This window comes from Hemitrygon akajei, unplaced genomic scaffold (assembly GCF_048418815.1).
Source record: "Hemitrygon akajei unplaced genomic scaffold, sHemAka1.3 Scf000038, whole genome shotgun sequence".
NCBI lineage: Eukaryota > Metazoa > Chordata > Chondrichthyes > Myliobatiformes > Dasyatidae > Hemitrygon > Hemitrygon akajei.
Window position 1 is genome coordinate 3,850,760 of NW_027331924.1, and position 72,089 is coordinate 3,922,848.

Below are 72,089 nucleotides of genomic sequence, written 5' to 3' on the forward strand. Positions count from 1 at the left end.
CTATTGGAGCCTTTTTTAAACAACGGAATAACATGAGCTACCCTCCAATCCTCCGGCAATGCACCCGTGGCTGAGGACATTTTAAATATTTCTGTCAGGGCCCCTGCAATTTCTACCCTAGTCTCTCTCAAGGTCCGAGGAAATATCAAGTCAGGCCCGGGGTATTTATCTACCTTTATGCGCTGTAAGGCAGCAAGCACCTCCTCCTCTTTAATCTACAAATGTTCCATGACACTACTGCTTGTTTCCCTTCCTTCCATATACACTATGCCAGTTTCCTGAGTAAATACTGATGCAAAAAAACTGTTTAAGATCTCCCCCATCTCGTAAGGCTCCACACATAGACGACCACTCTGATCTTCTAGGGGACCAATTTTGTCCCTTACTATCCTTTTACTCTTAATATACTTGTAGAAACCCTTCAGGTTTTCCTTAACATTATCTGCCAAAGCCACCTCATGTCTTCTTTTTTTTCCTTCCTGATTTCCTTCTTTAGTATTTTCTTACGTTTTCTATACTCTTTAAGTAACTCATTTGCTCTTTGTTGACTCTACCTGCTATACACTTCTCTCTTTTTCTTAACCAGATCGCCAATATCCCTTGAAAACCAAGTTTCCTTCTGCCTGTTAACTTTGTCTTTAATCCTGGCAGGAACATGCAAACTCTGCACCCTCAAAATTTCACATTTGTTGGCCTTCCACTTACTGAACACATCCTTGTCAGGAAAAAAAACTTATCCCAATCCACTCTTCCTAGATCTTGTTCGCCTATACAAACTTCTGTCACCTGACTGTCTGATTTCCTAATAGGAGATCAAGTATTGCATCCTCTCTTGTAGGTACCTCTATATATTGATTTAGAAAACTTCCCTGAAAACATTTCACAAATTCCAAGACATCTAGCCCTTTTACAGTTTGGGAGACCCAGTCAATATGTGGAAATTTAAAATCCCCTACTATTACAACTTACTGTTTCTTACATCGGTCTACTATCTTTATACAGGTTTGCTCCTCCAATTCTCTCTGACTATTGGGCGGTCTATAATACACCCCTATTAGTGTGGTCGCACCTTTCCCGTTCTTCAGCTCCACCCATATGACCTCTGTAGACAAGCCCTCCGGGCTGTCCTGTCTATGCACAGCTGTAATATTTTCCCTGACTAGTAATGCCACTCCTCCCCCTCTATCACGTCTGAAACAATGAATATTTCTATCATGCATAAACCTTAGGTGAGAGATTATCTTTTTGTATTAATGTATTAAAAATAAATTATAAATTCTACCAGCGGAACCTCTTACTAAAGGATTCATATTCAAAATAGTATCCAACAAATCAGATTCTTGCATATATGGGAACTTCGATAATTATTTTTGTAAAAAATGTTTGACCTGAAGATATTGCAGAAAGTGTGTATGAGAGAGAATATTTGCTAATTAACTCTTCAAGAGTCTTCAATCGACCATCACAAAATAAATGATAATAAAAATAAATAAATCTTCAAAAAAATCCCCTTAATCACTAAAGTTTAAACAAGTTTGGGAGAGAGAACTTAATATGACCTTTGTTAATGAAGATGGTCAATTCTTCTTTAATATGTGCCAATCAATGTTTAATTCAATTTAAAATTGTTTACTGTTACTATTTAATATGTTTTAATATAATTTACTATGTTACTATCCAAAATATTTCCTAACATAGACAATTATTGCGATAGGTATAAAACTGACGTAGCCACTTTTTCACATATGTTCTGGTCATGTTCATCAAAATCTTTTTGAAAATCTTTATTTTGGACAATTTCTAAAGCTCTGAAAATTAATTTACAACCTAATGTACAAACCTTTGATTTCTGTCTACACATGCAGTCCTCGCATGGCCTTTATCCTCCTCCACCTCACTATCTGCTCTAACACTCTGGTTCCCCTCCCTCTGCAAAGGATGTTACTCCCCCTCCAGTTCAGTGGCAAACCGTCCCGTCGGAACAGGTCCCACCTTCCCGGGAACAAAGCCAAATTGTCCAGAAACATGAAGCCCTCCCTCCTGCACCATCTCCTTGGCCACGTATTTAGCTGCACTCTCCGCACATTTATATTTACAGGGACTTTACTCCTGACGCCGGTCCCGGGACCCGACCCGTTTACAGACCCGGAGCGGAACCGGAGCAGATTCTCAGCCACTGGTTTACACCCCAGGTCGCGAAGAAAGGATAAAGTTTCCCCGTGAATTTATTCCCAGTGAAGGTGTGGAGATGGGACTTGGTCTCCGCGTTGTAAAATGAAACTGTCCCGGACTCGTAACTGAGATAAACTCCCACCCTCCCGGGGATGGGACCGGCAGCGAGACGGGACTCGGGGGAGGGGAGATCACCGAACACGTCACAATCCCGATGTAAAACGTCACCATCCCGCCCGATGACACAGAATCCGGTCTCCGGACTCAGTCTGACCCGTCCCCTCCTATCCACAGACTCTGCGGCGACTCCGAGATACCAGCCCCGATTCATCGTCACCTCCACCTCCCAGTAATGTCTCCCCGATGTGAATCCCTCCGATCCCAGCACACAAGCCCAGTATGTGAATGTCTTCCCGGTGTCAGGGAGATTCCTCCGGGTCCGGGTCCATCTCACACTCTTCCGATCCTCAGACACCTCGAGCCGCGGATGCGCCGTTTCCCCATCCAGGGTGACAGAGACTGGGGGGAGAAGCAGAGAATTAGAGAGTCCCCGGGGATCGGGGGGGAGACTCGGGCAGCGGGGCCCCGGGGATCGAGGGGAGACTCGGGCAGCGCGGCCCCGGGGATCGGGGGGAGACTTGGGCAGCGCGGCCCCGGGGATGGGGTGGACACTCGGGCAGCGCGGCCCCGGGGATCGGGGGGAGACTCGGGCAGCGGGGCCCCGGGGATCGGGGGGGAGACTCGGGCGGCGCGGCCCGGGGATCGGGGGGAGACTCGGGCAGCGCGGCCCCGGGGATCGGGGGGAGACTCGGGCAGCGCGGCCCCGGGGATCGGGGGGAGACTCGGGCAGCGCGGCACCGGGGATCGGGGGGAGACTCGGGCAGCGGGGCCCCGGGGATCGGGGGGAGACTCGGGCAGCGCGGCCCCGGGGATCGGGGGGAGACTCGGGCAGCGCGGCCCCGGGGATCGGGGGGAGACTCGGGCAGCGCGGCCCCGGGGATGGGGTGGACACTCGGGCAGCGCGGCCCCGGGGATCGGGGGGAGACTCGGACAGCGCGGCCCCGGGGATCGGGGGGAGACTCGGACAGCGCGGCCCCGGGGATCGGGGGGGGAGTCTCGGACAGCGCGGCCCCGGGGATCGGGGGGGAGACTCGGGCGGCGCGGCCCCGGGGATCGGGGAGAGACTCGGACAGCGCGGCCCCGGGGATCGGGGGGAGACTCGGACAGCGCGGCCCCGGGGATCGGGGGAGACTCGGACAGCGCGGCCCCGGGGATCGGGGGAGACTCGGACAGCGCGGCCCCGGGGATCGGGGGGAGACTCGGACAGCGCGGCCCCGGGGATCGGGGGGAGACTCGGACAGCGCGGCCCCGGGGATCGGGGGAGACTCGGACAGCGCGGCCCCGGGGATCGGGGGGGACTCGGACAGCGCGGCCCCGGGGATCGGGGGAGACTCGGACAGCGCGGCCCCGGGGATCAGGGGGGACTCGGGGGGGAGGGGAGACTCGGACAGCGCGGCCCCGGGAATCGGGGGGGGGGGTGACTCGGGCAGCGAGGCCCCGGGGATCGGGGGGGAGGGGAGACTCGGACAGCGCGGCCCCGGGAATCGGGGGGAGACTCGGACAGCGCGGCTCCGGGGATCGGGGGAGACTCGGACAGCGCGACCCCGGGGATCGGGGGGAGACTCGGACAGCGCGGCTCCGGGGATCGGGGGAGACTCAGACAGCGCGGCCCCGGGGAGTCTCGAGCAGCGCGGCCCCGAGGATCGGGGGGAGACTCGGGCAGCCCGGCCCCGGGGATCGGGGGGAGACTCGGGCAGCGCGGCCCTGGGGATCGGGGGGAGACTCGGGCAGCGCGGCCCCGGGGATCGGGGGGAGACTCGGGCAGCGCGGCCCTGGGGATCGGGGGGAGACTCGGGCAGCGCGGCCCCGGGGATCGGGGGGAGACTCGGACAGCGCGGCCCCAGGGATCGGGGGGAGACTCGGGCAGCGCAGCCCCGGGGATCGGGGGGAGACTCGGACAGCGCGGCCCCGGGGATCGGGGGGAGACTCGGGCAGCGCGGCCCTGGGGATCGGGGGGAGACTCGGGCAGCGCGGCCCCGGGGATCGGGGGGAGACTCGGACAGCGCGGCCCCAGGGATCGGGGGGAGACTCGGGCAGCGCGGCCCCGGGGATCGGGGGGAGACTCGGACAGCGCGGCCCCGGGGATCGGGGGGAGACTCGGGCAGCGCGGCCCTGGGGATCGGGGGGAGACTCGGGCAGCGCGGCCCCGGGGATCGGGGGGAGACTCGGACAGCGCGGCCGCAGGGATCGGGGGGAGACTCGGGCAGCGCGGCCCCGGGGATCGGGGGGAGACTCGGACAGCGCGGCCCCGCGGATCGGGAGGAGACTCGGACGGCGCGGCCCCGGGGATCGGGGGGAGACTCGGGCAGCGCGGCCCCGGGGATCGGGGGGAGACTCGGACAGCGCGGCCCCAGGGATCGGGGGGAGACTCGGACAGCGCGGCCCCGCGGATCGGGAGGAGACTCGGACGGCGCGGCCCCGGGGATCGGGGGGAGACTCGGACAGCGCGGCCCCGGGGATCGGGGGGAGACTCGGACAGCGCGGCCCCGCGGATCGGGAGGAGACTCGGACGGCGCGGCCCCGGGGATCGTGGGGGAGACTCGGGCAGCGCGGCCCCGGGGATCGGGGGGAGACTCGGACAGCGCGGCCCCGGGGATCGGGGGGGGGGAGACTCAGACAGCGCGGCCCCGGGGATCGGGGGGAGACTCGGACAGCGCGGCCCCGCGGATCGGGAGGAGACTCGGACGGCGCGGCCCCGGGGATCGGGGGGAGACTCGGACAGCGCGGCCCCGGGGATCGGGGGGAGACTCGGGCAGCGCGGCCCCGGGGATCGGGGGGAGACTCGGACAGCGCGGCCCCGGGGATCAGGGGGAGACTCGGACAGCGCTGCCCCGGGGATCGGGGAGAGACTCGGGCAGCGCGGCCCCGCGGATCGGGGGGAGACTCGGGCAGCGCGGCCCCGGGGATCGGGGGGAGACTCGGGCAGCGCGGCCCCGGTATCGGGGGGGAGACTCGGGCAGCGCGGCCACGGGGATCGGGGGGGAGACTCGGACAGCGGAGCACCGGTGGCCGACACGAACCTTTGACTCGAGGAAAGCAGATGTCTCCACAAGGGTTTTCCGCTGGACAGGGGAAATATCCTCCCTCACTCTTGCCTGTTGACCCCTGAAAGAATTTTGTGTTTCCATGAGATCTCCTCTCATTCTTCGAAACTGGTAACAGAGAACATAGAACAGCACAGCACAGGAACAGACCCTTCATACAATGTTCACATTCATTTGCGAGTGTGAAGTGGGGCAGTGTGATGGTTTGAGACAGTAAAGGAGGTGATAATGGGAGGGGAGAGATGAAAGGCAGATTGAACCAGGAGGGGGAGGGGTGCAAAGCCCGTGGGTGAACTGTGTGTGTAGACGTAATAAGAAGCTGGAGGGGGCAAAGATGGGAGTTGAGGATGGCTTTGTCCCCTTTCCCACAACCCCATCCCTCGCAGCCCCTTATTAGGACAGGGGATGAATGTGCAGGAACCCTTAATCAACACAGGTCCTGATGCAGTGTTTCAGTCTGAACCGTGGACTGTTTACTCTTTTCCATAGGAACTTCCCGGCCTGCTGTTCCCCCAACAATTTGTGTGTGTTACTCTGCTTTAAATATACTCAATTATTTGGCCTCCACAGCTGCCTGTGGCAGATTCACTATCCTGTGGATAAAGGAATTCCTCCTCATCTCTGTCCTAAATGGACATCCCTATAGTCGGAGCCTGTGCTTACCGTTCTCGACCCACCCACATCCTCCCAACATCAACTCTCTCCAGACAGGTGTCAGAAAGATCTGGCGAGACCCTTCATCAGGACCTGTGTAGCTTGGATTACCAGCATCTGCAGATTTTCTCCCGTTTGATTTTTAAAGCAGAAGTTAATAAGTAAACTTCTTGATTAGTCAGAGTCTCAAAAGTTATGGGAAGGAGGCAAGAGAATAGGGTTGAGAGGGATAATAAATAAGCCATTCTTCTAAACTCGCGTGAGTACAGGCCCAGAACCATCAAACACTCCTCATATGTTAACTCTTTCATTCCCGGAAATATTCTTGTGAATCTTCTGGACCCCCTCCAATACCAGCACATGTTTTCCGATAGAAGGGACCCAAAACTGCTCACAATACTCCAAGTGTGGTCTGAACAATGCCTTATTAAAACATCAGAAATACATCCTTGCTCTTGTACTCTAATCCTCTCGAAATGAAAGCAAACATTGAGTTTGCCAATCTTACCACTGACACAAACTGCAAGTTAACCTTCAGGGAATCCTGCACAAGGACACCCATGTCCCTTTGCACCTCTGATTTTTGAGTTTTCGCCCTGTTTACAGAATTGTCTCTGCTTTTATTCCTTCAATCAAAGACGTACCTGCCTAAGTTTGTACCTGCCAAACTCTACCTGTGCTACAAGAGACTTATTCCGTATACTGGTGCATTCAAATAAGACCATAATACAAAGCAGCAGAAGCCGGCCATTCGGCCCTTCGAATCAGCTCCACCACTTTATCATCAGCTGATCAATTCTCCCATTTATTCCCACTCCCCCACCGTCTCACCATGACCTTTGATGCCCTGGCTACTCACATACCTATCAATCTCTGCTTTAAATACACCCAATGACCTGGCCTCCCCTGCCGCAAGAAATTCACAGATTCACCACCCTCTGGCTAAAAAAATTTCTTCACATCTCCGTTCTGAATGGTCGCCCTTCAATCCTTAAGTCATGTCCTCTCGTACTAGACTCCCCCACCATGGGAAACAACTTTGCCACAACCACTCTGTCCATGCATTTTAACATTCGACATGTTTCTGTGAGGTTACCCTCATTCTTCTAAACTCCATGGAGTACAGTCCAAGAGCGGTCAAATGTTCCTCGTATGTTAACCCTCTCATTCCCGGAATCATTCTAGCGAATCTTCTCTGAACCCTCTCCAATGTCAGAACATCCTTTCTTAAAGAAGGAGCCCAAAACTGCACACAGTATTCCAAGAGAGGTCTTACCAGTTCCTTATAGAGCCTCAACATCACATCCCTGCTCCTATACTATATTCCTCTAGAAATGAATGTCAGCATTGCATTCACCTTCTTCACCACCAACTCAACCTGGAGGTTAACCTTAAGGGTATCCTGCACGAGCACTCCCAAGTCCCATTGCATCTCAGAACTTTGAATTCTCTCTCCATTTAAATAATAGTCTGCCGATTTATTTCTTCTACCAACGTGCATGACCATACACTTTTCAACATTGTATTTCATTTGCCACTTCTTTGACCATTCTCATAATCTATCCAAGTCTCTCTGCAGACTCTCTGTTTCCTCAGCACTACCGTCCCCTCCACTTATCTTTGTATCATCAGCAAACTTAGCTACAAAGCCATCTATTCCATAATCCAAATCGTTGATATACAACGTAAAAAGAAGTGGCCCCAACACGGACCCCTGTGGAACCCCACTGGTAACTGGCAGCCAACCAGAATGGGATCCTTTATTCTCTCTCTGTGTTTCCTGCCAATCAGCCAACGCTCTATCCACATATGTAAATGTCCTATAATTCCATGGGAATCTTGTTTAGCGGCCTTGTCATGGGCACCTTGTCAAAGGCCTTCTGAAAATCCAAATACACAACATCCACTGCATCTCCCTTGTCTAGCCTACTTGTAATCTCCTCAAAAAATTTCAATGGGTTTGTCAGGCAGGATTTTCCTTTAAGGAAACCATGCCGAGTTTGGCCTATCTTGTCATATGCCTCCAGGTACTCGGTAACCTCATCCTTGACAATTGACTCCAGAAACTTCCCAAACATTTCTCAAGCTAACAGGTCTATAATTCACTTTTTGCTTCCTTGCCCCCTTCTTAAATACCAGAGTGGCATTTGCAATCTTCCACTCCTCCGGAACCACGCCAGAATCTATTGACTTTTGAAAGATCATTGCTCCGCGATCTCCACAGCTACTTCCTTCAAAACACAAGGGTGCATTCCATCTGGACCTGGAGATTTATCTACCCTTAGACTATTCAGCTTCCTGAGAACTTCCTCTGTCGTAATTGTGACTGCGCACACTTCTCTTCCCTGACACCCTTGAGTGTCCGGAATACTGCTGATATCTTCTTCCGTGAGGGCTGATGAAAATACTCGTTCAGTTCCTCAGCCATCTCCTTATCTCCCATTACAATTTCTCCAGCATCATTTTCTATCGGTCCTATATCCACTCTCACCTGTTTTTTACTCTTTATATACTTGAAAAAGCTTTTAGTATCTTCTTTGATATTATTTGCTCGCTTCCTTTTATAGTTCATCTTTTCCCTCTTAATGGCCTTCTTAGTTTCCTTTTGTAAGCTTTTAAAAACTTCCCAATCCTCTGTCTTCCCACTAATTTTTGCTTCCTTGAATGCCCTCTCCTTTGCTTTTACTTTGGCTTTCACTTCTTTTGTCAGCCATGGTCGCATCCTTTTTCCATTTGAAAATTTCTTCTTTTTTGGAATATACCTGTCTTGCACCTTCCTCACTTCTCGCATAAACTCCAGTAGCTGAGCACCCTCTCCTTTGTAACAGTAACTGCACTCACTTCTCTTCCCTCGCACTCTTCAACACCGGGCACACTGCTAGTGTCTTCCATGGTGAAGACTGGTGCAAAATATTTGGTTTAGCTGCCATCTTTTTATACTGTGTTATTATATATCCGGCCTCATTTTCTACTGGTCCTATATCCACTCTCATCTCTGTTTTATTTTTTTACAATTTGATATTGTTTGCTAACTTGTTTTACAATGACAGGTGTGTAAAAAGGGCCTGAAGGATCATTGGAGACCAGAGTCACCCCAACCACAAACTGTACCAGTTGCTACCATCCGGGATACGGTACCGCAGCATAAAAGCCAGGAGCAACAGGCTCCGGGACAGCTTCTTCAACCATGCCAGCAGACTGATTAACTCATGCTGACACATCTGTATTTCTATGTTATATTGACTAGCATGTTATACATATAATTCATCATAAATTACTATAAATTGCACATTGCACATTTACATGGAGACGTAACGTAAAGATTTTTAATCCTCATGTATATGAAGGATGTAAGTAATAAAGTCAATTCAATTCAAATCAATTTCTTGTTTATTTTTTCCCACCCAATCATCCTTTTAGTTTCTCTCTGTAGATATGTAAAAGCTTCCCAATCCTTTGTCTTCCTACTAATTTTTGTTTAGTTGTATGCCCTCTCTTTTGCCTTTGCATTAACTTGTCTTCCCTTGTCAGCCACGGTTTTACTATTTTGCCATTTTAGTATTTATTTATTTTTGGAATACATCTATCCTTCACCTTCCTCATTTTCCCAGAAACTGACACCATTTCTGCTCTGCTCTCATCCCTGCCAGCATCTCCTTCCAATTTGCTTTGGCCAACTCCTCTCTCAGACCACTGTAATTTCTTTTACTTCTCTGAAATACTACAATGTCAGACTTTACTTTCTCCTTATCAAATTTCAAGTTGAACTCAGTCATGTTGTGAGCACTGTCTCCTAAGGGTTCTTTTAACTACTCACCTCTGGTTCAATACATAACACCCAATCCAGTAGTGCTGTTCCCCGAGTAGGCTCAACGACAAACTGCTCTAGAAAGCCATCACATTGCATTCGACAAACTCAATCTCTTGAGATCCTTTACCAACCTGATTTTCCCAATTGCCCTGCATGTTGAAATCTCCCATGATTATCATAACATTGTCCTTTTCATCAGCCTTTTCTATTTCCAGTTGTAATCTGTGGGCCTCAACCCACTGACTGTTGGGAGGCCTGTATATGACTGCTGTCAGTGTCATTATTACTTTTGCAGTTCCTTACCTCAACCCACAAGATTCAACATCTTCAATCCTATGTCACATCTTGCTGCTGATTTACCAGCAGAGCCACACCACCCCCTCACCCGACCTTCCTATAACACCGATACATTGTGAAACCTTGAACATTCAGCTCCCAACTACAACCATCCTTCAGCCACGTTTCCGTGATGGCCACAACATCATACCTGACAATCGGTAATCGTGCAACAAGATCATCCACCTTATTTCCCATACTCCCTGCATTGAGATATAACACTTTGTGTACTGTATCTGCTACCCTTTTTAATTCTGCATCACTAATGTTCTGATACTAACCCTGCCGGCTGGAATTTTCTCTTCGCATCTGTCCGCCCTATCTGACAGTCTGACTGCATGCTATCATTGCATTTTACCATCAGTCCTATCCCTTCACTCCAGTTCCCGTGCACCCCCCCCCCCCACCAAATTAGTTCAGACCCTCCCCAACAGCTCTATCAAACCTCTCTGTGAGAATATTGTTCTCCCTCGGGTCCCTTTTGAGCAGGTCATTCCTCCACCAGAACAGATCCCAATGATCCAAGAACCTGAATCCCTGTCCCCAGCACCATCTTCTCAGCCATGTTTATCTGCCAAATTATCCTGTTTCTACCCTCACCAGCACGTGGCACAGGCAGCAATCCAGAAATTACAACCCTGGGGGTGCTGCTTCTGAGCTTTTTACCAAGCTCTCCAAATTCTATTTTCAGGACCCCTTTTCTTTTACTTCCAATGTCATTGTCCCAAAATTTACCAAGATATCTGGCTCTTTTCCCTCCTTCTCTAAAATGCTGCGGACACGATTCGAGGCATCCCTGACCCTGGCACCCAGGAGGCAACATACCATTCGGGTGTCCCGTTCACATCAATAGATTCTCCTGTCTGTTCCCCTGACGATTCAGTCCCGGATCACAACCACTCCCCTCTTCTGCCTCTAACAACAGTGAGAGATGCTGATCCGGAAGGGGGAAGACCTGCGTCAATCAGAGTCTGCACTCACAGGGCACATGAAGGACTTGTGTATTTTCCTGACAATCCCTGTCACCACACTGATACCTGCTTTTATTCCCTACAATATCATCAAGTCAGTATTTAATTCCCAGTTCCTCTGGTAGATCCTAACTCATGTCCTGGTGTGTTAGTGCATTTGCCTGGGATTGGAACACAGTGGTTCATCTGCCAGTCCCGTGTATTGGTTGTATTGTGACCCTGTGCTGGTGTGTCCAGGGGTCTGACATCTCCAGCTGACCATGTTACAGTGATGCCTCCCAGTCGGTGGGGTTGATGTGAAATAAACTTCAGTTCCCCTTCACCCCAGTATTACAGACAATCTTTGCCTCAAATTGGAACTAAATTGAGCTTCATAAACAAGGGGAAATGAATCTTTGTAAGTTTTACCTCGATTAATAGCATCAAGTGTTTCTCTCAGCACTGTGTTCAACAAATAGAGGTGATCGAATTTTTCAACCGGTAGGGTCTCATCTGTCACTGACAATTCCTGGACATCGTCATTAATCCTGTAAATATTAAACAGCTGGTTATAAATTGCTATTCTGAACTATTTTACAAATCCATTCAGGGTTTCAGTAAAGAGCCTGTCCTACCTTCTGTTCCGACGAGCTTCCTCCTGAAATAAATAAAACACAAATCCGATTAGACTTGGACTTACTGTCCATATCCTGAATTTCTTCCAAATCATTACCAGGTGTTGAAAATTCCCACTCCCGCAGTCACTCACACACACGGACAATACAGAACCACTGGGTAACTTACAAGGAAAGTTTCTGAATGTCAGACCATTACTGAGAGGATGAAACTTACAGGGAAGACAGGACAGGCTGTGCATTTTCATCTGGATATGACGTCAGGCTGATAGGATGGAGGAATTTAAGATCAGTGATGTCTGTGATTGTGTGCGGGTGGAGGAAGTACCTCTATTTATGGGGAGACTCGTGGGGAGATGTAATTCCAGATGGATTTTAACAAATTCCACTAGAAATTTAGTGAAGAGGATGTGGAACTCAGTGCCACAGGAGTGGGTGAAATGGAACAGCAGAGACTGACTGTAATGCGGAGGCTGGATAAACACGTGAGGGACCAGAGATTTCGGGGCACTGTTGCTGGTTGTGGTGAGTAGGTGGCAGGAGGATTGTGCAGAGGGGAAATTGAGAGGAGGAAATGGGCCGAATGGCCTGGTTATGTTTTGAATGATTGAACGTTCATTTGAATGTTATCTGTAAAAGTAAAGAGACAGTAATAGTTTCCCTAATCTGGCGGAAACCGGATATAGAAGATAAGTCTGATGTGTGGGTCAAATTCTTTGTTCTCACTGATTGACAAAGAGACCCTCACACCAACCGCACCAGACACACTCACAGCCAGTGACTGGAACCGGGAGTTAATGAGAGTTTTAGGGGATATTTAATGCAGAATTAAGGACACAGTCAGCAGCTCTGTGTTATGATCAGAGTAAATCATTTCAGAAAAGATTGCATTCTGTCCTGGGATGTACAGAAGTTGTGGAAGTCATGTTTTGGGACAACAACCCTGAATAGTTGCATCAATTGTCTGGTGAGAAACAGTTTACTGCCATTTGTAAATGCTGTTTGTAGGAGCAACACGTCTGTTTTCTGTCTGCATTGTATTCTGTGTTATGTGTTTATTACGATAACCAGTCACGTGAGTGGGGACGTGGTAAAAGCGAAGGGAATAAGTTACGTATTCATACTTTGTTCTGCACAGTTTTGAGCTGGGGACGGACGGATGTCATTCTGTATTTGACTGCTATGTTGCAGCTTACTTTACAATGAATTACCCTGAAGTTTCATCGCTTCAAGATTGTATTTTGCTAATGAAGGACTGAAAGCGTATCTTGGACATTTTGAAATGTCATTATTGGAGTGATGGGAGGGTGCATCATGCAAATATAACAACTTGTGTGAGGTCGCCAGCAGCGGCAATTGATTTGTTAGAATTGGCCGCTGTGCTGTGTTTATTTCAAATATACCACTGTTCATTTAGTGCCCTTTGACAGAAACAAATTGAAATATAATCCCTCACCTTGAGAAACATCACACTGTCTTTTTGATCCATCTGTTCCTTTAACTTCGAGATTTCCTCCTGAATAAACCTTATATTCTCTTGAATCTCCCGAAGATTTTTCTCCATTGAGTTGAGAATCCTCTTCTCTTCTTCCCTGAGATCCCTGAGTAAGCTCTGCTCTTTCTCAGTGATAATCTGGCGCAGTTCAACAAACTGGGATGTGACGTGGGACTGAAGGCTGTGTGACTGTTCCTGTCGAATGAAAGGTGAAGATTAATATACTGCATTGCTGTGCTCTGTTTCCTTTTGTCGTTAAGTTCGGTCTATTGGAGTCCATGCTACTTCTGAGTGCATTCCCGTCAACACCATTCCCTCACGTTTTCCTGAAACCTATTCTCACTTATTGACCCATAAACTCCCATCTGATTCACACACACCCTCCCCACCTTTACAGGGTTAATTGTAATTAACCATTCATCCAGCATGTCCTTGGAATGTGTCTGAAACTGTCATGACCACAGGGAGAGCATGCAAACTCCACACAGACAGCAGCAGAGGTCAGGATCGAACCCAGGTCACTGGAGCTGCGATACTCTGCTATTCTGCATTAAATGGAGCAAAATTCGACAGTAATATCAGAAATTCCGCTCATGAAGCCTCACCCGAACTCCGGAAATCTTCTCTTTCTGTTGCTGCTCCTTTTCCTGGAAGTCTGATTTCTTTTTTGTGAGAGAGTCTAAGGAAGATTTTAGCTGATCCTGGAAGTCAGAGAGTGAAGGAAATAGAAACAAAGATGCATCAAAAGAAACAGGTGATCAACCCCGATTATCACACAAAATGCCGGAAGAACTCAGTGAGTCAGGCAGCATCTATTCAGGGGAAATAAACAGTCGGTGTTCCGGGATGAGACCCTTCATTAGGACTGGGAAGGAACGGGACAGAAGCTACAATAAAAAGGTTGGGGATGAGAACCAGCTGACAGGTGACGGGTGAGACAATGTGAGGGGGAACGTGGGGGAGGGTGATGAAGTGAGAAGCTGAGAGGGGACAGGTGGAAGAGGTAAAGGGCTGGAGAAGAAGGAATCTAATACGAGAGGACAATTCACCATGGAAGAAACGGGAGGAACTGGGCTGTTTGCGGCCCTGAATGGTGACGAGGGAGGAGGTTAGGAGTCAGGTGTAGCACTTGTCCCGCTTGCAGGTGTCGGTGCCAGGAGGGAGATCAGTGGGGAGGAGCGAGTGGATCAGGGCGATACAGTACGGGGAGCGATCCGTATAGAGAGCGGAGAGTTGCGGGGTGAGGAGGTGGGCTGTGGGACGGAGAGATGCTAGAATCCCGTTGGAGATGGCGAAAGTTGCAGAGAATGATGTGTTAGTTATAGAGGCTCGTGCGATGATATGTAGGACAAAGGAAATATTTTAAGTATTGAACTAACGTTAGTTTTTACCTTGTAGATTTTAACAGCTTCTTTAATCGGCATGAAGCGGTGTTCTCTGTGTTCCTGCGCGTCTCTACAGACCAGACAGATCAGTGTCTTGTCCGTTTCACAAAACAGCTTCAGTTCTTCCTCATGTTCCTCGCAGTGAAGTTTACTTTCCTTCCCTTTCGGATTCAGGTTTAGATTTCGAGCTTTTTCAGCCAGATTTGCTAAGGCCCGATTCACCCTGAGGGTGCGGTCAGCAAACACCTCTCTACATTCCGGGCAGGAGTTTCTCTCCTCCCTTTCCCAACACAGTGTAATACAAGAGCGACAGAAGTTGTGTCCGCACTCCAGTATAACCGGATCGATGAAGAAATCCAGGCAGACGGGACAAATTGCCTCCTCGGTCCAACTCTCGGCCTGTCCTTTCGAAGCCATGTTAACTCCCAGCACTTCCTGATTCAGAATGCTTTCACTTTCGGGGAGCTGCTGATCCCCTGCAGTACCGCGATTGTCCACTACGCGAGCTGCAGTCTCAGGGAATGAACATTCTGCTGCTCGATATGTTCAGTGGAAATTCTGGCTATTTCCATGTTAGTGTGGGATCAAAAACAAATTAAACAGGGAAAAGATAAGAAAACGCCCAATGGACTGTCTAAGCCCGGCGACGAGCGTAGGTGAGTTGGCCATATGCCCAGCAACCCCATCTCGTAAACACCTAGAGCGACAAAAAACGTTAGCTGAATGTCCAAAGGCCCCATCGCTCCGATCGGAAGGACCTTTCCGGATCGAGATCCTTCATCTGAACTGTCTCAACCCGAAATGCCGATTGTCCATTTCCCTCCACAGATGCTGCCCGACCCCCTGAGTTCCTCCAGCAGCTCGTTTTCTATCTTTCTCCAGGTCTAAGAGAGTCAGAGTGGAGTGTAAAACGGTGAATAAGTAAACAGTGAAAACATGCCATTAAACTGGGGATGCGGAGAGAATATTGTGCTGTGAGGAGAGAAATGCAGTGGTGATGACCGACCTGTGGTTGCAGGAAAAAGCACAGGACTGGACATTCTACGTCATAGGGTGGAAAATTTTAATTTTTCGGTAAGGTCCTGATTTCAACAGCCCTTCGTGAGAAAAACTTCATGACTTGACCCATGTCTGTCCTGTCTCCAATAGAAGCCCTGGTCTCCTTCACTCTGAATACAGATCAGATGTTGATACTTTTTTTGTATCAAAATAAACTTTATACTCTTTATTCAGAATGATAAAACGTGCCAATACCTTTATCCAAAGAATTTACATTCATTCTCTATTGGGTATTCTGTTGTCTGTTGTCGCCCATGTGCCCCCTGGGGTGGTGAACAATAATTGAGAGGCTTTCTCAGCCAACACGGCCTCTCCCAGTCTAGCAGTAGATAGACCCGATAGTTCCAATGGTGTCCCTGTAGTCTGGAATGTGTCAGTCGGCAGCATTCCTGTACGACAGGGGTTCCCAGCATTTTGTGCTAAACACCAGTACCAGTAACCGTGGACCCCTGGTTGGGAACCGCTGCTCTCCGGACATCTCGGTGTGATGGCAGGCCAACAAGTTTCGAGCGTCTTTCCCCGAGTTGATGATATTCCAGGAGCACTTGCTGTCCGTTTTCCTGCGCGTCCTGGGAACAGCCCGAGGATCAGTGAGCCTTCTGTCACGCAGCTGCTGTGGCACAGGCCCTTGCATGTTTCTCCAGAGATCATCGCCAGTCCACAGTCTGCAAAGAGGTGAGTGACCGTCTCGTCTCCACTGCAGTAATCTCGGGGCAGCGCGCTGTGGGAGTGATCTCCGGGCATGCAGCAAGGATCAGACTGGCAGGGGCCCTCTCGTCTCCACTGCAGTAATCTCGGGGCAGCGCGCTGTGGGAGTGATCTCCGGGCATGCAGCAAGGATCAGACTGGGAGGGACCCTCTCGTCTCCACTGCAGTAATCTCGGGGCAGCGCGCTGTGGGAGTGATCTCCGGGCATGCAGCAAGGATCAGACTGGGAGGGGCCCTCTCGTCTCCACTGCAGTAATCTCGGGGCAGCGCGCTGTGGGAGTGATCTCCGGGCATGCAGCAAGGATCAGACTGGGAGGGGCCCTCTCGTCTCCACTGCAGTAATCTCGGGGCTGCACGCTGTGGGAGTGATCTCCGGGCATGCAGCAAGGATCAGACTGGGAGGGGCCCTCTCGTCTCCACGGCAGTAATCTCGGGGCAGCGCGCTGTGGGAGTGATCTCCGGGCATGCAGCAAAGATCAGACTGGGACGGGCCCTCTCGTCTCCACTGCAGTAATCTTGGGGCAGCGCGCCGTGGGAGTGATCTCCGGGCATGCAGCAAGGATCAGACTGGGAGGGGCCCTCTCGTCTCCAGTGCAGTAATCTCGGTGCAGCGCGCTGTGGGAGTGATCTCCGGGCATGCAGCAAGGATCAGACTGGGAGGGGCCCTCTCGCTGCCAGACTGGTGAGGTCTTGCTGCCTGTTGGAAAGATCTGGTGATGAGGCATTCTGCCAGATGGTCTGGGCTGTCTGCTCAGGGAACCACTCCACTGTGTCCATCCAGTCCTTCTCCTGCAGTAACTGCAGGACATTCCGTGCTGACCACTGTCTGGTGTTCTTGTGGTCAAAGCTGCTGGTCTGAAAGAACTGTCACCAATTTCATGAACACAAGGTTCACATGGAGAAGCTTCCTGATTGAGACAGACACAGTCTCACAGGGTATTTACAGGGTAGGGGCAGGAATGATGTTTCTCCTGGCTGGGCAGTGGAACTGGGGATCACAGACTCAAAATCCGAGGTCACCTCAGCAGGACTGAGATGAGGAGAAATTTCCCCACCCACAGTGCAGTGAATATTTGGAGTTTTCTCCACAGGTTTCCTAAATTAAACGGACATATTTAGGGGCTCGGCGATGTTGGGAACGTTGCAGGAAAGTGGTGCTGAGGGCAAAGATCAGCCATGTTCTGAGTGAGGGACAGAACAGTGCAACGGGCCGAATGGCAACGTCTGTTCCTGTTTCTTATTTTCTAAATCACGAGGTTACCTTTGCGCCTTGTTCTCCCTTGGCCTTCAGCCTGTCGGATTGCACAGGGGAGCGGTGAGAGCTCCGGAGATCCATCGGCAGCCGCTGCGGTTATTTCATGTTCTTGTTCTTTATCATTATTTTTGTATTTGCATTTGCACAGATCAGCACTCTGGCTGATCTTTCACTGCCTGCTTCTGTTGTGGTTACTATTCTATACTTTTTATAAGTATGTCCGCAGGAAAATGCTTCTCGGGGTTGTATGTGGTGACTTATCTGGACTCTGAAAATAAAATTTATTTTGAAATTTGAGTTTCGGGAAACTTGCTTTAATTCTGAGAACAAACTGTGACTGACATCTCCAGCTCCCAGCAGCAGCCCGTCCTCAGACACACTCACAGCCAATCAGCGATCACCGCTGGGAGAGGGATGCTCTCATTGGCTGAGGGGTGTCAGTGGGCGGGACGCTGAGCGCCCGGCCCAGCCGCAGTTTGGAACCGGGACCGAGTGAGGCCGGAGACCGGGAGCTGAGCCTCGGGTTTCGGCTGCACCACCGGCGGGTCTTGAATCCTTTCGAAGGCAGAGCTGAAGAGACCGGCGGAGATTCCGTGAGATGTTTCAGCTACATGGAGGGCGCCCGGCCTTTCCCCGCCGAGGATCGGGGCCTGTTGTCTGGAGTTTCCTCCCAGTCCTGTCTCCTGCTGCTGGGAGACAGGAGCTGCCCCGCAGCGGCTGCCGATGGATCTCCGGAGCTCTCACCGCTCCCCTGTGCAATCCGAACGGCTGAAAACCAAGGGAGAACAAGGCGCAAAGGTAAACTCGTGCTTTAGAAAATAAGAAACAGGCGCAGGCCTGGCCACTCGGCCCGTTGCGCCTATTCCACCCTTTCCTCAGAATACTCCTTTTTAAATCTTTTTATTGATTTTAAACAAACATAAAAATGAAACATGAATACAAAGAGCTTGAGAGTACATAATTAATAGGTGAAGGTATAAATGCAAATAGATGATAATAACCTCCCAAACTCATAGTGGTTACAAAAAATGGAGAAAATAAGAAATCCTCCCCCCAAAAAAATGAAAAAAATCCTAACCGACATGGGCCATTGCATTATATCAATTATACACAGTAGCGTCAATAACTCCGCACCTCCATCCAAATAATTAAGGACAATAAAAGTAAGGTTTAGGAAAAGTCAGTTTAGCTCATATGAAAATGTTGAATAAATGGTCTCCAAGTTTCTTCATATTTAACTGAAGGGTCAAAGACAACACTTGTAATTTTTTCTAAACTCGAACAAGAAATAGTTTGAGAAAACCACTGAAATATAGTTGGAGGATTAATTTCTTTCCAGTTCAATAGTATAGATCTTCTAGCCATTAATGTAACAAATGCAATCATCCGCCAGGCTGAGGGGGGATAAACGACTATTATCCACCATTGGTAAACCGAAAATTGCAGTAATAGGATGTGGTTGCAATTTGATATTCAGAACTGTTGAAATAATACCAAAAACATCATTCCAATAATTTCGCAAACAGGGGCAAGTCCAGAACATGTGGGTCAATGAAGCGACTTCAGAATGACATCTGTCACTGGTTGGATTAACATAAGAATAAAATCGAGCGAGTTTATCCTTGGACATGTGAGCCCTATGTACAACCTTAAATTGTATTAGGCATGTTTAGCACAAATAGAAGAAGAATTGACTAATTGTAAAATTTTCTCCCACTGCTCTGTGGGTATAAGACAGTGAAGTTCTTTTTCCCATTCCTTCTTTATTATTTCTGATACTCCTGGCTGTATTTTCATGATCATATGATAAATGATGGCTACTTAACCCTTCTGGCAAGGATTCAGAGCTAGAATTTTTTCTGTAATGTCCATTGGACATAATTTCAGAAAATACTAACATTCAAGAAATTTCTAACTTGCAAGTATCTAAAAAAAAGTGAGTTTTCGGCTGGATAGCTGTTCAAAGGGCATAAAACTGTTATCTAAAAATAGATCACGAAAACATGTTATACCTTTTGTTTTCCATAACACAAAGGCTTGGTCCATAAAAGAGGGCTGGAAAAAGAAGTTAGATATAATAGGGCTTGATTATTCAAGCCAAAGAATTTACAAAATTGAAACCATATTCTTAATGTATGTTTAACTATAGGATTAGTTATTTGTTTATTCGGTTTAGATAAAGCAAAAGGAAGCGAAGATCTTAAAATAGAAAACAATAAGAAGTCTTGTACAGATTTACACTTCAAATTTACCCATTGTGGGCAAGGTACTATGACTGGTTCTTGTGTCCAAAATATTAAATATTGAATATTAACCGCCCAATAGTAAAATCTCAGGTTTGGCAAGGCCAAACCACCTTCCTTCCTAGGCTTCTGTAAATATTTTTTACTTAATCTAGGGTTTTTATTCTGCCACACATACGAGGATATTTTGGAGTCAATAATATCACAAAAAGATTTAAGAATAAAAATTGATAATGCTTGGAATAAATATAAAAATTTGGGTAATACTATCATCTTGATAGCATTAATTCGACCAACCAATGACAGAGATAATGGGGACCACCTGGTAACAAATTGCTTGATTTGTTCAATTAAAGGTAAAAGATTAACTTTAAATAAACCCTTATGTTGCTTGGTAATTTTTATACCCAAATAAGTAAAATGATCTGTGACAACTTTAAATGGTAAGTGTTTATAAATTGGAACTTGAATATTTAATGGAAATAATTCACTCTTATTAAAAATCAGTTTGTAGCCAGAAAAGCTACTAAACTGAGCAAGCAAGGATGAAATAGCAGGAATAGATCTCTCAGGGTCAGATATGTATAGTAACAAATCATCAGCATATAATGATAACTTATAAGTCCCTTACCACCTAATATAAAAATTCTGCAACGTATTAAATAAATATAGCCATTCAACTCTATCGAACACTTTTTCAGCATCTAAGGAAATGGCATTCTGGTATTTTAGATGAAGAAGTATAAATTATATTAATTAAGTTTCTAATATTAAAAGATGAATAACAGGTTTTAATAAATCCGGTCTGATCTTCAGAGATAATTTGAGGTAATACATTTTCTAATCTAGTGGCCAAAATTTTGGGAAAAATCTTAGAATCTGTATTCAGCAAGGATATTGGCCGATAGGATGCACATTCAGTGGGGTCTTTATCTTTTTAAAGAATTGGAGAAATGGAGGCATCATAAAAAGATTGTGGTTATTTACCTACAGTTAACGCATCTTTAAAAATTTTACAAAGCCGAGGAGGAAGTATAGAAGAAAAGGATTTTAAAAATTCAGGAGTATAACCGTCCGGACCAGGGGCTTTACCTGAATTCATTGAAAAAGAGAGTGGGTTCCCCTTTCCAGACCCTGACCGGGTACTTGTGCCACTCCTCAGGGTTATATATGGATCCTCTCGGGCAGGGACAGGGAGTGGGTTCCCCTTTCCAGACCCTGCCCGGGGACTTGTGCCACTCCTCAGGGTTATATATGGAACCTCTCGGACAGGGACAGGGAGTGGGTTCCCCTTTCCAGACCCTGCCCGGGGACTTGAGCCACTCCTCGGGGTTATATATGGGACCTCTCGGACAGGGACAGGGTGTGGGTTCCCCTTTCCAGACCCTGCCCGGGGACTTGTGCCACTCCTCAGGGTTATATATGGAACCTCTCGGACAGGGACAGGGAGTGGGTTCCCCTTTCCAGACCCTGCCCGGGGACTTGTGCCTCTCCTCAGGGTTATATATGGAACCTCTCGGACAGGGACAGGGAGTGGGTTCCCCTTTCCAGACCCCGCCCGGGGACTTGTGCCTCTCCTCAGGGTTATATATGGAACCTCTCGGACAGGGACATGGAGTGGGTTCCCCTTTCCAGACCCCGCCCGGGGACTTGTGCCTCTCCTCAGGGTTATATATGGAACCTCTCGGACAGGGACATGGAGTGGGTTCCCCTTTCCAGACCCTGCCCGGGGACTTGTGCCTCTCCTCAGGGTTATATATGGAACCTCTCGGACAGGGACAGGGAGTGGGTTCCCCTTTCCAGACCCTGCCCGGGGACTTGTGCCTCTCCTCAGGGTTATATATGGAACCTCTCGGACAGGGACAGGGAGTGGGTTCCCCTTTCCCAGGCAGATGCCCGAAGGTGACCGGGAGCCACCAGAGGGGCTGATGTAATACAAGCCATGGCACGGTGGGTCGCTGAGGTAAGGGAACCCATTTGAATGACAGCCCGACTGCATGCGGATTTTGGTGAATTTACCCGATAACTACAGAAAAAGGAGAATCCCTTGTGTACTTTATCGCTCGTTTTAAGGATACGTGAGAGTCCAATGCCGGCAAACCCCTGGACAGATCAGTATGTCCAGCTGGCAGAGCAGACTTTTCTAAACTGTCTCGGACCCAACCCTGCCCACTCCTTTAAGTTAACTAATCTCAATTCGCTGTGTCAGACCTGGCACCGGGTGACATCAATTCTGATGAATAGGGAGCGCAATTGACTCTTTAAAGGGACTGGGGAAAAGCGAGAGTGTGCACAGAGAACCGGTAGTGAGGAGATGGAGTTCGGGTCCCGACGAAGAACCCAGAACGGGTGGCGGGATCGTGCGGACGGTGCAGATGAAGAGGACACTTGGCTAAGGACAGAGACGGGGTTTGTAGAAAGAGGGGACATTGGGCCAGAGATTGTCGCACTGCAATCACAGACAAGAATAATAAGGGGCTGGAAGACAGCCCGGATCACAGTGATACTCGACAGAGTAACACATTTATTCTCCACAATCACTTTGGTCCCGGATAGGGCAGGCCAGAGGGGACGGATCACAGTGATACTTGACAGAGTACCACATTTACTGTCCACAATCACTTTGGTCCCGGATAGGGCAGGCCAGAGGGGACGGATCACAGCGATACTCGACAGAGTACCACATTTACTCTCCACAATCCCTTTGGTCCCGGATAGGGCAGGCCAGAGGGGACGGATCACAGCAATACCCGACAGAGTACCACATTTACTCTCCACAATCCCTTTGCTCCCGGATAGGGCAGGCCAGAGGGGACGGATCACAGTGATACTCGACAGAGTACCACATTTACTCTCCACAATCCCTTTGCTCCCGGATAGGGCAGGCCAGAGGGGACGGATCACAGTGATACTCGACAGAGTACCACATTTACTCTCAACAATCCCTTTGGTCCCGGATAGGGCAGGCCAGAGGGGACGGATCACAGTGATACTCGACAGAGTACCACATTTACTCTCCACAATCCCTTTGCTCCCGGATAGGGCAGGCCAGAGGGGACGGATCACAGTGATACTCGACAGAGTACCACATTTACTCTCCACAATCCCTTTGGTCCCAGATAGGGCAGGCCAGAGGGGACGGCGATACAGGCGGCTGTGATCAGGCTCACCGCACAGGCAGGCTCTTTTCTCACTGCTGTAATCAGTTAGAAGGTACAAGAGCCTCAGGACTCATCCCACTAGGGTCAAGAATAGTTACCACCCCTCAGCCATCAGGCTGTGGAACAACACAGGATAACTGCACTCACCTGCTGTCCATAGAGATGCTCCCATAACAAATCATCGTACTGGGACTGTCTCAAACTGATTGAAATAACAGGTGGTTTGACTGTTCCTCTCTCAGAATTAGAGAAATACAATCTCAGAGGATATTTACAGCGGAAGGGCTGGAATGATGTTTCCCATAAGGTGTGGAAGCAACGCTCACAGACTCAAAATCCGAGGACAGCTCAGCAGGACTGAGATGAGGAGAAATTTCCTCACCCAGAGTGTAGTGAATCATTGCAAATATCACCACAAGGTTTCGAAATTGAATGGACATATCCTGGGGCACAGCGGTGATGGAAAGTTGCAGGAAAGTGGTGCTGAGGTCAAAAGTCAAGCATGTTCTGAGTGAAGGGCAGAAGAGGCGCAAGGGGCCGAATGGCCACGCCTTCTCTATTTCTTATTTCCTGAAACACGAGTTTACCTTTGCGCCTCACTGTTTCTTGTCCTGTCAGATTGAACAGGGAGCGCTGAGAGCACCGGACATCTATCGGCAGCCGCTGCGGTTATTTCATGTTCTCGTTGTTTATTTGCATTGGCGAAGTTTGTTGTCTTCTGCACTCTGGTTGATCTTTCAGTGATCCAGATATAGTTACCATTCTGTAGCTTTGCTCTGTATGTTTGTAAGATTTGTATGTGGCGACGTATATGTACTCTGATAATAAAATTTACTTTGAACTTTGAGCCTCGGGGAACTTGCTTTGATTCTGAGAACAACTGTGAATGACATCTCCGGCTCCCGGCAGCAGCCCGCCCTCGGATACACTCACAGCCAATCAGAGAACACCACTGCGAGACTCTTGCCTCCATTGGCTGAGGCGTGTCAGTGGGCGGGACGCTGGGCGGACCGAAGTTTGGAATCGGGAACGAGTGGATCTGGTGAGAGACCCGAGATTGGGAGCAGCTCCCCGGGTAAAGGCTGCAACAGCGGCCGGAGTTTTGAATCCTTCCGATGGCGGAGGTGAAGATTCGGGCGGAGATTCCGTGAGATGTTTCAGCCACACAGAGGGTGCCCGGTCTTTCCCCGCCGTGGATCGGGGCCTATTGTCCGGAGTTTCCTCCCAGTCCTGTCTCCTGCTGCTGGGATACGGGAGCTGGCCCGCAGCGGCTGCCGATGGATCTCCGGAGCTGTGAGCGCTCCCCTGTGCAAAAGGACAGGCTGAAGGTCAAGGGAGAACCAGACGCAAAGGTAAACTCGGACTTTAGAAAATAAGAAACTGGAGCAGGCCATTCGGCCCTTTGCGTCTGTTCTGACTTTCACTCAGAACATGTCTGATCTTTGACCTCATCGCCACTTTCGCGCAACCTTCCCAGCATCGCACATCCCCAAAATTTGTCCTTCGAATTTAGAAACCTTGTGGAGAAAATTCCAAAGATTCGCTGCCCTCTGGGTGAGGAAATTTCTCCTCATCTCAGTCCTGCTGAGGTGAACTCGGATTCTGTGACCCCCATTCCTCACCACAGCCAAAGGAAACATCATTCCTGCCTCTACCCTGTCAATACCCTGTGAGACTATGTCTGTCTCAGTCAGACGGCCTTTTATTTCTCTAATCTTGAGACAGGCCCGGTCAGTATAATCTCTTCGAGGACACTACCTCACCTCCTAAATCAATCTGGGAAATCTCTTCATTCCCTTCATCCCTCAGGCTGACTCCGGGAGGGAGACCAGACCTGTGCACAGTGTTCCATGTACGCTCTCACCAGGACCCCATATACCTTCAGAGGAGATCTTTATTCTTCTATTCAAACCTTCCTTCCCATTCAATGCTCTTCATTTAATATCGAACTCAAACAGTGAGCAGACACAACACAGCCTCAGCCATGAATTTAAAGGGCAGGTGTTGCAACAGTTTGAGCTTCATACCGGGGGCCACGGAGCAAGCAGGGTGTCACAAAGGGAGGAATGTGGGAGTGTTGTATGTCTGAGACCAGCTGTGTGTGTTTGTGTATCAGAATCAGGTTTAATATCACCGGCAAATGTGGTGAAATTTGTCAGCCGTACATCTAGGAATAAAAACCACAAATTACAGTAATTATTTATAAAATTATACTTAAAATGTATTGCAAAAAGAGAAGACAAATCCTGAGGAAGTGTTTATCCGCTGAAATGTGGTGAAATTTGTTCCTTTGTGTCTGCAGTACATTGCAATATTTAGTAATAAAAACTACAGACTGCAATTAGAATGTGTAAAATTATATTTAAAATGTAGTGCAAAACTAGAGGGAAAATACTGAGGGGGTGTTCATGGGTTCTTTGTCCATTCGGAAATCTGACAGTGGGGAAGAAAATGTTCCTGAACCGATGAGAGTGTCTTCAGGGTCCTGTACATCCTCCTTGATGGTAGCAATGAGACGAAGGCATGTCCTGGGTGATGGGGGTCCTTAATGATGGATGCCACCTTTTTGTGGCATCATCTTTTGAATGTGTCCTGGATGCTGTGGAGTCCAGTGCCCATGAAGGAGCTGGCTGAGTTTACAGCTTTCTGCAGCATTTTCCGATCCTGTGCAGTGGCCTCTCCACACCAGGCAGTGATGCAACCAGTTCGAATGCTCTCCACAGTACATCTGTAGAAATTTGCAAGTGTCTTTAGTGACAGACCGATTCCCCTCAATCTCCGAATGAAATATAGCCGATGTTGTGCCTTCATTGTAGCTGCATCAATATGTTGGGCCCAGGATAGTTCCTCAGAGATGTTGACAGGCAGGAAATGGAAACTGCTCACCCTTTTCACTTCTGATCCCACGGTGAGGACTGGTGTGTGTTCCCTCGACTTCCCCTTCCTGAATCCACAATCAATTCCTTTGTCTTAATGAAGTTGAGGGCAAGGTTGTTGCTGTGACACCACTCAACTTGCTGATCTATCTCACTCCTGTACTCCTCCTCGTCACCGTCTGAAATTCCAGCAACAATAGTTGTGTCGTCGGCAAGTTTATAGATGAGCCTAGACACACAGACGTGGGTGTAGAGAGAGTAGAGCAGTGGGCTGAGCACGCATCGTTGAGGTGTGCCAGTGTTGATTGTCAGCAAGGAGGAGATGTTATTTCTGATCCACACAGACTGTGGTCTCCTGGTGAGGATCCAGTTGCAGAAGCAGGTACAGAGGCCCAGGTTTTGGAGCTTGTTGATTACAATTGAAGGTGTGATTGTGTTGAACGCTGAGCTGTAATCAGCAGCCTGACTTGTGTATTGCTATTGTCCAGGTGATCTAAGGCTGAGTGGAGAGACAGTGAGATTGCGTCTGTTGTAGATATATTGTGGAGATATACAAATTGCAGTGGGTCCAGGTCGATGCACAGACAGGAGTTGATTCTAGACATGACTAAACCCTCAAAACACTTCATCACAGTAGCTGTGAAAACCACTGGGCGATAGTCATTGAGGAGGCTGTTCACTGTGTTGATATTTTGGGCACTGGTATGATTGTTGCCCTTTTGAAGCAGGTGTGTGTGTGTGTGTGTGTGTGTGTGTGTGTGTGTGTGTGTGTGTGTGTGTGTGTGTGTGTGTGTGTGTGTGTGTGTGTGTGTGTGTGTGTGTGTGTGTGTGTGTGTGTGTGTGTGTGTGTGTTTGCTTGAAACAGGGAGCCAGAGAATCCAAGGCTCATTTCGATTCAGGAATATTTCTTTTTACTGGGTTTCCTCGAAAGAGATGTCACAGTGATGGATGACCATTCAGGTCAGAACAAACTCATTTACTCAGCTGATGGTGAACCTTTGAAGCTCGCAACTCACTCTTGTGTTTGCGAGAGACATTTACAAATTTGAATGTAGAATTGAGAATGAACACAGTAAATTCATTATTTGTATAGTTTTAGTTTTTTTGTGAGCATGCTCGGTAAATCCAATAATGGAAACAACGAAGGACCAGCAGGACGGACCGAAAAAATACAACAATGTGCAAAGGACAACAAACTGTGCGAATTGAAATGAAAAATATATAATAAATAAACAAGAAATAAATAAATATCAAGAACGTGAGATGAAGAGTCCTTGAATGTGTCCATTGGTTGTGGGAATAGTTCAGTCTTGGCGTGAGAGAGTTTGTGTAAAATTATCCCCTTTGGTTCAGGACATGAATTTAATGTCATTCTCGCCTTCCAAAATCCACTCTAATAAAACGCTATATCACTTCTCTTTTCCAAAGTATAACTCAAACGCTCGATTACCTGACATTCCATCAGTTTACATAAATGAAACATTAAGCCCACAACTGGAAGGATCAGATGGGGACCTCCCAGATTTTCTAATAGACACTACTGCTGCCATTTTCCATGGGGAAGGAAGATGATCTAACATCCAAATACGATTCAAAGATGATAATATTTTCTCAAGAGAGCTGTCAGTTATATGTCTGGTCATACGATCATCCTTTCATGGGGATGCCTAACCTGCATTAATAATATTCTTAAATTCACACAAAAAGTTCTTGACGTCAGTGATACTATCATTGCTACATCTAACTTCCAACACATCAGGGTATTCACTGAAAAACATATCCCTATATTGTTTAACTTCTTCACTTAAATTATCGTGATTACGAATCGCAGCAAATGACCCAGCCAGTAACACAACCTTCCCCATTTCTGTAGCAATAATCTTGCCCACATTAATCAATACTGGATTATTATGATCCCTTCGAATTCCCCAATTTTCGCAATCATTCTTCAAACATCTCCAAGTTTATTAACCCTTCCTATATTATCTCAATACGATTCCAGTAAATCACCTCCTTCCCCACCATGGTCTGTGCCGTTCTATTCTAAATGATGTCACTCTGAGACTGAGATCACAGAAAACACTGGATTTCTTGCAATTTGTTTTACCAAAAATTCCACCTCCTACATGTGGTTTCCTATCCCCGATATAAATCCAAACTCAAGCTAAAGCCTTGCAAACAGATAAAGGGAATGTTGACTCAATGTTCCCAAACTAAAAGGCAAACTAAAGACAGTAAAATGATCAATCCCCAATGTTTCATCACCCATAACATCCCACATACAGACTCCAGCAAGTATGTTCGAAACGAATGTTAAATCTTTTGCCGTTTCAGGATTATTATGGACATTAAATCTAGTGGTAACAACCAGGATACCTGTATCCATATAACATCCGGAGGTTTGACAAATCAGAAATAAACTTCTTAAAGTATTAACCTTTAGAAATTAGGGTTCTCATACTCCATTGCAATATTTTTAATCCCATTATGTACCTTCACAAGTAGACTGGCAGCTTCATTTACAGCTTCCCATGTAACACCAAACAGCAAAATATCTTCCTGCAGCTTTCACAATAATTTAATTCCATCAGTATGACGAGATGTTTGATCCGGACGATTCACCACATCCGTTACAAACATCAGAAAATTCATTTTATCCACAAGTGAAGTATCTTTATTGAGAGAACTGTGATGACAACATTTAATCACTGACGTCAGTCTGTTTGCTGGTTGGGAACACCAAATTAACATTTCCTTTATCTGTTTGCAAGACTGACTGACGCTCATCTTGAGAAATTATCGTGTGAGCTCTCATTTGATCGACAGGCATCTCAGCCACTAAAAGCAGGGAACAGAAGTAAGTCTGAGCTACGATAGGCCGGGTTGAAATCTGCACCTGACCATAACCCTCCTCTTCCGCTCCGTGCCCATGGCAGATTTTACCGAGTTGTGATGGCCGACGGGAATTGTAGTTCATATCCAAGCGCGTGTTTATGCATCACGTACATAGATTTTGTCACACTTTGCATTACCCGACAATTGCACCGTGACAGTGGTGGCGGAGAGGAGAATCAGTGTTGCATCGCACTCAGATTTGGGATCAGTGCACAGTCACTATCCAATCAACACGCACAAAATGCTGGAGGAACTCAGCAGGCCAGGCAGCCTCTATGGAAAACGCACAGTCGACGTTTGGGGCCGAAACCCTTCGGTAGGACTGGAGAAAAAAAAATGCTGAGGAGTAGATTTAAAAAGTGAGGCGAATGGAGAGCGAAACACTAGGTGATAGGTAAAAGTGGGAGGGGGAGGTTCATTGGGAAGTTGGTTGGTGTAAGGGACAGAAGGCTATGAAAGAAAGAAAAAGAGGAAAGAGGAGCAGAGAGAGGCAATGGAGACGTGCGTGAAATGGAAGAGATGCGGTAGAGGGCAGCGTTGATGGTAGAAAGGTAGCCTCTTTCTTTGAAAAAGGAGGATACCTCCTTGATTACTGCAGATTTTCTCTTGTCTGCGACAGTCACTGTCCAGTCTCCTTCTGACTCGAGTCCTGCAGTCCCGGCGGCAAAAGCCGTGAATCCCTACTCCGCCGTTCCGGGTTAATCACGTCCTTCCAGAGGTGACCAACCAGAGGTGCGCACGGTCCTCCAGCTGTGGTCTCACCAACATGGAGCAGTACGGGCCCTTCTGCTCACTGTGTTGTTCTGAACCAATTGAAATGGTCATTCAATGCCTTACTAAATCAATCCCTCCTGCCTGCACAAGGTCCACACTCACGTGGTATCTAATAGCCTCTATTGCGTCTGCTGCCTCCACCACCTCCCCAGGCATTCATTCCAGGCACCCACCACTATGAGTATGAAAAGAAAACTTGCATCGCACATCTCCTTTAAACATTCCGAGTCAGGTTAAATATCGTATTACTCGGTGGTTTGCAGTCGATTATTAAGTAGGTGGTTTCGGGGTTCCTGGAGGCACATGATAGAATAGCCCGTAGTCAGCATGGTTTGTCAGTGGAAAATCTTGCCTGAAATTTTTTGGAATTCTTTGAAGAAATAACAATCAGGGTAGACGAAAGAGAAACAGAGGAATTTGTCTGCTTGGATTCTCGAAAGGCCTTTGACAAGGTTCCACACATGACGCTGCAAAACAAATTAAGAGCACATGGTATTACACAAAAGCTGCTGGTATGTAGAAAACATTGGCTGTTTGGCGGGTTACGAAGCGTAGGAATAAAAGGAACCTTTTGTGGTTGGCTGCCGGTAACTAGTGGTGTTCCACTATATATATTATATATATATTCACATTATATGTCAATGGCTTGGATGGCAGAATTGAGCGATTTGTGGCCAAGTTTGCGGATGATACAAAGATAGGTGAAGGCGCAGATAGATTTGAGGAAGTAGAGAGGCTACAGAAGGTGTTAGGCATATTGCAAGAAAGGGCAGAATGTAACAGATGGAATATATTGTCAAGCAGTTTATGGTCATGTACTTTGGTAGAATAAATAAAAGGTAGACTATTTATTAGGTGATAGATTTTTTTTTAAATGAGGCGCAAAGGGTCTTGGGAGACCTTGTGCAGGATTACATGAAGACTAATTTGCAGGTTGAGTCGGTGGTGAGGAAGGCAAGTGCATTCACCTCGAGAAGACGCGAATATAAAAGCGAGGAGGGAATGTTGAGACTTTATAAACCACTGGTGAAGCCTCAGTTGGAGTATTGTGAGCAGTTTTGTGCCCCTTATCTTAGGAAGGATGGGCTGACGTTGGAGAGGGCTCACAGGATGTTCACATAAATGGTTCCTGGATTGATCCCCTTGTCGTATTAAGAGCCAATGTGGATCTTCATTTGGTTTTATCACGTGTAGAATCATCAGCTCTTATGATGGTCAATGTGACAGAAGCTCAATTTATGACCCAATCTATGACCTGCCTAGGAATTATGGACCTGTATTCCCAGTTTCCTCTATTCTCCCGTACTCCTCAATTCCCGACCATCCACTCCGTATGACCTTCTCTGCTTGGTCCTCCCAAAGTGCAACACCTCACACTAAACTGCATTAAATTCCTTCTATCATTTTTAGAAATTCTTTCCAGCTGCTTAATTCATGCTGAAAGTTTTGATCACCTACTTCGCTGCCCACACACGCTCTGAATTTAGATGTCATCTGCAAAAGCAGTTTACCAGAATACTATTGATATTCAGAAGTTTCTATATCCTGTCCCTTAAAACGTCTTCCAATAAGTTACCCACGACTGATGTCAGGCTCCCTTCCCTCTAATTTCCAGGCTTATTCTTAGAACATTCCTTGACCATCGGAAGCTAATCTCCAGCACCTCACCCGTGGCTGAGGACATTTGAAATCCCTCTGCCAAGGTCCCTGCAATTTCCGCATTAGCTACCGACATGAACCGGGGAGGACACCCTATCTGGACCTGGGCATTCATCCACCATAATTTGTCGCAAGTCCGCAAACACCCCTTTCCCCATAATCCGTACATGGTCCATGATCTCAGTACTGTTCTGCCTCATTTCCTTTGTCCTCAACATTTTCTTTTTCATTTTCATTTTCATTTCCTTTGTCCTCAACTCAAACAGTGAGCAGACACATCACAGCCTCAGCCATGAATTTAAAGGGCAGGTGTTGCAACAGTTTGAGCTTCATACCGGGGGCCGCGGAGCAAGCAGGGTGTCACAAAGGGAGGAATGTGGGACTGTTGTATGTCTGAGCCCAGCTGTGTGTGTTTGTCTATCAGAATCAGATTTAATATCACCCGGCATGTGTGACGGAATATGTTGTTTTGTGACAGCAGTACATTGAAATGCATAGTAATAAAAATTATAAATTACAGTAAGTATGTATAAAATTAAATTTAAATGTTAGTGCAAAATGAGAGGGAAAATACAGAGGAAGTGTTCGTGGGTTCATTATCCATTCAGAAATCTGATGGTTGAGGTGAAAAAGCTGTTCCTGAGACCTTGAGTGTCTCTCCAGGGTCCTGTACATCCTCCTTGATGGTAGCAATGAGACGAAGGCATGTCCTGGGTGATGGGAGTCCTTAATGATGGAAGCCGTCTTTTTGTGGCATCATCTTTTGAAAGTGTCCTGGATGCTGTGGAGTCCAGTGCCCATGAAGGAGCTGGCTGAGTTTACAACTTTCGGCAGCATTTTCCGATCCTGTGCAGTGGCCTCTCCACACCAGGCAGTGATGCACCCAGTTAGAATGCTCTCCACAGTACATCTGTGGAAGTTTGCAAGTGTCTTTAGTGACAGACCGATTCCCCTCAATCTCCGAATGAAATATAGCCGATATCGTGCCTTCATTGTAACTGCATCAATATGTTGGGCCCAGGATAGTTCCTGAGAGATGTTGACAGGCAGGAAATGGAAACTGCTCACCCTTTTCACTTCTGATCCCACGATGAGGATTGGTGTGCGTTCCCTCGACTTCCCCTTCCTGAATCCACAATCAATTCCTTTGTCTTCATGATGTTGAGGGCAAGGTTGTTGCTGTGACACCACTCAACTTGCTGATCTATCTCACTCCTGTACTCCTCCTCGTCACCATCTGAAATTCCAGCAACAATAGTTGTGTCATCAGCAAGTTTATAGACGAGCCTAGACACACAGACGTGGTGTAGAGAGAGTAGAGCAGTGGGCTGAGCACGCATCGTTGAGGTGTGCCAGTGTTGATTGTCAGCCAGGAGGAGATGTTATTTCTGATCCACACAGACTGTGGTCTCCTGGTGAGGATCCAGTTGCAGAAGGAGGTACAGAGGCCCAGGTTTTGGAGCTTGTTGATTACAATTGAGGGTCTGATTGTGTTGAACGCTGAGCTGTAATCAGCAGCCTGACGTGTATTGTTATTGTCTGAGAGATCTAAGGCTGAGTGGAGAGCCCTCATGTTCGACGACACAACCCCTTATTCTGCGCACACCCCCAAATCCGTCTGCATCCCCCAGTCATGTGCCTACAAACCACCAATCCATAGCTCAATCACCAACTCAGTGCGAACCCACGCATGCTGGCACCCCCCGCAGACATAATCCTCAGAGCACGAATTATTTCAAAGAGTTCAGGAAATGGCGGTCTCAGTATTAAAAAACCCCACTCCAGATCGGCCGACACATCCAATTCTGGGTGTCACTCAAAATCCGTGTACAGCCGCATGTGAACCTGCACGTTGGACGACACAGTGCGCACCTTCATATTGGAGAATACACCCTGTTTCCGTGTGCAACCCCAAACCCTAAATGTGCGCTATCCCCATTTCAGTGCGCACTCCAAATCCGCTGACACTCCAGATGCACTTTAGATTATCTCAGAAGCAGAATCGTGTCACAGTTTAGAAAATGGCTGCCTCGACAATGAAATTCCAATTCAATCCATACTCGCCATGCCCATCCCCAAATCTTTGTGCATCCCCCAAAGCCGAGGGCACCCCTACATGCACAACAGTTTACAATCATTTCAAACAGTTCACAAAATATCTTCCTCCGCATGAAACAATAGGAAAAACAAAGTTCAACGTGCAAAGAGCAAAGAATTGCTGTACATTCCCAAACCAAAATCTGAGGTATATCGTCTGCTGAAGCCTAAATCTGTGGCATTCAAGTCCGCCGACACATGTCTGTTCCAGAAAACCGGGTATGACTTGCGCAGGGCTACTGAAAGCGAGAAGAGACGATTTCGAACGAGAATGGAGGCGACATCGGATGTACAGCAGCTCTGACAGGGTTTACTTCCTGCAAAGCGAAACCCAATGCAAACACGAGGAAATCTGCAGATGCTAGAAAATTAATCAACACACACAAAATGCTGGTAGAACGCAGCAGGTCAGGCAGCATCTATAAGGAGAAGCACTGTCGACGTTTCGGGCCGAGACCATTCGTCAGGACTAACTGAAAGGAAAGATAGTAAGAGATTTGAAAGTAGGAGGGGAGGGGAAAATGCGAAATGATAGGAGAAGACCGGAGGGGGTGGCGGGAAGCTGAGAGCCAGACAGGTGATTGGCAAAAGGGATACAGAGGTAGAGGACGGGAGGCCTAGGGAGAAAGAAAGTGGGAGGGGAGCACCAGAGGGAGATGGAGAACAGGCAGAGTGATGGACAGAGAGAGAGAAAAACAACTAAATATATCAGGGATGGGGTAAGAAGGGGAGGAGGGGTATTAACGGATGTAAGAGAAATCAGTGCTCATGCCATCAGGCTGGAGGCTACTCAGCCGGTATATAAGGTGTTGTTCCTCCAACCTGAGTGTGGCTTCATCTTGACAGTAGAGGAGGCCATGGATAGACATATCAGAATGGGAATGGGACATGGAATTAAAACGTGCGGCCACTGTGAGATCCTGCTTTCTCAGGCGGACTCACCACACCAGCCGACTCACAGGTGAAGTGTTGCCTCACCTGGAAGAACTATCTGGGGCTCTGAATTGTGGTGAGGGAGGAAGTGTAAGGACAGGTGAGGCACTTGTTCCGCTTGCAAGGATAAGTGCCAGGGAAAATCGGTGGGAAGGGATGGGGGCTGGGGGGGGGGGACGAGTACAACGCGTAGGGACGAACCCTGCGGAAAGCAGAAAGAGGGGGGAGGGAAAGATGTGCTTGGTAGTGGGATCCCGTTGGAGGTGGCGGAAGTTACGGAGAATTATACGTTGGATCTGGAGGCTGGTGGAATGGCAGGTGAGTACAAGGGGAACCCTATCCCGAGTGGGGTGGAGGGCGGATGGGGTGAGGGCAGATGTGCGGGAAATGGGAGAGATGCGTTTCAGAACAGAGTTGATGGTGGAAGAAGGGAGGCCCCTTTGTTTAAAAAAGGAAGACATCTCCTTCGTCCTGGAATGAAAAGTAGATGCGGCGGAGACGGAGGAATTGTGAGAAGGGGATAGCATTTTTGCAAGAGGCAGGATGGGAAGAGGAATAGTCCAGGTAGATGTTAGAGTCTGTAGGCTTATAGTAGATATCAGTAGATAGGCCATCTCCAGAGATGGAGACAGAAAGATCAAGAAAGGGGAGGGAGGTTTCGGAAATGGACGAGGAAAATTTGTGGGCAGGGTGAAAGTTGGAGGCAAAGTTAATGAAGTCACCGAGCTCAGCAAGCGTGCAGGAGGCAGCGCCAATGCAGTCGTCGATGTAGCGAAGGAAAAGAGGGAGACGGATACCCGTATAGACTTGGAACGTGGACTGTCCCACAAAGCCAACAAAAAGGCAGGCATAACTGGGACCCATGCGGGTGGTCATGGCTACACCCTTGGTTTGGAGGAACTGGGAGGAACCAAAGGAGAAATTATTGAGAGAAAGAACTAATTCCGCTGGACGGAGGAGAGTGGTGGTAGAGGGGAATTGGTTAGGTCTGGAGGCCAAAAAGACACGAAGAGCTTTTAGACCGTCCGGGTGGAGGATGGAGGTATATAGGGACTGGACGTCCATGGTGAAAATAAGGCGGTGGGGGCAGGGAACTTAAAATCATTGAAAAAATTCAAAACGTGAGAAGTGTCACGAACATAGGTGGGAAGAGATTGAACAAGGGGGGATAAGACAGTGTCAAGGTATGCAGAAATGAGTTCGGTGGGGCAGGAGCAAGCTGAGACAATAGGTCCACCTGGACAGGCAGGTTTGTGGATCTTGGGTAGGAGGTAGAAACGGGAAGTGCGGAGTGTGGGAACTATGAGGTAGGTGGCAGTGGATGGGAGATCCCCAGAGCTGATAAGGTTGGTGATGGTATAGGAGACAGTGGCCCGGTGCTCCTTAGTGGGGTCATGATCAAGGGGTAAAAAAGAGGAGGTATCAGAGAGTTGTCGCTCTACCTCGGCCAGGTAGAGGTCAGTACGCCAGACAGCAACAGCTCCCCTCTTATCAGAGGGTCTTATAGTAAGGCTGGGATTGGTGCGGAGGGAGCGGAGAGCAGAGCATTCGGAATGAGTTAGGTTGGATTTGGAACAGGGTGTGGTGCAGTCAAAACGGTTGATATCCCGTCGGCGATTAGCAATAAAGAGATCTAGAGCAGGCAGAAGACCAGAGCGGGGTGTCCATGAAGAGGAGGAGGGTTGAAGACGGGAGAAGGGGTCATCGGTGGGGGTAGGAGAGTCCTTGCCAAATAAATAAGCTCGGAGACGGAGCTGGCGGAAGATGAGTTCAGCGTCATGGCGTACGCGGAACTCGCTGAGGTGTGGGCGAAGAGGGATAAAGCTGAGGCCCTTACTGAGGACAGAGCGCTGTGCCTCAGAGAGTTGAAGGTCGGAGGGAATGGTAAAGACCCGGCACGGATGAGAGACGGGATCAGAGGGGGGAGGGAGTCTGGTAGTGTCAGTGGCGAGGGAAGGGTTGAGGTGAGAGGAAGATGGAGCCTCTGAGGGCCCGGGAGCTGACGATGGGATCTGAGGGAGAGTGGATTGCAGAGTGGTGGTGGGGGAAGTGGAGAACGGCCTTTAATAAAGCCCGTTTGATTCATAGAGATGATTTTAGTTAAAATATTTTCAGAATAAAGGGATCGAAAATGGCTGAGATGAACAACAATAAAAATAATCCGGGGTCCAATAATGGGGGTAAAAAAAGAAAAAAAAACAACCAAATTACAAAGCCCAGAAAAAAAGTCGATATCTATCGACGCAAGCTCCAGGAAAAGCATCGTTGCTGTTATAGCTCCGCCTACGTGAATTTTAAAAAAAGTAATCTTTGTCTCCCTCTCCCGGACATAAATCTCATTACAGTCGACATATATCTCAGTGTAGTTAACTTGAAAGGATAGTGTTTTTCCTATAAAACAAAACGACCTTCAATTTGAAAGTAACCTTCATAGTATTAGATAAGGGAAGAAAAGCACATCCAAAACAATTCTTGAAATATTTGCACAAAAGAAAAACAATCGCCATCTTTAAATTATCCAATCTATCTTTAAAACATAAGAAAAACCAAATAATTACTTAAAAGATCTTCAATAAAGCATGCGGAATAAAAACAAACAATTAATTCATTTAAATGCTGCAAAAAGAAAAAAAAAAGTTCTAGATAGTACAAACTGAACTACAGCCTATCAACAGTTCTCCCACTATATCTTCTGAGGTTAAAACCGTCCAAACCAGTCGTTTTCAGAAATAAAAAAGAATTTTAAGCTAAACACTTTCTGTGACACCAGATCTTCCTGTCTTATCAGTCTTTACACCGCGAGACAATCAAGCCATTATAAATCATTCAAACCTCAGGTTTCAGACTCGTCGTGGTTGAAATATTTGCACAAAAGGAAAAACAATCACCATCTTTGAAATATCCAGTCTTTCTTTAAAACGTAAAGAAATCCAAACAACTACTTAACAAAAAAACTTTAAAAAAGCATACAGAACAAAAAAAAACCAGTTGGTTCATTTAAATGCTGCAGAGGAAAAAAAAACTAGATTGTTCAGGATTATCTACAGTCTTTCAACAGTTCTGCCGCTATATCTTCGAAGGTTAAAACCACCAAAACCAATCTTTTTCGAAGCTAAGAATACATTTTAAGGTAAAAACTTTCTATAACCATCAAATCTTCCAATTTCATCGCTTTACACCACGAGACAGTCAAATTATTATAAATTATTCAAACTTCAGATTCGCCATCGGAATCGTCAGACAAAGAGTTAATAAAACGCAATGCTTCGGCTGGATCATCAAAAATACGAACTCCAGAATTTTTAACAAAAAGCCTTAATTTGTCTGGCTATTGTAATAATGGAAAGAGCTTTTTTTGAAAAGCTAATTTCATAGAAGAGACAAATGCAGCACGTTTCTCAACAATTTCACGTGGAAAATCTTGAAAAAAAAAACGAACTTCTGAACTTTGAAATTGAAATAATCTTTGTTTTCTTGCAAGTTTAATAATGCGGTCCTTGTCTCCAAGACGGAGAAAACGCACAACGACATGCCTGTTTTTACCTTCATCCAAATATTTTAAAGCACCGGTTTTCTGAGCCGATTCAAGCTCCGGGGGTTGCGAACAAACCTCCGGAAATAAAGACTGAAACATTTTAGCAAAATAATCCAGTGTGTCGGCACATTCTGATTTCTCTTTTAATCCAACAATTCGAATATTATTCCGACGCGATCGAGCTTCCAAATCCACGATCCGTTGTTGAGCCTTTTCCAAACGAGAAGAAAGGTCAGCCGCATTTCGATTAACTTCTTTAAGATCGAGGCTCAGAGAGTCAATTTCTTCTTCAAATGTCTCTTTTAGTTGAGTTATTTCAGTGAAGATACCGGTGATTCGAGATTCCAATCTCTTGACCCAAGGGGCTTCATCCGAGAACTCGTCAGCTTGGTTTCGACTTTCCGTTCGAGGGGTCGGGATTTCGTCTGGTGCTCTTCGAAGTAGCCATAATTATAACTATTGTGATACAAATTCGACTGAATAAAGTTAAGATTTCAAAGTTTAAATCGGAAAAGGGAGAGATTAAAGTCGGACAATAAGCAACTGGGTCCTTAGCGGGAGGCGGAGTCCGGAAGGACTTTGGATTGAATTATGGAAAGGATGTTTCCCATGGTGGGAGAGTTTAGGATAAGAATGCATAGCCTCAGGAGAGAGGGGCGCCGTTTCAGAACAGAGATGCGGGTTGGGTGCATTTAAGTCAGACATTGATAGTTTCTGGATTGGACATGGCATCAAAGGTTCAAGGGAGAAGACCGGTAGCTGGCGTTGAGGAGGACGGAAAGAAAGGATCAACCATGAGTGAATGGTGGAGCAGACTCGATGGGCTGGATGGCCTGACTCTGCTTCCATGTCTTATGGCTTTATGGAAATGAGGATTGAGCAGGAGACTGCGAGACTTCGTCTGAGTTTTATATTTGGACGGTCGGTGCTGGTACGGGTGGGAACCCACAACGCCGTATTTGTAACCCTTTATTATCTAATGTTATGATTAATGATATTCTCTCTGAGACAGGCACTGAGGTGTTTAAATCACTATATGCAGATGATGGAGCTCTATGACTTAGAGGCATAAATTGCAATTATACTGTATATTGGATTCAATTAGCAGCTAATAATTTTGACCAGTCGGCAAATATATGAGAATTTAAGCTTTCAGTGGCTCATGAACAAGTTCTGTGTTTTATAAATGTGATTAATAGACATGCAGTTGATTTGAAATGATATGGTCAAACTCTTCAAGATGTGACAGCGGGAAGATTTCCAGGCATGTGGATGGATAATCAGCTGGCATGGAAGCGCCATATCAGAAAATAATAACATTAAATATTCTCAATTGTCTATATGAGTATTCTGGGGAGCTACATGAATATCATTGTGGGCCATGTTCATTTGTTTAATTGGATCTGTTCTTGATTCTGGCTGTGTGACTTGTAGATCAGCGTCATCTTCAATTTTAAAGTGTTCGGAAGTGTTCTAGCGCAATAAGGCTTCAGATTTACTGGTTGAAATGAGCCAAGTATAATTGCGGAGATTGCAGTTGATATTAACAAACTGGAGCCATTAGACGGGACAAATAGATTACCATCCTGTTGAAGTTGTGTTCGAGGACGGTTGGCAACATCACACGAAGAGTGTTTTCAAGTTTAGGTGGCTGGGATCTTATCGCACTGGGAAGATGGGATTGTGGGATTACGCAATGTTCCCCAATGTCAAGTTCTCTGAAACCCCATCTTATTCTCCCTCTGACTAGCTGATTTTAAGTCACAGAGCTTAATAAGTCTGAGAATTCTGCAATGTCCGAGAGTCTGTTGGTTCATCAGTATATTTTGGAAAACTATTATGATATATTAACTGTTGCAGAAGAATCAAAAGATAACAACTGAGATGTTCCTCTGGCTGTTCCTCTGGCCCACTTCTTATGAGGTTTATGGATCTTCTTATGGGTCTCAATCTGCACGGAGAGGTTGAGTTACAAAAGCTGATACAATTCCAGCGGTGGATAAAGACCTTCCACCCGGCAAATCAGAAGCTAAGGGGTCGGTGGGATTGAGAATTATAGCAAGACTGTTGGGATAATGAGCATAAAGGAAACACCACTACAGAATGCGCAACTGTTAGCTTAATGAGGGAACGGCGTAAAACAAGAAGAGAAGGAATTTTATTCAAAAAAGAATCTGATATGTCAAACGCCTTTTAACCAAAACCCGCCCCATTTCGTTACATTAGCAAATCATTCAAGGGGAAGGTGGAGAGTAGTGTGATTGACATTGGATTAGGCAGCCAGTAATCGACTAGATCCCCGCCGTTTTGTGGGCTGTAAGGTTGATGGGCCACAAAGGGAATAGATGGACATATGCACAGACCAATGGCTGAACAGCGTTTCTGTGCAGGTCTTTGACTGACATCTGGCAGGTCCAATGCGGTACTGAGTCTCCAGGACGGTGCCTTGCCTCTCACAAAACACATACTATCCTAACGTTCCAGAGCTGCCGGTCGATGCGACAACCTGCCGGGAATAACACCTGGGTGATCAGGGGGTGAATGTGAGGAGCTGGAACCCTCACTGCAACCGCCTTTGGCTTGTGCTCAGGTCGCGGCTTTATTAATGAACTGAAGCACCGAGGTGACCGGATATTTCACCGCGCTGATCACCTGCTCCCTGAATTTCGACTGAGTCACCGCGTAAATAAATGTGTTCGTGTAGCAGCTGAAATTACTCAGCAAAAACCCGACGTAGTGAAAGATCCATTCAGAATCATTGAATTCGAATCCTTTTCCTGAGACCTGATAATATATGAAATTTACAACCGCCGTCATCCACAGGAGGATGAAGCTGCCGGAGAGGGTGAAGAGTAAAACCACAGACCTCCTCCTGCTCTCCATCTCCGGGTCACTGCGGTTCTCCCCCTTGCTCTGACCCTTCAGCCCCTTACGGATCCGACTGGCCACTAAAATGTGTCTGACTGTCAGAGCGTTGAGCAGCAGGATCCCAGCGAAAGGAAGAAATGGGGTTAAAACCGTATCGAGCCAGTCATATGCTATCCACCCGGGGTCAGTGAAAACATTGTCCCTGAGATCACACAACCACGGTACATTGTCGATGATCATCCAGGGTTCCCATATGAAGTATCGGGGAACGTTTCTCAGACAGAACAGCACGCCGGTTGTTGTTAGAACCACAGCCGCAGTTTTCCCGGTGCAATATTTTGTTTTCAGTTTCTGGCAGCAAATGGCGACAAACCGGTCAAAGTGAAAGTGACGGTGAACCAGACAGAACAGTATGTGGCTGTGTAGCTCAGTACATCGATAACACTGCACACAGGGGTGATGTCCAGAAAACTCCACCGGAAGTAATACACTCTGATTCGAATCAAAATGACGCTGGTGACAATGGTCAGTAGATCCGCCGCTGCCATGGCCACCAGGTAGCGAGAGGTGCAGGTTGAGAGGCCGCACTTTCCCCGGGACAGGATCACGATCGCCACTACATTGACTGGAGAGAGAGAGGGAGAGAAACAGACTCTGGGCGTTACCTGACACATTCTCCGGGAATTAAAACCGTATCGAGTTGCAGCTAAAGATGTCTGTGAACGGCTACTAATCTAGCACCAGACGGGTCACACTATCTCTGAACTGTTTTCTTCAGTGTGGAGATAAAGCAATGTGTGGGCAATCGTCGGCGATATAAACGAGCTGAATGAACTACAACGATTGCTGCTGATCCCGATTCCAGTCGCTGATGGGGCCGGTTTCACTGACTTAACCGTGACTGACCAGGACTCTGGAAAATCAGCATCTGATGTTTCCAAGATGAGACACAGAGGGGAGAAACACACTGAAAACACTGGAAACAGTATTAGCAAACAGAGACTGAGTGGCTCAGTTAACGGATTAATACTACACCGCAGTTCAATTCGATAACACTCGTGAGCATATCCCTGGATACCGGATCGGGTGATCAGACCAAATTATTGACCAAAAGGCAGCAGGTTACGATTGTGACAGACTCGACAGGGAGACGCGAAACACAGCACCAGAGGCTCTCTTTGATCAATAACTCAGAAACAATGAAATTGACAATGAACCCCCCCACCCCCCTCCCAGTCACACCTTCTCGGAGAGCTACCTGTCCTCAGCACTGGGACAAATCTGGACAAGGTATCATCAAAGGCAAGAACAGCGTTTGAGTCGATACCGTGAGTTAGAGGAGAGACAGGGGTTTAGTTCCCTTTGTCATTGAATATGAAAAATCGGGAAGTGGAATTGACAGGATCGATATCTCTGACGGATATTTGTACAATGATCATCAAGTTGGAAGTTTGTAAAATGATCATGAATAGGTTTACACCGGTAACAATCAGAAATTCCAAACATGAATCCCTCTGCACACTCACCGGGAACTCCAACAACGGCAATGAACACGTACAATATTTTCTCCACACTCCTGTACATTTCCAACAATGCAGACATTTTCTCTGTCCAGTGATTTGGCCCCCCTGTGTTACACGCGATCTCTCGGAATGAAATGCTGAGGCAGCACATGCCTCGGGTTTTTAATACAATTCAGTCACTCCACAGGGACAGATTTCAACAGATTTAAAAATAAAGATTTTAAATTATTTACAAATCGATTACATCAGACAGGTGAAATTCCCGCGTTGACGGATCGCGATTAAACTATTCAATTAATATGAAGACCATTGGGAGCAAATTTGTCCCAACGCAGGTGACTGAACCGTCCGAGATATTTTATCAATTAAATGTGCTTCCAGTGTAAATATGCACTTCAAAGTAACCATTTATCAGACACAAACTATTGAAGTAAATTATGCCATTGTAGCTTGTGAAATTGTATTGAATCACGAACACTACGCCGGCTGGTGTTGTCGTGGGATCAGCGCCGGACTTCGGAGCAAAGGTTCCCGAGTTCGAATCCAGCCGGCTCCAAAAAAACCTTTGTGTGTCTGTGTGTGGGTAGACCAACTGTCCCTGCCTGACCCTGCACGTGTCCATACACGTGTCCATCTCCAATTCACTTTATCCCCTTGGTTTAGCCCTTCTCATCTGTCTCCGCAAACTGCACAGTTCCAACACTTCACAAAATGGCTGCCTGTACAATAAAAAAACAAGAACAGAGGGCATAATTTAAATTGCATTTATTAGTAATGAACGTACAAATGAAATAACTTTGATACCTGTCGCAGCTCCAAATTAGGAGGATTCCCCACATGCACATTCGATTTTCCCAGAGCAAGAATCATTTCAAACAGTTCACAAAAAAGTTGTCTCCATTTAAAACATAGGAAGAACAAAGGTCAAAGTTGACATTGCATTTTTATTAAAGTATGGATAAACGGAAACATATTGAGATTCGACACACCTCCAGATGCCCCGGCTCAGCCAGGTTAGTGTTCACCCCCAAATCCACCAACACACACACAATTTTGTGCAAATCTGTCAGCATCCACAAAACTGTGCTCTCCAGAAAACCCTCAATGAAACTTCAAATTAGTGTCCACCTCAAAGCATCCGACACCACGAAATCCTTGTGCACTCACACATTCGCTGTCATACCCCTGAAGCTGAGCACATCCGCAAGGCTGGATGCTCCGCCAAACCCGTCCGCACCACTAGATTCACTGGCAAACCCGGAAATATGCCTGCATCCCCATTTATCTGACCAAACAATAACATGTATCATCCTGTCCTGGTGACGTCTGACCTACCAATCCCCTGCTATATTGTCACAGTATGTCCCCAGAAAATCTTTTTCGCAATCTTCATCACTTTCCTCACCACGGCTTCTGCCCTTTTATACTTAATAAGGTTACTGGGACACTGATACTTCTTCACTTTCCTAAACGCCTTGTCCCACTCCCTAATCGCCTCTGCACACTCCTCAGTCCACAGTGATACAGCCTTTCTCCTATTAATTCTGTTTGTAATGGGAATCACTTCCATCGCAGTTTGCTGAATAACGTGACATAACCTTTCATTGTGAAAATACACATCTTCGTCAACATTCTGCAGCGGTTCCAGAACTTCTGTGAATGTTAAATCTCGTACCCATTCAGACACACAAGTTGAAAAACTGTTCTTTAATCAAACCATTACCTCATTACGCAAACAAACCCTCAGTGAACTGCGTTAAAATCTCAGCAGCAGACAACTCTTCGTGGGCGAGAACAAAATATACTTTCTCACAACTCAGTAGAACGTTTTCCACAGGCGTTGTAAACCATAATCAGTTTTATACAACTACCTGCTGAATCAAATATTTCTACAGCAAGTCCCATATACGATTCATTCACATTCACAACTCTACACCCTGCCTCCTTCCTTATAAAACTGTCAGCACTACCTCTCTATCAATTGACCAATCATGCCAAACGACAATATAATCCTGCACAGAAAAATTTAACTGTGAAGATAAACTCTTTTCCTGAATACTGAAAACATCGGGGGATTCTGACAAATGAGAAACAGACTTCTTAATGTGTTGACAATGAAAAATCAGGCTGGGATAGACTGGGATGCAGATACTCCACCCATCAGATCTTCATTTACAGCTTCCAACATAACACCGGTTACACCGAGATACCTTTCTGCAGCTTTCGCAATCATTTTATTTTTTGCCCGTAGGACGAGATGTCTGATCAGTGCAATTCACCACATCCATTATAAACATCACAAACTCCATTGTATCCATTGTACAGTATCTTTACTGAGAGAACTGAGATGCGGACATATATCCACTGACCCCCTAGTCTATTCTCTGACTCGGAACACTTTATTAAGTTTAGCAGTCAGAGTCAGATTTAACTTTTTGCAAGGTCTCTGCATAAGACACACCCAACTGTACTTTAACCTGTTGAACTGATCCGCCTCTATTTTTCTAAGGCAACATAGTTGTTGTTTTCACATTCCCACCTCTCTCTATGACTGAAATTCACATTAACTAATCATCTCATTTGACCGACAAGTTCCTCTGCCAGTGCCAGCAGGGGACAGTGAAGGGTCTGAACTACGATAGGCCTGGTGGAAATCTGCCCCAAACTCAGACCCTCCACGTCTGCTACATCGCTATGTCGGAGTTCAGCGATACTGCTGTCGGTGCTCGTCGGTCGCGGCATCTACAGGGACGGGCGTGGCTCTCCGTCCACATCTCCGAGTGCCTGTCCCGGCGATGTTTACCAGACATCCCTCAGCCTCCGCCGATGCAGAGAAAATTGCGCCACCAGCCGGCAGCAGGCACTCTGGGAGTTATGAACTACGATCCTCCACACTCCTGGTGGATCTCCTCTGGAGACCTCCTGCACAAAATATACTTTGTTTAGAATGCAGCAGTTTAAGAATCATACCAGGTCATACACAATCTCCTGAGAGGAATACTGTCGAAGTTTCGGATGAAACCCTCCAGTTTCAGCATTGAGAGTGGCCTTTCCAGGCTGCACTGGTGCCCACCAAAATTATCCCATCTGCCTGCGTGTGAGCCATTTCCTCTGGGCATGAGTCAGCTTAAATAGTCACATGGGCACAGGTGCTGAAAGTTTATTTTCCCTGCTGCAGGAGTCTTTAACTAAACCTTTCCTATCCTATACTTAATCACAATGACTTTTAAATTTGTATCAGTACAGGATCCACAAAGGAGGTAGGGTTTAGTCTCGTATCGGGCAGTAAAATGGATTATTTACTCAGAGCCTGGTAGGATATACTACAGATTATTGAGAAAGGCAGAAAATGACATCACTAGTGATGTGACCAATATATTTGTGTTCTCTGTAGCCACGAGTCAGATCTCAGAAAAGCGCTGATCTATCTTATTCTGTTATTTAAGAAGGGGGATGGATAATCCTGGAAAATATAGATTCACGTTAGGGGTAGACACGTTTCTGGAGAAGATTATTAGGGACTGGATGTAGAGTTATTAAACTCCTCACACATCAACATACCCATCGTCTCCTCCAGAGTGTGATAGTCTGTTTCCCGACGGCCCTTTCGGCCGGCACCAGGACCATCCCTCCCGTCCATGTACCTGTCCAAGTGTCTCAATGGAACCTCATTTCACACCTTCCACTGGTGTCTCATTCCACACTCACACTGTCGTCTCAGTAAACAATTTTTCTCACATTTTACCCTTAAACCCTTTTCCTTTTACCCCGAACTTATGACCTCTTATTCAAGCCTCACCCAAACTGAGGGGGAAAAGTCTCAGCTTCGGTGCGACAAAACCCTTTGAATCTTTCTCTCCAACTCAGGTCCTCACCCTCCTGGAAACATCATTATAAATGTTCGCTCTAATCGTTCAGGGTTCTTGGTACTTCTTCGTGTAGATGGGTGACCCTGGATAGATGCACGGAGCTTAGAAAAATAGAGGGCTATGGGTCAGCCTGGGTATTTCTGTGGTAAGGACAGTTTCAGCACAGCTATGTGGGCCGAAGGACCTGCATTGTACTGTAGGTTTTCTCTGATCCAGACTACACACAATACTCCAGGATTGTCCTCAGTAACGTCCTTTACAACTTCAACATAACATTGCAATTCGTGTGCTCAGTACTTTGATTCATGAAGGCCAATGTGCCAAAGGCTCTCTTCATGACCCTGCCCTGAACTATGGAACTGTATTCCCGGATCCCTCTGCTCTCCGCAGACCACAATCCCCGACCAGTCACTGTCTGAGTCCGACCCTGTTGTTCCCGGCAAAGCGCAACACCTCACATCGGTCCTCATTACATTCCAGCTGCAAAACCGTCAGCCCATTTATCCGGCTGCTAAACTCATCTCCAAGTTTTGATAATCTGCCTCACTGCCACTTATGCTCTGTATCCAGGTGTCAGCTGCAAATCCAGTTTACCATATTCCCATTGAAATCCAAAGTTACGTGGAGCTGAGGAGGACGATGGCGCCTAACGGCGACTCCTTGTTTGCAACTTCGGAAAGAGCTCTCGTTCTAATTTAATATCTCTATCTTTCTTTCTCATGTTGCTTTTGAAGACCCGGACCTGGAATTACAAACTGACTTTGGTTCTTTGCGGGAATGGGACCCGTTCCCGGAGTCTGACGACTGGCCGTTATTCGATATACCAAGGACGAGGGCAAAAACACCAGCGCGCCTTCAGTATTCCGGGATTTCGTGGCTCTGGAGGCGGGTGGAGTCGAGGTCGGTGCCGTTGCAGGAAATCGATGCGTCGTGGGAGACGGAAGATCGAAAGCAGCGAGCTGGCTGCTGGCCGTGTGCCCGGGACCCGAGTTCCTCGGGCACAGAGCTCGGAACAAGCGACACAACAGACATTTAACATCTTAAATCAGCGAGCTGTTTGTTATGTCCCCCCTGTCGCTGTGAAACGGGGACACCCATTTTTCATTTATTAGAGAGAGAGAGAGAGAGAGAGAGAGAGAGAGAGAGAGAGAGAGAGAGAGAGAGAGAGAGAGAGAGAGAGAGAGAGAGAGAGAGAGAGAGAGAGAGAGAGAGAGAGAGAGAGAGAGAGAGAGAGAGAGAGAGAGAGAGAGAGAGAGAGAGAGAGAGAGAGAGAGAGAGAGAGAGGCTGTGGTATGTTGAATTACCGGGTGCACGTGTAGTCTTTGGGATTCTGAAAGTCTGTTTCTCTGTTGATGCTTTGCTGCAGGTTTCAGTGCTCGGTGGAGGGCGCCGATGCTTTCTTTAACTGGTGGGTGGGGAGGAGATGGTTACTTTGCTACTGCCTATGCGTGGGTGGGGTGATCTGGGAGGAACTTGGGGTACTAGCATTTAACTGTCATTCATTCTTTGGGGCTCTCCTCGATTTTCGTGGATGGTTGCGAAGAGTAGAATTTCAGGCTGCATATTGTATACATTTCTCTTATATTAACTACACATTTGAAACATTTGATACCTTTGAAATACTTCTATGTCCTGTTCCTCAGAATATCTGACAATAAGTTAACCCCTGGTGTCAGGATCATCCGCCTCTACTTTCCCGGCTCATCGTCAGAGCCTTTCTTGAACAATGGAAGCTAATCTAGAGTACCTCACAGGTGTCTAAAGACATTTTAAATACTCCTGGAGGCAGGCTAAGGCCCCTGCAGTTTCCGTACTCGACTTCCACAAGGGTCGATGCGATGTCTTGTCACTAACTGAAAATCGATCTGCCCTGATTGAGACCATTAATCTATAAGATACAGGAGCACATTTAGGCCATTTGTCCCATCGCGTCTGCTCCGCCATTTCATCATGGCTAATCCGTTTACTGTACGCTACTGGCCCCCATCTCCATCCTTCTCTCCATATCCGTTCATGCCCTGAGCAGTCGAGAATCTGTCAACCTCTCCCTTAACTATACGTAAGGACTGCACCCAATGCTGCCTGTGACAACGAGCGAATTCCACAGATTCGCCATTCTCCAGCTAAAGATATTCCTCTTGCTCTCATTCTAAATGGATGTCCCTCCAATCTGAGACTGTCCTCTAGTCTTACACTCTCCCACCAGAGGTCTGATCCTCTCCACAACAACTCTGTCAGAGGCATTCACCATTCGGTAGGTTTCAATCGGGCCAACCCTCATTCTACAGACCACAAGAACCTTGAATAACTCCAGACCGCCGAACGCCTGAATTCCCGCCAGGCCCGGGATCCGGGGTCCAAAAACGGGAAGCCCGATGCTCTCTCCCGTCAATACGTTTCCGTTTTCCCAGCCCCGAGACCATCCTTCCACCATCCGGTGTAGTGGCTGCCCTCGCCTGGGAGATCGAGTCCAGAGTCACGGAGGCCCAACGGACTCAACCTGACCCAGGCATCAGATCTCCCAATCGCCTCTTTGTACTCGATTCTGCTCGATCGCAGGTTCTCCAGTGGGGGCACACTTCTCGATTCACCTGCCATCCCGGGATCGATCGGACTCTGACCCTCCTGAAGAGACATTTCTGATGGCCCTCCATGGACGCCGACACCCGTTCCTGTGTCTCTGCATGTTCCGTCTGCGCCCGGGGAAAAGCCTCGGTCCAGGCCCATATACAAGGTGCCGAAAGATCTGGGAAGACACACGCACGGCCCTGCCTCGCTCAGCCAACCGTAACCGAAAAATTACCGAACGCCATCGTACCCCTGCTCCTGAGTATCGACCTGGGCATATGGTGTGGCTCTCGGCTAGAGACATTCCTCTCAAGAACGAGCCCAAGAAGCTCGCCACCCGCTTCCTGGGACCCTTCGAGTTTCAGAGCATTATCAATCCCACGGCAGTCCGGCTCAAACTACCTACGTCAATGCAGATCCACCCTATAGTTCACGTCTCTCAGTTAAAACCGGTTTCTGTCAGCCCGTTATGCCCTCCGACCGAACCCCCTCTAACCCCACCTACCCTCCGATCATCGACGACCATCCGGCGTACACCTTCCGGCAGTTATTGGATGTTCGCCGTAGAGGGAGGGTCTCCAGTACCTGGTCGACTGGGAGGGGTACGGCCCGGAAGAACGTTCCTGGATTACCCTCTCCTTTATCTTGGAGCCTTCTGTCATCTCGGATCCTAATTGGGACCATGCAAACGAGCCTGGGGGGGGGGTCGCCTGGAGTCTCCCGTTGAGGGAGGGGTACTGTCAGGTTTCCGTTTGGTTATTCACCTTTACCGCTCCTTTGTCCCTGATTTATGCCCTAATATCACTCATTAGATTTCCAGTTGCTCTAGTTTACTTTATTACAGTACACCTGGTTTTTATCAGAGACTGTGAAATAATAACGATGGCGTCACTATCACAGGCTGCCAGTTTGTTGGTTTATTCTCGTTTGATACTTCGTTCCCTTATCCAATTAGAACCGTTAGTTCTATGTTCCGCTCTAGTTTCAAGACAGTCCCTGTAAATCCCGTCTCCTTGTCAAGATTCCTCCGGTTTGCTGTTCTTCGTTCACGTCTAAGCCAGCAGCCCCAACTCAGTCGACGTGCCGGTGTCCCGCACTTGGGTTTTTCTCAGTCGCCGCATGCAACAGTGAATTGTACTGATCAAACACCTCGCCCTACTGGGGAAATTAAAATTATTGTGACAGCTGCAGAAAGATATCTTGGTGTAACTGGTGTTACCAGTTTTATAAGCAAAAGGGCAGCGTATAGAGTTGTGAATGTGAGTTAAACGTATGTGGCATATGTAGTAGAGATATATCATTTAACAGGTGGGGTATTAAAGTGGTTCATTTTTACAACTTGTGGAAAATGACTTGTTTTGCCTATTTTAAACTCGGAGCTCCTCGTCTGATCCTTCCAGTTATGGATCAATATGGTTAACCTCTCATTTATGTAAACTTATGGACGTATAGTACTGAAACGGTTGAATTATATTTTTGAAGAGGGAGGCAATTTATCATTTTATCAGAGTATATTGTGGAAGGGGAGAATGATATTGGATTCAGTTTTGTATTTGGAATACGATATTAGGAAAGCACAGTTAAAATAAGTTGTTGCAATGACAGAACTTTTGACATTGAAAAGGCATGTAATATTTATGGAAGGAAGGACTTTTGGAAATTAGGAGAGGGGAAATTGCAGCATTTTTTTCTGTTTTTTTTTGTCATTTGGTAGGTCCCTGCAAGTAAGAGTGAGAAAGATATATCCTGATGTGTATGAGATAGCGAATGGGACCGCACAAGACAGTATTTGTAACCCTTTATTATTTAATAATGTGATTAATGATATTTCCCGAGATAGCGTCGGTAAATTACTATGTACAGATGAAGGAGCTTTCTAGATTAGAGGCAGAAATTTGAATGTTAGTGTATGGAGTTGCAATTATCTATTAATCTGTTTGAACAAAAGGGAAATAGATGACGATGTAAGCTTTCGGTAGCTAAACATAAGTTATGTGTTTTACAAATAAGATTAATTGATCTTCAGATGATTTGAACTTATATCGTCAAACTCTTGAAGACGTGCCAGAACAAAGATTGTCAGGCATATGGGTGGACAATAAGCTGACATGGAAGCGCTACATCGTTATAATAACTGATCAATAAAAAGGAGCATTAAATATTCTCAGCTGTCCAAGTGGATAATCTTGGGTGTTACACGAAAATCTTTGTTAATCATTTAGAATTGTTTAATTAGATCTGTTCTAGATTCTGACTGTGTGGCTTATGCATCAGCTTCATCTTCAGCTTTAAAATGCTAGGATGTGATGCAAGCATAGACTTTAAGATTGTGTTGTTATGCAGTAAAGTCGTCCCATGTTTCGGTTTTACTGGGTGAAATGGGATAATCACCCTCACAATTGCGGCGGCTGAAATTAATATTAACATACCCGATTAATTTCAGGGGGCAGAGACGTTATCATGCTGTTGAAAGTGTGTTAGAGGACGGGTGGTAACACTCAGGAAGAGAGTTTTTAGTTTTGGATATCTGGGCTCTTATCACGCTTGGAGTATGGGCTTGTTGGATTATGCAATATGTCCCAGTGTCGCGTTCTCAGTAACTCTACTTTGTTTTCTTTTCCCAATCACAATAGTCGATTTTAGGTTGAACAGAATGACTTAAAAAGAGGACATTTCCTGTATTGGAATGGCCAAGTCAGAGTCCAGACCTTAACCCAACTGAGATGCTGTGACATGACCTGAAGAGGGCCGTTCATGGAAGAAATATTGATGACCTGACAGTTTCGTATGGAGGAATGGTCTAAAATTTCTCCTTGCCATTGTGCAAGTCTGATCAGCAGCTACAGGAAACGTTTGGTGGAGGTTATTGCTGCAAAAAGAGGTTCTAACAGTTATTCAATACAGGGGTTTATATACTTTTTCCAGCCTGGACAGTGAATGATTTAACAATGTGTTCAATGAAGACACGAAAAGTACAATTGTTTGTGTGTTATTTGTTTGGGCAGATTATGTTTGTCTATCCTTGTGAAGATCAGACCACATTTTAGGAGTAATTAATGCAGAGAACCAGTTAACTACAAACGGTTCACAAACTTTATAAACTTAAGAAACTTTGTAATATATATCAGCCACAAAGCAACAAATTTTATAACATATGCCAGTGATATTAAACTTGATTTTGTTTCTGTGCTCTAGTCTCCTCCCAGAGTCGAAAGACATATTGGTGAGTAGGTTAATTAGTCATTGTAAATTGTCCTGTGGTTAGGGTTAAATAGGTGGGTTATCTGACGGTGGCTCTTTGGGCTGGAAGGACCTCTTCCAAGCTGTATTCCCGAATAAATAAATAGGGAAAACTACCCTGAGAAGCACGGATTTCCCAAGACTTGCACAGTCCAACCTGTAAATACCCGCCTGAGCTCCCATTTACCCGTATCTGACCTATATCCCTCAATACATTTCCTATCCGTGTCCCTGTCTACTTAAATTCTGTAACTATACCCATCTCTGGCAGCTCGTACCATATCCCCACCACCATCTGGTGGAATAAGGTGACCTTTAAATTTCTCCCCTCTCACCTCAAACCTCGAGTTTTAGACTCCCCTACCCCGGGGGTAAGAAACTGTGACCATCCACCTTCTCTATATCCCATGTGCTTTTAAAGGCTCTATAAGGTCACCCCTCAGCCTCCTTCGTTCCAGGGAAAACAGTCCTAGGCTGTCCGGCCTCTTCTTATAACTCAATCCCTCCAGTCCCGGGAACATCCTGGAAAATCTTTCCTGCCCCCTCTCCAAAGGGCAGTAGATCGGCCGCTGCCATGGCCACCAGGTACCGAGTAGTGCAGGTAGAGAGGCTGCACTTTCCCCGGGACAGGATCACAATAGCCACTACATTCACTGGAGAGAGAGAGAACAGACACTGGGCATTACTGAAACAGAGAGTGGGATCGGACTGTGACAGTCTCCACAGGGAGACGTGAAGCACAGGACTAGGGATTCCCTCTGATCAATAACCTAGGAAAAGTGTACTTCAGAATGCAAACATCTCCCAGTCACAACTTCCCGGAGAGATCCCTGGCCCCAACACTGGGACATCTCTGGACAAGGTGTCATTCAAGGCAAGAGCAGCGTTCTCTTCGATCCCGTGAGTTAGAGGAGAAACATAGACTTAGTTCACCTTGTTATTTAATATGAAAATTCAGAATGTGAAATTGACTGGATCAATACCTCTGATGGATATTTGCGCAGTGATGATCAGGTTGTAAGCTTGTAACATTATCTTAAACAGGTTCACACCGATTAACACACAGAAATACCGAACATGATATGCTCTGCTCACTCACCAGGAACTCCAATGACGACAATGAACATGTAGAGTATTTTCTCCACACTGATATACCTATCTATCATCGCAGATATTTTTTTCTGGCCAGTGATTTGTCTCTTTGTGCGACAGGCGATCTCTCGGAATGAAATGTTAAGCCAGCACATGCCTGGGGTTTTTAAAGCCATTTAGCAATTCCACAGGGACAGATTTCAACAGATTGAAGAATGAAGGTTTTTAAATTATTTACAAACCAATTACTTCAGACAGGTGCAATCCTTGTGATGACAGATTGTGATTAAATTAATGAATAATATTTAGATCATTTGTGGGAGTTAAATTATACAACAAAGGTGACTATCAATTAAAAATCAATCCTGCCTCCCCAGGTCTCAACTATGTTCCGTTCCATGTGAATTCAATATTCGAAAGCTTTCAAACTGATTTCAGAGGGCTCGTCAAGGGAGGCTATTTGGGTGGAATTGAGAATGGGAAACACGCACCGAAACACACTGACACACACTCACACACGCACGCGCGCGCGCGCACACACACACACACACACACTCACACGCACACACACACGCGCGCATGATTAGAACATGCTCCCCGACACTAGACTGCTGAGTTTTATGGCGATATGTCAGGGTTAGGGGCGGGTCCTGGATGAGCCCCCAAATGTTCTGAGTATGACTGAGACGCAGAAGTCTTTGAGGGGTTCATGGATAGGAATGTGTTTATTCATCACCACAGACAGACATTATTTTGGAAAACCCCTCGGTGGAGTCCCCTAAACATAACCTTCATCAAGAGTTTATGCTCTTGAGGTGATTAGTAAGAGTCGGTGATTCAATACAGTTTCACAAGCTACTATGGCATAATTTACTTCCATATTCTGTGTCTGACAAATGGTGCATATGTACAGTGAAGCAACTTTAGCTGCTAAGACTCCTCGGAAGGTTCAGTCACCATTGTTGGGACAAAGTAACTCACATAAATGGTCTAAATATAAATTCATCAGTTTATTCTGAATCTGTCACAGCGAGGATTGCAGCTTCTTGAGGTAATTGGTTTGTAAGTAAATTAAAAATCCTTACTTTAAAATCTGTTGAAATCTGTCTCCGTGGAGTCGCTAACTGATATTATTAACCTCCGGCATGTGTGATCTCAACATCTCATTCCGAGAGATCGTCTGTAGCACAGGAGGACAAACCACTGGGCAGAGAAAATGTCTGCAATGTTGGATAGCTACTTGAGTGTGGGAAAAATATTGTACGTGTTCATTGCGGGCATTGGAGTTCCTGGTGAGTGAGCAGAGCAATTCATGTTTGCTATTTCTGTCAAGGCTCTGGAGCAGGGATCCAATCGCAGATCCAGTACAGTGCACACAGTGATATATACTGAGTCACAAATCCCGAGGTGCAAACAAAGTCAGCGTCAAAGTTCAGTTAGAGATCAAAACATCCAGAGAAATCCAAACACCAGAATCGGGAAGCAGGCAGAGTCGGTATTCAGACGGACAGGGTACAGATACGAATACTGGAAACGCTGAGGAAAATTCACTGGCACAATCTGGCAACAAACCGGTGAAAGCATCGGACTGAAATACACTGAGCAATAAACAGAGAGGCAGGTGATAGGTGATGCACAATGAGACAAAGGTGGCAGCAATAATGAAAAGCAGTTGAGAGACGGAGTACTCAGTAACACAGGGGCCCGAGTAGAGCAGGAGCGGGGACAGGAGCACATGGCAATGCTAAACCACAGAGTGACAGCTGGAGGAAACACACAAAAAGTCAGAGTTCAACTGGAGGTACTGACAATACCCCCGCCCCCGCCACACACACACTACGGACGCCTCCTGGCGTCACGGCAGGTGGAGCTGTGTGCTGGCGATGGAAGTCCCTGATGAGAGAGGCCTCCAGGATGTAACGAGCGGGGATCCGGCACCGCTACTCAGGTCCGTAGCGCTCCCAGTCCTCAAGATACTGGAGGCCACGCTCCCCGCGACGAACGTCCAGCAGTCGATGCACCGTGAACACCTCTGATCCATCGATGAGCCGTGAGGGAGGACGGTGTTGGGTACAGGACACAGGGGTGGCTCATGATACGCTTTATGCAGGACACATGGAAGGTGAGGTGATTGCGGCGGAGAGTGGAGGGTAGTTTGAGTCGTACGGCAGCAGGGCTGGTGACTTTAGAAATGGAAAAGGGGCCGATGAAGGGGGGGGGTCGAGTTTGTGGGAATCCACCTTGTGGGGTAGGTCTCCGGTTGAAAGCCACACACGCTGTCATTGGCGGTAATGTGGGACATTGCAGCGATGGCCGTCAGCTTGTCGCTTGATCCTAGCAGAGGCACGGAGAAGGGCATTGAGGTCAAAAGTCAGGTGATTAACCTGCACTTTTTAAAAATTCTGGGTCAGCCACATCTGGAGTATTTCATATAGTTCTGGTCATCCCACTATAGGGAGGATGCTGATGTTTTGGAAAGGGTGCGGAAGAGAAGGAAATCTGAGAACCAGAACGGGAGTGCTGCGGGAGCCATTTTGATATTTTTCTTCTCATCGGGGGTTAAGAGAGACGGGACTGCGCAGGCGTGTGACGTCGGTAGTGTAGCGCGGAAGATTTAAAAGGAACACAGCCTTATACAGTGGACATCGTCGTTTGGGGGCAGCGGAGTGAGCCGGGAGCAGAGTGAAGGCGTAACGGCTTTGTCTCAACGGGCTTGGGCGGAAATGGGCGAGGCACGGTAGGTTTAGTTTTCAATTTTTCCTGTCCACAACACCACCAACCTTTGTGTCGTCTGCAAACTTGCCAAACACACCCTTCTACCCCCACATCCTGGTCGTTAATAAATATCACGAAAACTAAAGGTCCCAGAACCGATCGTTGTGGGACTCCACTAGTCACAACACTCCGATCCGAATGTACTCCCTCCACCACGACCCTCTGCTTTCTGCAGGGAAGCCAATTCTGAATCCACCTGGTCAAACATCCCTGGATCCCATGCATCCTGACTTTCTGAATAAGCCTACCTTGTGGAACCTTGTCAAATGCCTTACTAGAATCCATGTAGATCACATCTTCTGCACTACCCTCATCTATAAGCCTGGTCACCTCCTCAAAGAACCCCATCAGGCTTGTTCGACACGATCTGCCCTTCAGAAAGCCATGCTAACTGTCCCTGATCAGACGATGATTCTCTAAATGCCAATAGATCCTATCTCTAAAAATCTTTTCCAACAGCAGACTGGTCTATAATGACCCGGAATATCCCTTCTAGCTTTTCTGAACAAGGGGACCACATCCGCCTCCTCCACATCTCTTGTACTATTCCCGTGGACAACAAGGACATAAATATCCTAGCCAGAGGCTCAGCAATCTCTTCCCTCGCCTTGTGGAGCAGCCTGGGGAATATTCCGTCATGTCCCGGTGACTTATCCGTCCTAATGTATTTTAACAACTCCAACACATCCTCTCCCTTAATATCAGCATGCTACAGAACATCAACCTCACTTATATTGTCCTCATCGTCATCAAGTTCCCTCTCATTGGTGAATACGGAATAGACGTTTTCATTGAGGACCTCGCTCACTTCCAAAGCCTCCAGGCACATATTCCCACCTTTATCTCTAGTCGGTCCTAACTTCACTCCTGTCATCCTTTTGCTCTTCACATAATTGAAGAATGCCTTGGGGTTTTCCTTTACCCTTTTCGCCAGGGCCTTCTCATGCCCCATTCTTGCTCTCCCCATCTCCTTCTTATGCTCTTTTCTTGCTACCCTATATTCCTCAATAGACCCATCTGATCCTTGTTTCCTAAACCTCATATATGCTGGTTTCTTCCACCTGACTAGATTTTCCACCTCACGTATCACCCATGGTTCCTTCACCCTAACATTCTTTATCTTCCTCACATGGACAAATTTATCCCTAACATCCCTAAGAAGGGTTTCCTCCGGTTCCATACACACTTTCGCACTGTCACACTTGATAAGTCCTATTCTTCCACGTTTTATCCTTTTGCTCTTCACATGCTTGTAGAATGCCTTGGCGTTTTCTTTATTCCTGCCCGCCAAGGACTTTTCATGGCCCCTTCTGGCTCCCCTAATTTCCTTCTTAAGCTCCTTGCTTTATGTCTTATAATCTTCTACATCTCTAAAATTATCTAGATCTCTGAACCTTTTGTAAGCTTTTCTTTTCTTCTTGACGAGATGCATTACAGCCCTTGAACACCACGGTCCCAGTACCCTACAATAAATTCCTTGTCTCATTGGAACGTACCTATGCAGAACTCCACACAAATATCCCCTGAACATTTGGCACATTTCTTCCGTACATTTCTCTGAGAACACCTGTTCCCAAATTAAGCTTCCAAATTCCTGCCTGATAGTCTCTTAATTCCCCTTACTCCAATTAAACGCTTTTCTAACTTCTCTGCTCCTATCTCTCTCCAATGCTACTGTAAAGGAGATAGATTTATGATCACTATCTCCAAAATGCTCTCCCACTGAGAGATCTGACACCTGACCAGGTTAATTTCCCAATACCAAATCGACCCGTTTGAAATGATTATTGCTCAGCGATAATCTAACGTGCTTTTGGGATGCCAGTCTGTTTGGATGCGCACGGATCTGGGTTTGTGAACAGAGATGCCGGTAGAGTTGTGAGCACACACTGACTCGAGTGTGCACATGGATTTGTGGAGGTGCGCAGATCTGGGAATGTCAGTGGATTTGGTGTTACCGACTGAATTTGGGAGTTGGTGGATTTAGAGGTGTTCATGGATTTGGGATGCAGACGTATTTCATGTTTTTCCGGTGCATGTTTGGCGAATATCAATGCTGTTTCACCTATAGATACTTTTATAATAAATAGTTTAACCTTTGAACTTTGATCTTGCTGTATTTTTAAGGTGCTGGTTGCTATGTCTGAAGTGAGTCTTCCTCTGTGATGCTCTAATGTACATGAGGAGGTGGCTGTGGATTTGGGGTGAGCACAGATCTGGGTTGTGCACATATTTAGGAATGTGGGTCGATTTGGGAGTGTCGGCAGGCTTGGGAGTGCACATGAATTGGGGGGGCTTTCAGATTTGAGGGGGTGCGCAGGTTTGGGAGGGTTGGTGGATTTGGGGGGCACATATATTTGCGGGTAGAAACATACAAAAAGCTACAACGCAATACAGGCTCTTCGGCCCACGAAGTTGTAACGAACATGTACTTACTCTAGAAATTACCCTCCAATACCCTCTATTTTTCTAAGTTCCATGTACCTATCCAGCAGCCTCTTAAATGACCCTATCGCATCCTCCGCGGCTCCAAGGAGATAAGGCCAAGTTCACTCAACCTAGTCTCACAGGGCATGCTGCCTAATCCAGGCAACATCCATGTAAATCTCCTCTGCACCCTTTCTGTACTTTCCACATTCTTCCTGTAGTGAAGTGATGAGAACTGAGTCCAGTACTCCAGGTGGTGTCTGACCAGCGTCCTAGATAGCTGTAACATTACCTTTCAGCTCTTAAGCTCAATACCACGGTGGATGAAAACCGTATGCCTTCTTAACCACACAGTCAACTTGCGCAGCAGCTTTGAGTGCTCTATGTACTCGGACATCAAGATCCCTCTGATCCACCACACTACCATTAATAGTATAGTCTTACCATTAATAATAAATTCTGCCATCATATTTGACCTTACAAAATGAACCACCTCACATTTATCTGGGTTGAATTCCATCTGCCACCACTCAGCCCAGGTTTGCATCCAATTGATGTCCCGGTGTAACCTTTGACAGCCAGTCACACTATCTACAACACCCACATCTTTTGTGTCATCAGCAAATTTATTAACCCATCCCTCCACTTGCTCATTTCATGTAATTTATAAAAATCACGAAGTGAAGGGGGTCCCAGAACAGATCCCTGAAGCACACTGCTGGTCACCGACCTCTCGGCAAAATGTGACCCGTCCACAGCCACTCTTTGCCTTTTCTGTGCAAGCCAATTCTGGATCCACAAAGTCAGGTCGCTTTGGATTCGTGTGTTCTTGGGTCCCTTTGGGTCTTGGATTTGCGTAAACATACCGATTTGTGGATGAATGCACATCTCGGGATGTGTCGGCAAACATGGGGTTCGATGACTCAAGGGTTTGCAGATGGATTTGGGGGTGCACGCAGATTTGGGAGCTTTGCTAAATTTGGAGCGGCACACAGATTTGGAGGTGTCAGTAAATTTGGGTGTTCCCTGCAAGTGCATAGTATTTTGGTGTACACACCGATTTGCGGTTGTACACAGTTTTGTTTTTATTGGTATATTTCTGGGTGCACTTGGGTTTGGGCGTCCCTAACTTTGAACTGAGTCTTGCACTTTAAGGGACTGCGCATGGATTTGGGGATGTTCACTGATTAAGGAAGAGTCAAAGAATATGGGGTTGCACAAGGAGTTGAGTATGTTTGAGATTTTGGTGTGTCGACAGATTCAGAATGTCATTGAGTTTGAACGTTTTTCTTCCTATTTGTTTTAAGGAAGAAACATTTATTTTGTAAGCTGTTTGAAATTATTCTTCCTCTGGGATACTGATGTGCATGTTTTGGTGTCATCGGTTTTAGGTTGCGCACGGAATTGGGGTTCGCTATGATTTGGGATCATGCACTGATTTGCGGGTGCACACGGATTTAGCAGTCCGTACGGATTTGGGGATGCGCTCTGATGTCGGGGGATGTTAAGAGTATGCCAATGAAAATGAATTCAGCGGTACATGCAGATTTGGTGAAGTTTAGGTGTATTTGGGGTACAGACCAGTTTGGTGATGTCAGCCGATAGGGCAGTGTCTGTGGATTTGGAGATAAACACGGATTTTTAAAAAATGTACTGATTTAGTGGTGTGTCGGCGAATATGGGAGTGTACACGGATCTCGGGATTGCGCAGATTTGCGGGTTTTGGCAAATTGAAGGCTGCACACACATTTGGTTTTGCCGGCGGACATGGAGATGCACACCGATTTGGGGTTTGTCAGATTTGGTGTCGGCGTTTTGGGGTGTCTGTTAATTTAGAGGTGCCACAGATTTGGGGATCTCCAGATTCAGGAGTTTATCCGCGAATATGATGTGCACACGGAATTTGGGGTGCTTGAAGATTTGGGATAATCCAATGTGCTGATTTGGAGCCGTGACGAATCTCAAGGTACTTTCATTGATACAATCATTAACAATAAATGCAATTTGAATTTTGACCTTTGTTGATATTTTATGGTTCAGGCAGCCATTTTGTGAAGTGTTTGAAATCACTCTTACTTGGAGAATCTAATTTGACTGTTCGGGTTGCAGCGTTTTGGGGGTACGTACAGATTTGGGGATGGACAAGATTTGAAAGTGCTTCAAAGCACACACACACACACACACACACACACACACACACACACACACACACACACACACACACACACACACACACACACACACACACACAGTGACTAATTCGCTGAAGAAGTTGGTGGGCTTCATGTATTTGAAAGTGTTTATTCATGTCGCCACACACAGACATCTCACAAAGGGCCCTCTTGGTAGCATCTGCAAAAACACCAACTGCATCAAGAGTTTATACCATTCAGGGGAATGGCAACAATAGGCGATTCAATACAATTTCACAGACTTTATTTCAATATTCTGTATTTGAGAAATGATTCCTCTGAAGTAGGTATTTACAGTGGAGGCAAATGTTATTGATAAGACACATCAAAGGTTCTGGTACGGTTATTGGGACAAACCAACTCACACAACTGGTCTAAAAATAAGTTCACTAAATTAATCACAATCTATCACCGCGGGGATGCCACCTGCCTGATGTAATAGGTTTCTAAATACTTTAAGCAGTTTTATTTTAAAACATGTTGAAATCTGTCCCTGTGGAGTCGCTAGATGGTATTTATAAACCCGAGGCATGTGGTGCTTCAACATTTCATTCCAATAGACCGCCTGTGGCACAGGGGGGCACATTGCGGCACAGAGAAAATGTCTGCAATGTTGAAAAGGTACCGGAGTGTACAGAAAATATTGTACGTGTTCATTGCCGTCACTGGAGTTCCCGGTGAGTGAGCAGAGCGATTCATGTTTGGTATTTCCGTGTGTTAACCGGTGGGAAACTGCTTATGATCAACCAACAAGCTTCCAAGTTGATGATCCTTGCACCGATATCCGTCAGAGGAGAAGGCAGGTCAAAGACAGAGTGACCCGTGTCTGATGTTAGATTAGCAGCCGTTCACAGGCTCTAGCTCTCCTGATTTTTAGCTGAAGCGCGGTCCTGTGTTTAGTGAATGTGTTCAGTAATGCCAGTGTCTGTCCTCTCTCCACCCCACCCACCCACCCCTCTCTCTCTCTCTCCAGTGAATGTCGTGGCGATTCTGATCCTGTCCCGGGGAAAGTGCGGCCTCTCTACCTGCACCACTCGCTACCTGGTGGCCATGGCAGCGGCGGATCTACTGACCATTGTCACCGAGGTCATTTTGTCTCGAATCAATTGGAGTTACTTTCCGTGGAATTTTCTGGACATCACCCCTGTGTGCAGTGTCCGCGAATCACTAACGTACATAGCCACAGACTGTTCTGTCTGGTTCACCGTCGCTTTCACCTTTGACCGGTTTGTTGCCGTTTGCTGCCAGAAGCTGAAAACAAAATATTGCACCGGGAAAATTGCGACTGTGGTTCTAACAGCAACCTGCGTACTGTTCTGTCTGAAAAACGTACCCCGATACTTCACCTTTGAACACAGCGAGATCATCGACAACGTACCGTGGTTTTGTAGAACCATGGACAGTTATTTCACTGACCCTGGATGGATAGGGTATGACTGGCTGGATACGGTTTTAACTCCGTTCCTCCCTTTCGCTGGGATCCTGCTGCTCAACGCTCTGACAGTCAGGCATATTTTAGTGGCCAGTCGGGTTCGTAAGGGGCTGAAGGGTCAGAGCAAGGAGGAGAACCGCAGTGACCCGGAGATGGAGAGCAGGATGAGGTCTGTGGTTTTACTCTTCACCCTCTCCGGCAGCTTCATCCTTCTGTGGATGACATAAGTTGTAAATGTGATATATTATCAGGTCGCAGGAAATGGATCTGATTTCGATTATTCCGAATGGATCTTTCACTACGTCGGAGTTTTGCTGAGGAATTTCAGCTGCTGCACGAACACATTTATTTACGCAGTGACTCAGTCGAAATTCAGGGAGCAGCTGATCGGCGCGGTGAAATATCCGGTCATCTCGGTGCTTCAGTTCATCAATACAGCCGCGTCCTGAACACTAGCCAATGCGGCCGCTGAGTCTCGAGCCCGGGCTCTGGTTCCTCTCATTTACTGTCTGATGGCCAAGGTGTTATTCCCGGGCCGATTTTCCCAGTGAACGGCAGCTCCGGGGCATTAGGGTATTTTGTGTGGTGGAGGGAGGGGGCGTGGACGTGAGTGAGTAAAACACCGTCAAGGTGGCTCAGAAACTCAGTAGCCCGTCATAGAACATAGAACATAGAATAGTACAGACACTTCGGCCCACAATGTTGTGCCGACCCTAAACTCTGCCTCCCACGTAACCCTCCAACTCAATTTCCTCCATATACCTATCTAGTAGTCTCTTAAACTTCACTGGTGTATCGGCCTCCACCACTGACTCAGGCAGTGTATTCCACGCTCCAACTACACTAATTAAAAAAACCCTCTAATATCCCCATTGAACTTTAAACCCATTAACTTATAGCCATGTCCTCTTGTATTGAGCAGTGGTGCCCTGGGGATAGGGCGCTGGCCGTTCACCTCTGTCTATTCCTCTTAATATCTTGTATACCTCTATCATGTCTCCTCTCATCCTCCTTCTCTCCAGAGAATCAAGCACCAGCTCCCTTAATATCTGATAACAATACATGCTGTCTAAACCAGCCAGAATTCTGGTAGATCTCCTCTGTACCTTTTCCAATGTTTCCACATTCTTCCGAAGTGAGGTAACCAGAATTGGACAGAGTACTCCAAGTGTGGCCTAACCAGAGTTTTATAGAGCTGCATCATTACCCTGCGACTCTTAAACGCTATCCGTAGACTTATGAAAGATAACACCCCAGAAGCTTTCTTAACTGCCCCATCTACCTGTGAGGGAATTTTCAGGGATCCGTGGACATGTACCCACAGATCCCTCTGCTGCTCCACACTTCCAAGTATCCTGCCATTTACTTTGTACCCTGCCTTGGAGTTTGTGCTTCCATAGTGTACCACCTCACACTTCTCCAGGTTGAAACCTATCTCCACTTCTCAGCCCATTCCTGCATCCTATCAATGTCTCTCTGCAATGTTCGACAATCCTCAACACTAACCACAACACCACCAACCTTTGTGTCGTCTGCAAACTTGTCAACCCGCCCTGCTACACCCACATCTAGGTCGTTAAGACAAATCACGAAATCAGCAGGATCACGAAAAGAACCGATCCTTGTGGGACAACACTAGTCACAACCCTCCAATCCGAATGTACTCCCTCCACCACGACCCTCTGCTTTCTGCAGGCAAGCCAATTCTGAATCTACTTGGCCAAACTTCCCTGTATCCCATGCTTTCTGACTTTCTGAATAAGCCTACCAAGTGGTACCTTGTCAAATGCCTTACTAAAATCCATGTAGATTACATCCACTGCACGGCCCTCATCTATATGCCTGTTCTCCTCTTCAAGGAACCCTATCAGGCTTGTTAGACACGATCTGCCCTGCAATAAAACATGCTGACTGTCCCTCATCAGACGACAATTCTCCAAATGTCAATAGATTCTAACACTAAGAATCTTTTTCAACAGCTTTCTCAGCACAGACGTAAGGCTCACTGGTGTATAATTACACGGACTATCCCTACTACCTTTTTTGAACAAGGGGACAACATTCTCCTCCCTTCAATCCTCCGGTACCATTCCCCTGGACAACGAGGACATAAAGATCCTAGCCAGAAGCTTAGCAATCTCACCCCTCGCCTCGTGGAGCAGCCTGAGGAATATTCCGTCAGTCCCTGGGGACTTATCCGTCCTAATGCATTTTAACAACTCCAACACCTTTTCTCCCTGAATATGAACATGCTCCAGCACATCAACCTCACCGTCATCAAGTTCCCTGTCATTGGTGAATACCGAGAAGAAGTATTCACTGAGGACATGGCTCACTTTCAAAGCCCCCAGGCTCATCTTCCCACCTTTATCTCTAATCGGTCCTACCTTCACTCCTGTCATCCTTTTGTTCTTCGCATAATTGAACAATGTCTTGGGGTTTTCCTTTATCCTACTCGCTAATGCATTCTCATGCCCCTTTTTTGTTCTTCTCAGCCCCTTATTAAGCTCTTTTCTTGCTACCCTATATTCCTTAATAGGCCCAACTGATCTTTGTTTCCTAAACCTTATGTATGCTGCTTTCTTCCACCTGACTAGATTTTCCACCTCACGTATCCCCCATGGTTCCTTCACCCTACCATTCTTTATCTTCCACACCGGTACAAATTTATCCCTAATATCCCTCTGGTTCCATACACACTTTCACACTGTTACACTGGATAAGTCCTATTCTTTCACGTCTTATCCATTAGCTCTTCACATACTTGTCGGATGTCTTGTCGTTTTCCTTAATCCCGCCCGCCAAGGACTTCTCATGGCCCCGTCTGGCTCTCCTAACTTCCTTCTTAAGATCCTTGCTGTTAGCCTTATAATCTTCTAGATCTCTAACATTATATAGATCTCTGAACCTTTTGTAAGCTTTTCTTTTCTTCCTGACTAGCTGGATTACAGCCCTTGATCATCAATGTTCCAGTACCCTACCATAACTTCCCTGTGTCATTGGAACGTACCTATGCAGAACTCCACACAAATATCCCCTGAACATTTGACTCATTTCTTCAGTACTTTTCTCTGAGAACATCTGTTCCCAATTTAAGCTTCCAAATTCCTGCCTGATAGTCTCATAATTCCCCTTACTCCAATTAAACGCTTTTCTAACTTCTCTGCTCCTATTTCACTCCAATGCTATTGTAAAGGAGATAGATTTATGATCACTATCTCCAAAATGCTCTCCCACTGAGATATCTGACACCTGACCAGGTTCATTTCCCAATACCAAATCGACCCGTTTGAAATGATGATTGCTCTGCGATAATCCAATGTGGTTTTGGGAAGCCAGTCTGTTTGGATGCGCACGGATCTGGGTATGTGAGCGCCATAGGAGTGTCGGCAGCTTCGGGGGTGCGCACGGATTTGGGGGTGCAGACAGATTTGAAGATTGCACTGACGGAGGGGATTTTGGCGAATGTGGGCGTGCACAGTGATTTGCGGACGGACGCAGATATCGGCGTTTGTCAGCGGATATGAGATGCCGGTAGAGTTGTGAGCACACACTGACTCGAGTGTGCACACGGATTTGTGGAGGTGCGCAGATCTGGGAATGTCAGTGGATTTGGTGCTACCCACTGAATTTGGGAGTTGGTGGATTTAGAGGGGCTCACGGATTTGTGGAGGTGCGCAGATCTGGGAATGTCAGTGGATTTGATGCTACCCACTGAATTTGGGAGTTGGTGGATTTAGAGGGGCTCACGGATTTGTGGAGGTGCGCAGATCTGGGAATGCCAGTGGATTTGTTGTTACCCACTGAATTTGGGAGTTGGTGGATTTAGAGGTGCTCACGGATTTGTGGAGGTGCGCAGATCTGGGAATGTCAGTGGATTTGATGCTACCCACTGAATTTGGGAGTTGGTGGATTTAGAGGTGCTCATGGATTTGGGATGCAGACGTATTTCACGTTTTTCCGGTGCATGTTTGGCGAATATCAAAGCTGTTTCATCTGTGGATACTTTTATAATAAATAGTTTAACCTTTGAACTTTGATCTTGCTGTATTTTTAAGGTGCTGATTGCCATGTCTGAAATGACTTTTCCTCTGTGATGCTCTAATGTGCATCTGGATGTGGCTGTGGATTTGGGGTGGGCACAGATCTGGGTTGTGCGCATATTTAGGAATGTGTGTCGATTTGGGAGTGCACATGAATGGGGGGCTTTTATATTTGAGGGGGTGCGCATGTTTGGGAGGGTTGGTGGATTTGGGGGGCACATATATTTGCGGGTAGAAACATACAAAAAGCTACAGCGCAATACAGGCTCTTCGGCCCACGATGTTGTGACGAACATGTACTTACTCTAGAAATTACCCTCCAATACCCTCATTTTTCAAAGTACCATGTACCTATCCAAGAGCCTCTTAAAAGACCCTATCGTATCCGCCTCCAACACTGTCACCGGCAGCACTTTCCACGTACTCACCACTCTCTGCGTATATATTTAAAAAAAACCTTCTCTGTGCCTTCTTTCAGGCACATTAAAACTGTGCCCTCTCGTGTTAGCCATTTTAGCCCTGGGAAAACGCCTCTGACTATCCACACAATCAATGCCGCTCATCATTTTATATACCTTTATCAGGTTACTCGCATCCTCCGTGGCTCCAAGGAGATAAGGCCAAGTTCACTCAACCTAGTCTCATAGGGCATGCTCCCTAATCCAGGTAACATCCATGTAAATCTCCTCTGCACCCTTTCTATAGTTTCCACATCCTACCTGTACTGAAGTGATCAGAACTGATCCCAGTGGTGGAGAGAGGGGGCGTGGACGTGAGGGGATAAAACACCGTCATGGCGACTCAGAAACTCATTGGCCCGCCATATGTCAATCAATGTACTGCTCCAGAATGCCGCCCACCATTTGGTCTGTGGATATGTCTGTCTATTCCCCTTCATGCTCAGTACCTCACAGTCTGACGTTCCCAGAGGACTGTAGGGCTAGTCTGATACTGGTTGGCTAGTCCACTGTCAGTTACTCTAATCTTCAACTTCCACATGAATAATGGGCTAACGCGAAAATACAGGGCGGGGTATGGATAAATGCTGTTTATTTATTTGTGAAAAGCCAGGTCGCCTCATCTTAATTATCGCCTCCGCTACTACCAATGACTGTCGTCAATAGCTGAAAGATATTATTATTAATATTATAATATTGATTTAGTATCAAGGATGCATACAGTATCGAAAGAACAGGCTGGAAGCAGAGGTGGTGGTGTAGCTCTGTTTGTAAAAAAAACCAAGTAAAATCAAACCATTAGAAAGAGGTGATGCAGGGGCGGAAGGTGTTGAACCATTGTGGATAGAGCTAAGGAACTGCAAGGTGAAAGACACTGTATATATCATGGAACAGCAGTAAGGATGTGACCTACAAATTAAACGGGAGATAGTGAATGCTTACCGAAAAGGAAATGGTAGAAGAGTCATGAGGAATTTAAATGTGCATGTAGATTGGAAAAATCAGGTTCAGCTTGATTCCTGGTAAAGGGATTTCTCGAGTGCCTTCGAGATAGCTTTTTAAGGCAGCTCACGATTGAACCGACTGGAGGATCCGCTCTACTGAATCGGGTGTGGGGCAATGAAGCAAAAGTGATTGGAAGCCTGAAAGTAGATGAACCTTTAGGGACAAACGAGCATAATGTTTTTGAATTCACCCTGAAGTTTGAGAAGGAGAAGCGGAAATCAGATGTGGTGGTATTACAGCAGAGTCACGGTAATCACAGAGGCGATTACAATCGGCCAGAATTAACTGGAAAGATCACCGGCAGGATCCACGGCAGGGCAGCGATGGCTGGAATTTCCGGAAGCAATTCGGAAGGCACGGGATAAATACATCACAAAAGAGGAAGAGATTTGCAGGAATGTCAATGCCAGCATAAAAGCCCAAGAGAATTGAGAATAAAATTGTGGGAAGTTAAACAACTGGGAAGCTTATGAAAGCCAAAAGAAAAGAACTAAAAAGTAATGGTAAAGATGGAATATGAATTTAAACTAGACAGAGATATAAAAGAGGACACCAAGCATTTCTTCAGATACATAACGTGTAAAAGGGAAGAGAGAGTGAATTTCAGGCCGTAGGTAAACGATGCTGGAGAATTAGTAATGGGGTAAACGAAAAGTCGGACTGAATAGGTATTTTAGGAGTGTGGGGAAAAACGTTGGCAGATGATGTACAGTGCAAACACGAGGAAATCTCCAGATGCTGGAAGTTCAATCAACACACACACAATGCTGGTGGAACACAGCAGGCCGGGCAGCATCTATAAGGAGAAGCACTGTCGACGTTTCGGGCCGAGACCCTTCGTCAGGACTAACGAAAGGTAGTGAGGGATTTGAAAGTAGTGGGCGGAGGGGGAAATGTGAAGTGATAGGAGAAGACCGGAGGTGGTGGACTGAAGCTAAGAGCTGGAAAGGTGAATGGCGAAAATCATAAAGAGCTGGAGAAGGGAAAGGATCATGGGACAGGAGGACTCGGGAGAAAGAAAGGGGGAGGGGGGAGCACCAGAGGGAGATGGAGAATAGGCAGAGAGAGAGAGAGAAAAAACAAACAAATAAATATGTCAGGAATGGGGTAAGAAGGGGAGAAGGGGCATTAACGGAAGTTAGAGAAGTCAATGTTCATGCCATCAGGTTGGAGGCTACCCAGCCGGTATATAAGGTGCTGTTCCTCCAACCTGAGTTTGGATTCATTTTGACACAGTAGAGGAGGCCATAGATAGACATATTGGAATGGGAATGGGACGTGGAATTAAAATGTGTGGCCACTGGGAGATCCTGCTTTCTCTGACTGACCGAGCGTAGGTGTTCAGCGAAACGGTCTCCCAGTCTGCGTCGGGTCTCAACAATATATAAAAGGCCACACCGGGAGCACCGGACGCAGTATACAACACCAGCCAACTCATAAGTGAAGTGTCGCCTCACCTGGAAGGACTGTCTGGGACCCTGAAAGGTGGTGAGGGAGGAAGTGTAAGGGCAGGTGTAGAACTTGTTCCGCTTACAAGGATAAGTGCCAGGAGGGAGATCGGTGGGAAGGGATGGGGGTGGGATTGGGGTGATAAGTGGACAAGGGAGTCGCGTAGGGAGAGATCCCTGCGGAAAGCAGAAGGGTGGGGGGGGTGGGAATGATATGCTTGGTAGTGGGATCCCAATGGAGGTAGCGGAAGATACGGAGAATTATACATTGTACCTGGAGGCGGGTGGGCTGGTAGGTGAGGACAAGGGGAACCCCATCACGAGTCGGGTGGCGGGTGGACGGGGTGAGGGCAGATGTGCGGGAAATGGGAGAGAAGCGTTTGAGAGCAGAGTTGATGGTGGGAGAAGGGAAGCCCCTTTGTTTAAAAAAGGAAGATATCTCCTTCGTCCTGGAATGAAAAGCCTCATCCTGAGAGCAGATGCGGCAGAGGAATTGTGAGAAGGGGACAGCATTTTTGCAAGAGACAGGATGGGAAGAGGAATAGTCCAGGTAGCTCTGAGAGTCTATAGGCTTATAGTAGGAGGAACCAAAGGAGAAATTATTGAGAGTAAGAACTAATTCCGCTAGATGGAGGAGAGTGGTGGTGGAGGGGAAATGGTTAGGTCTGGAATCCAAAAAGAAGCGAAGAGCTTTGAGACCGTCCGGGTGGATGATGATGGTATATAGGGACTGGACATCCATGCTGAAAATAAGGCGGTGGGGGCCAGGAAACATAAAATAATTGAAAAATTTCAAAGCCTGAGTAGTGGAACGAACATAGGTGGGAAGAGGTTGAACAAGGGGGATAAGGCAGTGTCAAGGTATGCAGAAATGAGTTCGGTGGGGCAGGAGCAAGCTGAGACAATAGATCTACCTGGACAGGCAGGTTTGTTGATCTTGGGTAGGAGGTAGAAATGGTAAGTGCGGGGTGTGGGAACTATGAGGTTGCTGGCAGTGGATGGGAGATCCCCAGGCCTGATAATGTTGGTGATGGTTTAGGAGACAGCCTGGTGCTCCTTAGTAGGGTCATGATCAAGGGGTAAATAAGAGGAGGTATCAGAGAGTTGTCGCTGTGCCTCGGCCAGGTAGAGCTCAGTATGCCAGACAACAACAGCTCTCCCCTTATCAGAGGGTTTTATAGTGAGGTTGGGATTGGTGTGGAGGGAGCGGAAGCAGAGCGTTCAGAAGGAGTTATGTTGGAATTGGAACAGGGTGTGGTGAAGTCAAGACGGTTGATGTCCCGTCGGCAATTAGCAATAAAGAGATCCAGGGCAGGCAGAAGACCAGAGCGGGGTGTCCATGAAGAGGAGGAGGGCTGAATACGGGAGATGGGGTCATCGGTGGGGGTAGGAGAGTCCTTGCCAAAGAAATAAGCTCGGAGACGGAACCGGCGGAAGATGAGTTCAGCGTCATGGCGTACGCAGAACTCGCTGAGGTGTGGGCGAAAAGGGATAAACCTAAGGCCCTTACTGAGGACAGAGAACTCTGCCTCAGAGAGTTGAACGTCGGAGGGAATGGTAAAGACCCGGCACGGATGAGAGATGGGATCAGATGGGGGAAGGAAGGCTGGTAGTGTCAGCGGAGAGGGAAGGGTTGGGGTGAGAGGAAGATGGAGCCTCTGAGGGCCTAGGAGTTGACGATAGGATCTGAGGGAGAGGGGATTGCAGAGTAGTGGTGGGGGAAGGGGAGAACGGCCTTTAATAAAGCCTGTTTGATTCATAGAGATGATTTTAGTTAAAATATTTTCAGGATAAGGTGATCGAGAATGGCGGAGATGAACAACAATAATAATAATCCGGGATTCCATAATGGGGGTAAAAAAGTAAAAAAAAAACAGATTACAAAGCCCGGAAAAAAGTCGATCTCTTTCGACGCAAGCCCCAGGAAAAGCATCGATGCTGTTATAGCTCCGCCTACGTGAATATAAAAAAGTAATCTCTGCCTCCCTCTACCGGACATAAATCTCATTACAGTCGACATATATCTCAGTATCGTTAACTTGAAAGGATAGTGTTTTTTCTCTAAAACAAAACAAGTTTCAATTAAAAGTAACCTTCATAGTATTAGATAAGGGAAGAAAAACACATCCAAAACAATTCTTGAAATATTTGCACAAAAGAAAAACAATCGCCATCTTTAAATTATCCAATCTATCTTAAAAACACAAGAAAAAACAAATAATTACTTAAAAGATCTTAAATAAAGCATACAGAATAAAATAAAATTAATTCATTTAAATGCTGCAAAAAGAATAAAGTTCTAAATAGTTTAAACTTAACTACAGCCTGTCAACAGTTCTCCCACTATATCTTCTGAGGTTAAAATCGTCCAAACCAGTCTTTGTCAAAAATAAAAATGAATTTTAAGCTAAAAACATTCTGTGGCCACCGGATCCTCCAGTCTTATCAGTCTTTACACCGCGGGACACTCAAGCCATTATAAATCATTGAAACTTCAGGCTTCAGACACGTCGTGGTTGAAATATTTGCACAAAAGGAAAAACAATCGCCATCTTTGAATTATCCAATCTTTCTTTAAAACGCAAAGAAATCCAAACCACTACTTAACAAAAAACTTTAAAAAAGCATACAGAACAAAAAAACAGTTGGTTCATTTAAATGCTGCTGAGAAAAAAAAACTAAATGGTTCAGAATTATCTACAGTCTTACAACAGTTCTCCCGCTTTCTCTTCGAAGGTTAAAACCATCCAAACCAGACTTTTTCGAAGCTAAGAATACATTTTAAGGTAAAAACTTTCTATTACCATCAAATCTTCCAATTTCATCGTTTTACACCACGAGACAGTCAAATTATTATGAATTATTCAAACTTCAGACTTCAGATTCGCCATCGGACTCGTCAGCCAAAGAGTTAATAAAACGCAATGCTTCGGCTGGATCATCAAAAATGCGAACTCCAGAATTTTTAACAAAATGCCTTAATTTGGCTGACAATTGTAATAATGGAAAGAGCTTTTTTGAAAAGCTAATTTCATAGAAGAGACAAATGCAGCACGTTTCTTAACAATTTCTACGAATTTCCGAACCTTGAAATTGAAATAATCTTTGTTTTCTTGCAAGTTTAATGATGCGGTCCTTGTCTCTAAGACGGAGAAAACGCACAACAACATGCCTGTTTTTACCTTCATCCAAAGATTTTAAAGCACCCGTTCTGTGAGCCGATTCGAGCTCCGGGGGTTGCGAAAAAACCTCCGGAAATAAAGACTGGAACATTTTATCAAAATAACCCAGTGTGTCGGCAGATTCTGACTTCTCTTTTAATCAATCAATTCGAATATTATTCCGACGTGAT

General features: G+C 46.6%; 1 protein-coding gene across 1 annotated transcript; it reads right to left on the minus strand.

The window, feature by feature from the left end:
• Positions 1–7,859: 7,859 nt before the first annotated feature.
• LOC140720203 (uncharacterized) lies at positions 7,860–28,881 on the minus strand. Its single transcript, XM_073035089.1, has 5 exons — positions 28,618–28,881; positions 13,179–13,412; positions 11,723–11,745; positions 11,517–11,635; positions 7,860–7,870 (listed from the first exon to the last, which is right to left on the minus strand). The coding sequence occupies exons 1-5, from the start codon at positions 28,879–28,881 to the stop codon at positions 7,860–7,862; spliced, it is 651 nt and encodes a 216-aa protein (XP_072891190.1).
• Between the last annotated feature and the right edge of the window lie 43,208 nt (positions 28,882–72,089).

Excerpts from the sequence above, each read along its gene's own strand:
- LOC140720203 (XM_073035089.1), bottom strand. The coding sequence starts at position 28,881 with ATGAACTACAATTCCCGTCGGCCATCACAACTCGGTAAAATCTGCCAT. Across the intron at positions 13,413-28,617 it reads CAACCAGCAAACAGACTGAC|GAACAGTCACACAGCCTTCA; the intron begins GTCAGTGATTAA and ends TTCATTCGACAG. Across the intron at positions 11,746-13,178 it reads ACAGTGTGATGTTTCTCAAG|GAGGAAGCTCGTCGGAACAG; the intron begins GTGAGGGATTAT and ends TATTTATTTCAG.